The sequence below is a fragment of the Gossypium arboreum genome, chromosome 13 (assembly GCF_025698485.1).
Source record: "Gossypium arboreum isolate Shixiya-1 chromosome 13, ASM2569848v2, whole genome shotgun sequence".
NCBI classification, from domain to species: domain Eukaryota; kingdom Viridiplantae; phylum Streptophyta; class Magnoliopsida; order Malvales; family Malvaceae; genus Gossypium; species Gossypium arboreum.
In genome coordinates, this window is record NC_069082.1 from 13,367,813 (window position 1) to 13,439,901 (window position 72,089).

The window sequence follows — 72,089 nt, forward strand, 5'->3', positions numbered from 1 at the left end:
ACGGGTCTCTTTTTCACCCAAGCCCATTTTTCGGGCCTATATTTTTACTCAAATCCTCCCATTTTTCGGGCGGGCCTTCGAGCCGGGCCGAGCCGCCCAGCCCATGATCACCTCTACCTGTGTGTCCCTTTTCTTCCTCCTCTAGGGTGTATTTATAGGCTTTGGAATGCCTAAGAGCCCTCAAAATTAGCCTTTTCCGAATTGGACAAACTTGGGCTCGGCAAGGACACGCCCATGTGCGATTACTTAAGCCGTGCTTGAGCCTGCCAAATTGACACGGTCGTGTGGTCTGCCCGTGTGAGGAGGTCCAGGCCGTGTTGATTTCGTACTTTGGCCCATTTTCTCTGTTTTTGGCCCGTTTCTCGTTCCTTTTGCTCTCCTATGCTCTCCTAAGTATAAAACATGAAATTAAAGCATTAGGAGCATCAAATTCACCATTTCTAATGGGAAATCATCCATAAAATGTGTTAAACATGGGGTAAAAATATGTATAAATTACGGTTTATCAAATACCCCCACACTTAAGCGTTTGCTTGTCCTTAAGCAAAATTCTCAACTCATAATCAAAATAAATTCTTCTCAACTTATAATTTCTATCGATAATATCTCAAAATAATCCATAGGTAATCATACATTGAGAATTCAACTAAAAGAACATAAAAGTTTCAAACATTCCAAGTTGAGTATTTAATCATGAAAACATAGGTGTCTCCCCTCATCTAAGTAATTACCTTTGATTCAGAATATTACAGAGTTTCACATCGTCACTAAAGATTCACTCAAATCACTCGAGGTGTTTAAGGACAATAAATGAAGCACTCAATAGTCAATAATGAAAAGTCATTACCATAGGCTTACATGAAAATCAAATCTCCACCACTATAATTTAAGATGATACATTAATCAAAAGGTCTTTAGAGGGTTGTAATGAGGCTTGCTTAGGGGGTGTGGTTACAAGCTGAAAGAAAGGGTTAGAATCGAGATTGAGTTGAAAAATTACTTAACTAGAAAAATATTTAGTCATCACTTATGTACAACATAACTCCTTTGATTATGGAATTTAAATACTAAAGCTTACAAATAGAAGATCACTACTAATATGTATACATGTTTTTTTTTAAAGAACAAGTTAAATAACATAAACTAAATATTAAGAACAAGACATAGCTAAGCAATTTATTCAACTCAAATCTCAACAAAAATAGAGATTAATTTAGGGGATTTCAACAATAATGGGTTAAGGGTTAATATTAAGGGTAATACAAGAAAGGGCTTGTTAGGCTTAAGGGGGTTTACTAGGGGTTAATCGTGGAGGTAGGCTTTTCATGGCATAAGTGGGTTAATCCTAAGTGCCTTAATCATTTTGACATATCAAATCAAATGGTGTGGTCTTGACATGCATAATCAAGCAAGTTCTAGAATAACAGTTCAATACTGACGCACTCAAAGTAATAATAAAAGTGAGTATGAAAGAATTAATAGATGCTCAAAAGGCTCAAGAATATCACAAAATTATGGCTTTTTTATGTTTAAAACTTGTGAATTCTAACTCAAAGTAATACCTAAACTTTGGGAAAACAACCTAAAATTTTAAATTCTTAAAAATCAACTTATCATATTTGATTCTCTAATGTCTTGAGGTTTAAACAATTAATGCATAAATGCCTATGTTTTAATTCAAGATATATCAATCAACGTCATAAGTCAATCAAAATTTATCCTAAATACGATATGAAAGCTTTCCAAGAGAACAAGGCAGTCATTCAGGGATTTTTCTGATAATGAAATAAATACCCCCCACACTTAAGATGTACATTGCCCTCAATGTACAAAGATAGATATTAGAATATAAAAATAAGATAGGGAGAGAAGTGAAACTTCCTGTATGATGAATTCCTCGAACTGAAGTTTTGGAGAGTAATCGGTGCGAGAGTGGAGGAGGATACTCCGGCGGTGGTAGAGGTTCATTAGTCCATAAGTCCTGTGCTAAAAGAATATTATATCTAGTGGTAGCTATGGTCGTGGTCGATCAGGACATGGCAGTCGTGGAGAACCTTTCCCGGTGTAGTTTTTAGTTCCTATGCGATGACGAGCTTAAGAGTTCTATATAACTGTGATAAAATCAGGAACTTTTTAGGGGATATTAGGAAGAATAATTACTAATAAAGAAATAACCGAAATTGATAATTAAAAATAAAATTCTAAAATCTAATAAAAATAAAAAGTAGTTTTAATAAAAATTAAAAACATAAAATAATAAATAAATATTTTTAAACATCTTCATCGCTGGATGGTTCGCGAGGTGGGACTGGCGATGAGATGTGGAGGTGCTGACAGATCTGTTGTAGAGTAGCATCAATGTTATCAAATTGTTGAAAACACTACTGCTCGAATCGAGTGAGGCACTCAGAGATGTCAGCATATGAAACCGTCGCATGAACTGGACGAGAGGGTGGTGATGGCTGAGTCGGTGGGTCCTCATGTTGTGGAGGGACATCATTAGGAATGTCCTTGTAGGCCTCCTCCTCGGTAAAATGGGTGAGATGATATTGAGGAGGGTAGGTTTCTCGGCGCTTTTCGATCATCCTCATGCTAAGCATGCTCGAGATGCCTTGTGGAGACATCTGGCCAATGAGGGTTAAGGATGATTCTTGGGTTGCGGTGCTGAGAAGCCCGAAGTGTCGAGCCAATCGAGTAACATAGGGGCTAATAGAGATGACCCCCTTCCTATGCTGCTTCGTTTGGTGCTGAATCGCGAGGGCGATGGAATAGGCAAGATCGATGACGTGCCCGTGTGACATACACCATAAAAAATAGGCGTTATGAGTGTTGACGACACCAGTGCTCTCTCGCTGTCCTGTAATCGTGTGAGCCAAAATGGAGTGTAGGTACCTCAGAGATGGAGGGAGAGCCAATGCCTTGGAGTGACTAGGATTGTAGGTGGCCCCACCTAGTACTAGTGCGTCCAAGCACCGTAAAGGAGAAGGATGGATATGGCGATTGAGAGCATGTAAGTCATTCTTCTCCTTGAATTCCTCCGTTTATAAACCCAGTGCCGTACCGAATTCTGGGACGCTGAGCTAGCGGACTAACCCGCCTAGGCGAAATTGGACCGTGCCGGGATCATCGTAGTTCATCATTATGGTCTGAAGATGGAACATTGAGCATAGTTCCATCATAATCTCGAGGTATGTTGGCTCGATGATCCTAAAGAACAGCTCCCAAGGGTCGGTGGTTAGGGGGGCCCGAATCGTTTCAGCTAACTAAACTTGTTCTACTGCGGCCCAGTCGATGCAGTGGCCCACAATTAAAGGTCAGGCCATGAGTATTTGGAATAGTTCTTCTTGGGGCCCGATGGGGAACCTCAAGGAAGGGTGACAAACTTCCGCAGTAGGACCCGAGGAAGCTGACGCTCCTTTCCTTTTCTTTGAAGTAGGGACAACGGCCTTTTTACCACGTGAAGATGACATTTTGAACCTGCAATCAAAACCATTACTTTGTTTTCATGAGTGGACAAGGAAGAATGTATCTAAATTCAAAAAGTCATAGATTATGACTAATACTTCAGCCACAACTATCATCACTTAACAATTCTAATCAAACTAATCCATTTTATAGCATACTTTTGTGGCATTGCATGATAATAGCATGAATAATAATAAAAGATATATATAAAAAAATTTGGCAAATAACAAAAAGCATTTGAAAAGTATGAGGATTGAGTTAGAATATTTGAAAAAGGCATGAGTATTCCACCTATCCTAACCATGAATATTTTACTTTTAACTAATCAAATGAAGTAAAGAAATCTTGTGATGAAATAAAAAAAACTTGAACATGAAAAAAATGAAAATTATTCTAGATTATGACATTTAAAAGTATGAAAATAACATAAAAACTTGCATATTATTATGATAAAAAAGCCTTAGAAATCATTAAAATAGACAAGAAAGAAGTAAACAAATGTTAGGAATGGGGGATTGGGCGTCAAAAATGGAGTTGGGGGAGGCAAACGGGGGTGGTGGGGAAGCCGTGTGGAATTGCAGCGGCTAAGGTTAGGGTTTTTGAGTGGGGAAGACAATGAATAGTGCAGGGTATTTATACATTTTGGGGCACACGGCCAGGTAACACGCCCGTGTTCCCCAATTTCAGCCCGTGTGTTTGCAAATTTTGAATTTGGGCGTGTCTGACATTTAGTAGACACCCGTGTTCCTTAGGCGTATGGGTGCACACGGCTGTGTCTGGCGTTCTTCGCTTCTCCCATGCCCGTGTTGTTTTGGCAGGCTCGACCATGGACATTCGCACGACCGTGGCATTTTATTGTAGCCCGTGTTTAGGGAAATCTTTTCCCTATTTTTACACGACTCTAAGCACGCCTGTGTGCTTGGCCGTGTCTTTGTGGAAAACCTGTATTCAAGAGCTCCATTAGTAAGTTAGGTGTTGAAGACTAAATTTTAAAGAAGTTAATACAGTTAGTGCTTGGGTTGCCTCCCGAGAAGTGCTTATTTATAGTCTAAGCTTGACTTACCTCTCCTTTGAATGATCATGGTGGTTTGAGGAGTTTATACTCCTCATTCCTGTTATCAATCTCATCAAAATAAGGTTTTAAACGGGTGTTGTTTACCTTAAAAGTGCCGAACTTGGGATGACTCACCTCAACTATACCGAATGGGAAAATGCTAAGTACCGTAAGAGGGAGTTCTTCATTCGGTATGGTAGTAACAATGTGGGGATCTGTGGCATCTAATAAGACTCTATCTCCAACCTTAAGTTGATTTGGAAAGGTATTGAGCTCGTTCTGTCATAGATTCGGTTTGTCGGGTGTTCTTGGTTTATGCGTCCGTCATTCATCTAGGTCCTCGATTTGTAGCCTTCGATCTTCATGAATAGGTCCTCTACTATTGCTTGAGAATGGCTCATGTACTTCCTTTAGACTCATTTCCTGCAAAGAAGGTTACACCATATTGTCAGTTTTAGTAGAATGGTTTAGACGATCAGCTTCAATTTCCAATGTGTTGCTGGAATTACGAGCTTGAAGGGTGATTGTTTTGTCTCCCATACGGAGTGTGAGTTCACCTGTGCCAACATCAATAATTGCTTTAGCAATTGCTAAAAAGGGCTTCCTAGAATTAAAGAAGTATTGCTATCCTCCTCTATGTCTAGAACAATGAAGTCAATGGGGAATATAAATTTATCGATTTTAACTATCACATCTTCAATAATACCCCTAGGGAATCTTATAGTGTTATCTACTAATTGAATGCTCATCCTAGTCTGTTTGGGTTTCTTGAGACCTAGTTGCTTAAACATTTTTAAGGCATGACGTTGATTCTAACCCCTAAATCAGCTAATGCATTATTAACATCTAAACTACCAATTAAGCAAGGAATTGTAAAACTCCCTGGATCTTTTAATTTGCTCGGTAGCTTATTTTGTAGAATAGCTGAGCACACTGCGTCTAGCTCCACATGTGACGCCTCGTCCAACTTCCGCTTATTTGCTAAAAGCTCTTTTAAAAATTTCATTGCGTTTGGCATCTTTTATAGAAATTCAATAAACGCTAAGTTAATTTATAATTTTTTTAATAGTTTAAAGAATTTACCAAATTGTTCATTTGAGATGTCTTTCCTTGTCGTGTTTGGGTATGGCACACGAGGTTTATATTCGACATTCACTAATTTGTTTTTATTATGACCTACCTCACCTTGACCTTTGCTTACCACAGGTTCTTGCCTCGGTTCTAGTTTGAGGCTCAATCACTCCTTTGTCATCTTGAATATTAATTGCGTTGAGCTGTTCCCTTGGGTTGGGTTCAGTATTACTTGGCAAGCTACCTTGTGGTCATTCAGAGATTAGTTTGGAAAGTTGGCCTATCTGAGTTTCGAGCCCTTGGATCGACGCTTGTTGATTTTTAAGTGCTGTCTCGGTGTTCTAAATATGGGTTTCTGACACCGATATAAACTTTGAGAGCATCTCTTCAAGGTTCGGCTTCTTTTCTTGTTGATAGGGTGGTTGTTGAAAACCTGGAGGATGTTGTGGTCTTTGATTTCCTTGACTGCCCCACGAGAAATTGGGGTGGTTCCTCCAACCTGTATTGTAAGTGTTACTTTATGGGTTATTTTGGGATCGAGAGTTATTCTTACCCATATATTGGAATTGTTCCTCCTCGATGCTAGGGTTGAAAGGTTGATACTCTGTGCATGCTCCTCCTCCATTCGTCTCGCACCTCATTACTGGATGTACCTGAGTAGAACCAAGTAAACCATCAATCTTTTTATTTAGAAGTTCTACCTAGTTTGACAGCATAGTAACCGAATCAATGTTATAAACGCCTGCTGTTTTAGTTGGCTTAGTCCTCATGACTTGGCACTGATAGTTATTCAGTGACATCTCCTTTATAAAATCGTAGGCATCTTCAGGTGTTTTATTATTAATGGTTCCGCCAGCAACTGCGTCAACCATTTGTCGAGTCGAAGGATTCAGGCCATTATGGAACGTTTGAACCTGTAGCCAAAATGGTAACCCATGGTGAGGGCACCTTCTCAATAAGTCTTTGTATCTCTCTCATGCATCGTAAAAAGTTTCTAAGTCCATCTGCACACACGAAGAGATATCATTACGTAATTTAGTCGTTTTAGCTGGCGGAAAATATTTTAATTGAAATTTTTCGGTCATTTGTTCCCAAGTAGTGATTGACCTTGTGGTAATGAGTTCAACCACTGTTTAGCTTTGTTTCTCAACGAAAAAGGGAATAATCAAAGACGAATGGCATCATCAGAAACACCATTAATTTTAAATGTATCGCATAGTTCTAAGAAGTTTGCTAAGTGAGCGTTGGGATCCTCACCCTGCAAACCTTCAAACTGAACAAATTGTTGTATCATTTGAATAGTGTTAGGTTTTAGTTCAAAAGTATTTGTAGCTACAGCAGGTCTAACTAGGCTCGATTCAGTTCCTGTTAAAGAAAGTTTAGCATAATCATACATAGTGCGTGGAGTAGGATTTTGATTAATCGCAATTGTAGGAGTAGCTGATTGTCTTGGTTTTCAGCCATCTCTTCGATTGGGGGTTGAGTATCGTCCTCTTGCTCGTTCTCAGTGTATCTTAAGCTTCGCTTTATTTCTCTTTGATGTCTGCGAACTGTGCGATCGATTTCTTCGTCAAAAAGTAGTGGTTCTGACTGGTTTCTTCTAGTCATAAACTATAAAAACCTGCCAAGAGAATGAAAAAAGTAAATTAATAAATAATAATAAAAAATTTAAATTAAATTAAATTGCAAGAAAAATAAATGGCTAAAGTAATAAAAATTGAGCGCTCCTAATATCTTAGTTCCCCGGCAACAGCGCCAAAAACTTGATCGCGTGATTTCGTGATAGGTTTTAAATATTTATAAATAATCATTCTTGAAACTAACTATTATCACGATGTAGGCAAGTGTACCTATCGAACAGTAGTAGAGTTTTAGCAAGACCAGATTGTTGAACCTAAAGGAACTAAAAGTACTAGTAATGACTGTCTTTTTATTATCTAGCCTAAGAATAAGGGGGTTTTGTTTTAACTAACTAATTATCTAAACTAAGAATTCACAGAAAATAGAATTGGAGAATTGCTTTTGGAAAAACGATTGAATTAAGACAATACCTAAGGAACAATCCACCTAGACTTAACTTGTTATTTTGACTCTGAATCGAACGATTTATTCATTTAACTTGTTCCGTAGAGATCCCTAAGTTATGTTATTATCCCTATTCAAGACTAATAACGTCTAATCCCTAGATTGAATAATTGAAACCTTTCTCTAATTAACACCCTAGGGTTGCATTAACTCGATCTATGGATCCCCTTATTAGGTTTCACCCTAATTCGGCAAAATCTTGTCACCCTATGTCTAGACGGACAAACAACTCCGCTTAATTATGACAAATGTACTCTTAGACAGGGTCTATTCCTCCTCTGAATAAGAGCTTATCTTGAATCAAGATCCGGGATATCAAAAAGAATTAAGAACACATAATTAAGAACAAGTTAAATATTTATCATACAATTCAGAAAATAATAACAAGATTCGTCTTAGGTTTCATTCCCCTTAGGTATTTAGGGGTTTTAGTTCATAACTAAGTAAGAAAACATCTCAGACTAATAAAGAATACAAAACATAAGGAAAACCCAAAACTCTTGAAGGGAAAATTGAGGAGAGATCTTCAGTCTTGATGATGAATCCGGCTTCTGAGATGGATCAATCGGCTTCCTCGGAGTAATTTCTTACTCCTTCCCTGTGTGTCCCTTTTCTTCCTCCTCTAGGGTGTCTTTATAGGCTTTGGAATGCCTAAGAGCCTTCAAAATTAGCCTTTTCCAAATTGGACTCAACTTGGGCTCGGCAGGGACATACCCATGTGCGATTACTTTAGGCCGTGCTCGAGCTTGCCAAATTGACACTGCCATGTGATCTACCCGTGTGAGGAGGTCCAGGCCGTGTTGATTTTGTACTTTGGCCCATTTTCTCCGTTTTTGGCCCGTTTCTCATTCCTTTCGCTCTCCTATGCTCTTCTAAGTATAAAACATGAATTTAAAGCATTAGAAGCATCGAATTTACCAATTCTAATGGTAAATCATCCATAAAATGCGTTAAACATGGGGTAAAAATATGTATAAATCACGGTTTATCACCCGTGTGATTCGCGAATTTTGAATTTAGGGGCGTCTGACATTTGGCCCACGCCCGTGTTCCTTCGGCGTGTGGGTACACACAACTGTGTCCCATGGCCGTGTCTATCTTTGTTCGTTTCTCCCACACCCGTGTATGTAGGCCAACGCCCGTGTTGTTTTGGCAGATTCGCCCATGGTCCTAACGCACGGCCGTGGTGACTTATCGCATCTCGTGTTTTGGAAATTTTCGCCCTATTTTTACACCGCCTAAGGCACGCCCATGTTCCCGGCCGTATGTGCTTTAGAAAGCATGTGTTCCATGAGTCGGTTAGTATGTTAGATGTTAAAAATAAAATTTAAAGAAATTAATATTGTTAGTGCTCGGGTTGCCTCCCAAGAAGCGCTTATTTATAGTCTAAGCTCAACTTACCTCTCTGGTGTGTGATCATGGTGGATTAAGGAGTTTACACTCCTCATCCCTGCTATAAATTTTATCAACATAAGGTTTATGACAAGTACTATTTACCTTGAACATGTCGAATTTGGGGTGATTTACCTCAACCGTACTGTATGGAAAAATGCTAGTTACCATAAGAGGGGTTTTTTCATTTGATTCAGAAGTGGCGATTCGAGGATTTGTTGCATCTAGTAGTACATTGTCTCCAACTTGAAGTTGATTTGGTGAGGCATTGAGCTCGTTCTGGCGTAGTTTTGTTTTATCGTGTTTTCTCGGTTTAAATGTTAGCCATTCATCTAACTCCTCGATTCGTAACCTTCGTTCTTCATAGGTAGATTCTTTGTTGTGGATTGAACATGGTTGATGTGTGTCCTTCAAACTTATTTCCTGCAAAATAGGTTGCTCTGTATGATCAGTCTTAGTAGAACAATTTGTACAATCACCTTTAATTTTCGATGTGTTGTTCGGGTTGTGAGCTTGAAGGTTGATTGTTTCGTCTCTTACACGAAGTGTGAGTTCACCTGTGCCAACATCAATAATTGTTCTAGCAGTTGCTAAAAAAGCCTTCCCAAATTTAAAGGAACATTATTGTCCTCTTCTATGTCTAAAACAACAAAATCAACTGGGAATATAAATTTTTCAATTTTAATGAGTACGTCTTTAATGATACCCCTAGGAAATTTGACAATTTTATCTGCTAATTGAATGCTTATCCTAGTTTGTTTCGGTATCCCTAGACCTAGTTGCTTAAACAATTTGTAAGGAATAACATTGATACTAGCCCCTAGATCAGCCAACGCATTATTAACATCTAAAATACCAATTAAACAAGGAATCATAAAACTCCCTGGATCTTTTAGTTTGTTGGGTAGCTTATTTTGAAGAATGGCTGAGCAAACCGCGTTCAGCTCCACATGTGACCTTTCATTCGTTTATTTGTTAGAAGCTCCTTTAAGAATTTGACTGCGTTTGGCATCTAAGAAAGTGCTTCAATAAACGGTAAGTTAATATGTAGTTTCTTTAAAAGTTGAAGGGATTTACCAAATTGTTCATCTGAGCGGTCTTTCCTTGTCGCATTAGGGTATGGCACACGAGGTTTATATTCTGGGCTTACCGATTTTTGTTCGTTTTGGCCTACCTCATTCTTACCTTTGTTTACCACCGATTCTGGCCTTGGTTTTGCCACTAACCCTTCCTCATCTTGAATGAAAATTACGTTGGGTTGCTCCCTTGGGTTAGATTCAGTGTTGCTTGGCAGGCTACCTTGTGGTTGTTCGAAAATCAACTTGGTGAGCTGTCCAATCTGAGTTTCGAGCCCCTGGATTGATGCTTGTTGATTTTTGAGTGTCGTCTCGGTATTCTAAAAATGAGTCTCCAACACTGAGATGAATTTGGTTAGCATCTCCTCAAGGTTCACTTTTTTTTTTCTTTGGTATGGTGGTTCTTTGAAAGCCCGGAGGGTGGCGCTTCTAATTTCCTTGGCCTCCCCATGAAAAATTTTTGTGATTCCTCCAACCTGCATTGTAAGTATTGCTATAAGGATTGTTTTGAGATCAAGGATTATTACCCATGTAATTTAACTGCTCGTTCTCCATTTTGTGGCCATAAGGTGGGTATTCTGAACTGTTCAATCCAAATCCATTTGCTTCGCACTGCATTACTGGGTGAACCGTGAAGAACTAAGAAAACCATCAATTTTCTTATTAAAGAGTTCTACCTGATTAGAGAGCATAGTGACTGAATCGACGTTATAAACGCCGGTTATTTTCGTTGGCTTAGTCCTCATGACTTGCCACTGATGGTTATTCAGTTACATCTCCTCTAAATACTCATAAGCATCTTCAGGTGTTTTATTATTGATGGTTTCGCCAGCAGTTGCATCAACCATTTGTCGAGTCGAAGGATTCAGGCCATTATGAAAAGTTTAAACCTGTAGCCAGAGTGGTAACCCATGGTGAGGGCATCTTTGCAAAAGGTCTTTGTATCTCTCCCATGCATTGTAGAATGTCTCTAAATCCATCTGCACAAAAGAAAAGATATCATTGCGTAATTTAGCCGTTTTAGCTGGCGGAAAAAATTTTAGTAAAAACTTTTCGATCATTTGTTCCCAAGTAGTGATTGACCTCCGTGGTAATGAATTCAACCATTGTTTAGCTTTGTTTCTCAAAGAAAAAGGGAATAACCGAAGGTGAATGGCGTCATCAGAAACACCATTAACTTTAAAAGTATCGCATAGTTCCAAAAAGTTTGCCAAGTGAGAGTTGGGATCTTCGTCCTGCAAACCATCAAACTGAACAAATTGATGTATCATTTGAATTGTGTTAGGTTTCAGTTCAAAAGTATATGCAGCTACAGTAGGTCTCACTATGCTCGATTCAGTTCCTCTTAAAGAAGGTTTAGTATAATCATTAATAGTGCGCAGAGCAGGATTCTGATTTACTGGATTAACAACAATCGCAGGAGGTATCAGGTTTTCCTGATTTTCAGCCATCTCATTGGTTATGGTTTGAATATCGTCCTCTTGCTCGTTCTCTGTGTATCTTAAGCTTCGCCTTATTTCTCTTTGGTTTCTGCGAACTGTGTGATCGATCTCACTGTCAAAAAGTAATGGTCTTGACGGGTTTCTTCTAGTCATAAACTACAAGAACCTGCCAAAAAAAGGGGAAAAGAAGAATTAGTAATAAAAATTAGAATAAAATTTAAATTGTAGTAAAAGTAAATGGCTAAAGTAATAAAAATCGAGTGTTCCTAATATCTTAGTTCCCCGGCAACAGCGCCAAAAACTTGATACGTAATATTCGTGACAGGTTTTAAATATTTATAATGAATCGTTCTTGAAACTAACTATTATCACGATAAAGACAAGTGTACCTACCGAACAGTAGTATAGCTTTAGCAAGACCGGATTATCGAACCCAAAGGAACTAAAAGTACTAGTATCAACTTTCTTTTTATTATCTAGCCTAAAAAATAAAAGGGTTTTTGTTTATCTAACTAATTAACTAAACTAAGAAATCACAGAAAAGAAATTTGGGGAAAATACTTTTTGGAAAACTCGATTGATTAAGACAATTGATAAACCGTAATTTATACATATTTTTACCCCATGCTTAACATATTTTATGGATAATATTTCCTTAGAATTGGTGAATTCGATGCTCCTAATGCCTTAATTTCATGTTTTATACTTAGGTGAGCATAGGAGAGCGAAAGGAACGAGAAACGGGCAAAAAATGGAGAAAATGGGCCAATTTATGAAATCAACACAAATTGGACTTCCTCACACGGGCTGACCACATAGCCTTGTCAATTTAGCAGAATCGAAGCACGACTGACACGGGTAAACACATGCCCGTGCCATTCGAACAGGCTCGAGCACGGCCTGAAGTAATCGCACACGGGTGTGTCACACGAGCGTGTCCCTGCCGAGCCCAAGTTGAGTCCAATTTAAAAAAGGCTAATTTTGAGGGCTTTTAGGCATTCTAAAGCCTATAAATACACCCTACATGAAGAGGAAAAGACACAGGGAGAGAATAAGGTAGGGAACTACTCAAGGGAAGCCGATTGATCCATCTCGGAAGCTGGATTCACCATCAAGACTGAAGATCTCCCCTCAATTTCCCTTCAAGAGTTTTGGGTTTTCTTTATGTTTTGTATTCATAATTCTTCTGAGATGTTTTCCTTTTTGGTTATGAACTAAATCCCCTAAATACCTAAGGGGAATGAAACCTAAGACGAATCTTGTTATTATACGAATCTTATTATTATTTTCTAAATTGTATGATAAATATTTGACTTATTCTTAATTATGTGTTCTTAATTCTTGTTTTGATATCCCAGGATACTGATTTAAGATAAACTCTTATTCAGAGGAGGAATAGACCCTATCTAAGAGTACATTTGTCATAATTAAGCGGAGTTGATTGCGTGCATAGAGATAGGGTGACAAGATTTTGCCGGATTAGGGTGAAACCTAATAAGGGGATCCATAGATTGAGTTAATGCAACCCTAGGGTGTTAATTAGAGAAAAGTGTTAATTATTCAATCTAGGGATTAGACGTTATTAGTCTTGAATAGGGATAATAACATAACTTAGGGATCTCTACGGAACAAGTTAAATGAATAAATCGTTCGATTCAGAGTCAAAATAACAAGTTAAGTCTAGGTGGATTGTTCCTTAGGTATTGTCTTAATTCAATCGTTTTTCCAAAAGCAATTCTCCAATTCTATTTTCTGTGAATTCTTAGTTTAGATAATTAGTTAGTTAAAACAAAACCCCCTTATTCTTAGGCTAGATAATAAAAAGACAGTCATTACTAGTACTTTTAGTTCCTTTAGGTTCAACAATCTGGTCTTGCTAAAACTATACTACTGTTCGATAGGTACACTTGCCTACATCGTGATAATAGTTAGTTTCAAGAATAATTAATTATAAATATATAAAACTTACCTGTCACGAAAATCGCGATCAACAATACCTAAGGAAAAATCCACCTAGACTTCACTTGTTATTTAACTCTGAATCGGACGATTTATTCATTTAACTTGTTCTGTAGAGATCCCTAAGTTATATTATTATCTCTCTCGAGACTAACAACGTCTAACCCTAGATTGAATAATTGCAATCTCCTTCTAATTAACGCCCTAGGGTTGCATTAACTCAATCTATGAATCCCCTTATTAGGTTTCACCCTAATCTGGCAAAATCTTGTCACCCTATCTCTAGGCGCACAATCAACTCTGCTTAATTATGACAAATTTACTCTTAAACAGGGTCTATTCTTCCTCTGAATAAGAGCTTAACTTGAATCAATATCCTGGAATATCAAAACAAGAATTAAGAACACATAATTAAGAACAAGTCAAATATTTATCATACAATTCAAATAATAATAACAAGATCCGTCTTAGGTTTCATTCCCCTTAGGTATTTAGGGGTTTTAGTTCATACTAATGAAAGAGCACATCTCAAAAGAATAAAAATAACAAAACATAAGAAAACCCAAAACTCCTGAGGGAATCTGAAGGGAGATCTTCAGTCTTGATGGTGAATCCAGCTTCTGAGATGGATCGATCGACTTTCCTTAAGCAATTTCTTGCTTCCTCCTGTGCGTCCCCCATCTAAGTGCCTCATCAGGTGTTTAAATAGGCTTTGGAATGCCTAAAAGCCCTCAAAATTAGCCTTTTTCAAATTGAACTAAACTTGGGCTCAGCAGGGACACGCCCGTGTGCGATTGCTTAAGGCCGTGGTTAAGGTTGTTAAATGGACACGGGCGTGTGATCTACCCATGTAAATAGTGCTTTGACCTTGCCAAAGGGACACGGCCGTGTGGTTTGCCCGTGTGAGGAAGTCCAGGCCATGTTGATTTCGTACGTTGGCCCATTTTCTCTGTTTTTGGCCCGTTTCTCGTTCCTTTCACTCTCCTATGCTCACCTAAGTATAAAACATGAAATTAAGGCATTAGGAGCATCGAATTCACCAATTTTAAGGAAAAATCATCCATAAAATGTGCTAAGCATGGGATAGAAATATGTATAAATTATGGTTTATCATACATTCAACCAAATCAGCCACAACCAAGGCATCAATACCCCATTCACATGCTATCATTGATCATACACAAACATCACATATTAATCAACTTAAACCTTGCAAATTTCCACATCCATGAAGACATCATCATATGCATATATACTTAAACCAATATTATCCAATTTCAATGGCCATTTACATAATGAATTATCAACCAATATAGGCCAACATATTAGGGCCAAATCAATTATGACACATAACAAAATAACCAAGTCCCTATACATGCCATAACTCAAAATATTGAAATCATTGGTACCCAAAATAATAAGTTTATAATGTGACTGGATCTCCGATAATCTCCGATCCCTGAGCTGGCTTGGTGACACTATAGGACAAGGGAAAAGAAAAGGAGTAAGCTATATAGCTTAGTAAGTTCCCATGCAAATAATAGGCATTATAATTAAACATTTAACATGCAATTAACATGATGATGATTGACATAAATATTATTAAGATCTCATAATCATAACTTACTCATTCGTAACCTTACCGAGGGTTCATCACATAACAAGCTCATTTCGTATGAGTTTTACGTACATATCTGAGTCATCTCGAAATGGATTTACACATAATTCATCTTTGACATACTTGTTACATTACCCGTTGAACCACTTGGAATAATAAAGGATACTCGGGAGTTTCGTACACACGGTATCATACCAATGCCATATCCTAGATATGGTTTTACATGGGATCTCGGATCGATGCTAATAATCCAGCCATGGTCTTACACGAAGTCTCATTTCGATGCCATATCCCGGATATGGTCTTACACAAAATCTCATACTGATGCCATATTCCAGCTATGGTCTTACACATAAACTTAATAACCCTAATGTCATGACATTTGTATCCTATCTATTCCTAAGGTTCAATAGGAAATTCACGCTTGTCGTAACTTTGTCGATTACGTCCATAAGTCAATCATAATTCATACAATAATCAAGCATTTAAAATATAATTAAAACAATACATTATTTACATAAGAACTTACCTCGGTACAAAAATAGTAGGAAATGGACCTAATCGTCAAATACTTTATTTTTCCCCCGATCTAGGTTCGAACCTCGTTTCTCTTGATCTATAATGGAAATTTAACTCATATATTAATCACATTACTTAATTCAGTCCAAAACTTACATTATGGAAAATTTACATTTTTGCCCCTAAACTTTGACATATTTACATTTTAGTCCCTAGGCTCGTAAAATGAAATCTATTCAATTTCATCAAGACCCAAGCCTAGACAAACCTCTTTCATGCTTATAGAAGCTCACATTTTCCATTTAATCACACTTTTATACATATTTTGAAATCTTTTTACAAATAGATCCTTTTGACATTTTTCATCAAAAATCACCTAGAAAAAGTTGTTTATCTGACATTAAACTTGCATAATCTATCATTAGACATCAAAATACACAAATATCTAACATAGTTCAAACCCTAGACCTCAATCATCTCTCAAATTAATGGTAGAAATAGATAGATTGGGTGATAACGACTTCAAAAATGTAAAGAACATTAAAAACGGGGCAAGAACGGACTTACAATCAAGCTTGAAAAGTGGCAAAACCCTAGCTATCTTCCTTGAAATTTTTGGCCAAGCATGAAGAAGATGGACTAAATTTTGGCTTGATTTTTGGTTTTCAATTCATTTAATTACCAAATGACCAAAATGCCCTTTTCTCAAAACACTAAAATTCTCTTACCTTATGTCTATTTTTGTCCAACTTAAAGTAAAATGGTCTAATTAATATATAAGGACCTTAAATTTAAAATTTCATAGCAATTAGACACCTCTAGCATGTAGAAGTCAACTTTTTCACTTTTTACAATTTAGTCCTTTTTACTAAATGGAGTGCTCAAACGTCAAAATTTTCGAACGAGATTTTCACGAAATCATTCCGTAAAACTGTAGCCCATGAAAATATAATAAAAACAAGTTTTTATACGTCGGATTCATGGTCCTGAAACCACTGTTCCAACTAGGCCCAAAATCGGGCCGTTATAGAAAAATTTACTCTTGACGCTTATCGATACTTCTGGCGCCTAGTGCCTCATCAGACAAATTGAAGTAATCCAATTGCGCTAAGTCTCGTCTACTTAATTGGCACTTAGTGCCTTATCGGGTAAACTGAAACATTACTTGTACATTCACTAAGTAACAAATCTTCCTTAAAAATTTCAATTATATCACAACAACCAAAATTGATAAATTAATTCAACAAGTCATCTCATAAAATAACATTTTTCAATCCAATACAAAGTCAATTCCATACTTGCATCAAATACACTATTTGTATCCTATACAGTTTAGTCCTTCATCGTGAGAATCGACATTTCACGACAACTTGATTTCGTCAATTATTTTCAACTTACTTTTATCTTTGATCATGCTAAGCAATGAAAGTATATAGGAATTTAAATGAATTAACATATAAAGTTACAAATCATAAGTTACAAACCGTAAGCTTCAAACTATGCATATACATTTAACTGTGTAATATCATTATATACATATCAATTTCATAATCAAGTTCAACATCCACTAATTTCCATTCAATTCCATAGTAATTACTTTATACCATTAATCAATTGCTACCTAGTCAAATCTATTTCACATATAGATATTTCATATTTTTGATTGAATCCTTTTGATGTTGAAAACATTATATAATAAAAATTCAATAATAAAAATATGACACAAATATATCATAAATTAGTAAAGTAAGTCTCATATGAACTTACGAAAAACGACAACCACAAAGTGTCGAAACTAATATGCAATTTCTCTTATGTCTCAATTAACTTCCGATTGATTCAATTCTAAATATATAATAATTCATTATAATTCATCAATTATGCATATAACAACTTAATTTAATTTTACACAACTTCCCCAAATTTTTTCATTTTATTCAATTTAATCCCTAAAACTCGAACTATTGTATCTTTCAAAATCAATCTTTGATTTTTAATCCCATTACAATTTCATTATTGTATAGCCCAATAAAAACATAATTTTTATAAATTTCATGACAAATTTTAAATTATTACAATTTGGTCCTTATACACAAAACTAACAAAATTTACTTAACAAATTAGTCCTATTTCATTTCTAAGCTTCAAATTCTACCATAAACATTCAAAAAAATTCAATTAACATCAATGGAAACTTTCGAAATCTTTAAAAAATTTTAAAATAGAGATACAGGTTAGCTAGACCTAGTTGCAATGATATTAAAAACATAAAATTTACGAAAAACGAGTTAAAAATACACTTACATGAAACTACACTAGATCACCGAACTTCCAAGTTCCTTCCATGGAGTTTTTGTTTCTAATTTTCTGTAATAAAGCCAAAGGAAGATGATGGCCCTATTTTTTAACTTATTTTTATCATGTTTTATTATAATAATATAATAAGTTTATTTTTTTCATTTAATTATACATACAAGCGTCCACTATAAGATAAAAAGGGGTCTAATTATCCTTTAAATCCTTAAAAAACGTTAATATTGAATTTTAGCTAATAATAATCAACAGTGATTAACTTTTACGTATTTTACAATTTAGTCCTTTTTCCTTAATTAACTATCCAAACAGTAAAAGTTTTGAACCAAATTTCAATTTACCTATATAACAACTTTGAAAATATTTAATAATACTATTTATGGGCTCGATTTGCAAAAATGAGGTCCCAACACCTCATTTTTCATAACCATTTAACTTTACCTAACTATCCAATTAACAAAACTTACCATTTTAAAATTTAATAAAACACTATACCTATCTCGTAAATATTATTTAATAATATTTATGGATTTGACCATTAGTGAACAAGGTTCCACAACCACCATTTTTGGCACTATTGCAAACCAAGTTAGTGCACCACAACAGTTGTGTGAATTGAAGTATAATATTAGAGAAATTGAGGAATTGGTACGCTTCTTTACCTCTCTGAATTGGTGAATTGAAGAAAGGGAGAAATAATAAATCTTAAAAGTACCTAAATAATTCTAGATTCTAGGATTTAAAAGGACCGAATACCTTTAGTTTAACAAGTAAATAGTTGTCATGTTTAGCTGTCAAGATAAGGGAGGCTCTGGCGTTTGGAAAAGCTAAGCTGCCAAGGATAAAGAGAGCAAGGTGAGTTCATGTACTGTGCCTCCTAGATGATAAATAGTGTTATGTGACCTTGCTTGTACCACGATGATGATGTACTATGGTTTCCTAAGTTATGATGTATGTGTTTGAAGAAAGAGTAGGTTGTGTGTGAGAGCTTTCACCTGTTTCCTGTTGGTTGTTTTATGGTAGATAGTTGATGATAGATAGACTGTTGTAATGTATGTTCAATGATAATTTATATGATATGCTTGAGTACTGTATGCATGTTGCTAAGAGAAATTATTGACGGTCTATATGAAGATAGGATTTGAGAAATGAGAATATTTGTTAGATACCGCTATATGATATTGTTGAGTGCAAATCGTGATATACGAAGTTCTAGGCCTTGCGAAAGGAACATTGTGGTGTTTAAGAATCAAGGTTAGGAATAGTAAAATGAAGGAATGGGTACAGGAATAAGGAAATAGGGATTCCGTTAAGATACCATCATATGGTATTGCTAAGTGCAAACTGTGATGTACGAAGCTTTGGGCCTTGCAGGGGGAACACTTTGGTGTTTGGGAATCAATATAGTTATGAGATGGATTGATATCAACAAATATTAGGTTCCATATAGAAACACCATGATGGTAATCAATAGGCTCTCTAGGGCGTCGCCGTGACGATGGAAGGTCCTACGGAGTGACACCTCAAAGGAGGTTTAACGTGTAAGACCATAGCACGACTATGGCAGCACAGAGAGTCCATTGGGATAGTAAACACGGGGTAGTCCATCGGGATAATAAACACATGGTAGGCTATCAGGGCAATAAACACAGGGTAGTCTATCGAGATAGTAAACATGAGGTAGACTATTGGGACAGTAAACACAGGGTAGTTTATCGTGATAGTATAGATGGTGATGTCTGCCAAGACATTTAACATGGGTTGAAGGATGTAAAACCATAGCTCGGCTATGGCAGCATAAAGTATTTGCCAGTACAAAGAGCCCAAGAATTATAAGGTGTAAAATCATATCTCGACGATGTTAATAAGTAAAGATTGGTAGATGGGATAAATCCATAGGCTGATAGAACTAGGAAAACATTCTTATTAGGATTTACCATGTCAAGTTATGAACACTCGCAAGTATGAGGTTGCAGATTGGTACGTGATATTCGCGACAGGTTTTAAAAATTTATAATTAAGCGTTCTTGAAACTAACTATTATCACGATGAAGGCAAGTGTACTTATTGAACAGTAGTATAGCTTTAGCAAGACCAGATTTGTTTATTACTTTCTTTTTATTATCTAGCCTAAAAATTAAGGGATTTGTTTATCTAAATTAATTAACTAAACTAAGAGTGCACAGAGAGAAATTAGGGAAAAGCTTTTGAGAAAACTTGATTGATTAAGACAATACCCAAGGGAAAATCCACCTAGACTTCACTTGTTATTTGACTCTGAATCAGACGATTTATTCATTTGACTTGATCCGTAGAAATCCCTAAGTTATATTATTATCTCTCTCGATACTAATAACGTCTAACCCTAGGTTGATTAATTGAAATCTCTTTCTAATTAACACCTAATGTTGCATTAACTCGATCTATGGATCCCCTTATTAGGTTTCACCCTAATCCGGCAAAATCTTATCACCCTATCTCTAGGCATGCAATCAACTCTGCTTAATTATGACAAATTTACTCTTAGACAGGGTCTATTCCTCCTCTGAATAAGAGCACTAACTCGAATCAATATCCTGGAATAATAAAACAAGAATTAAGAACACATAATTAAGAACAAGTCAAATATTTATCATACAATTCAGATAATAATAACAAGATCCGTCTTAGGTTTCATTCCCCTTAGGTATTTAGAGGGTTTAGTTCATAATTATAGAAGAAAATATCTCAGAAGAATAATGTATACAAAACATAAAGAAAACCCAAAACTCCTGAGGGAATCTGAAGGGAGATCTTCAGTCTTGATGATGAATTCGGCTTCTGAGATAGACCAATCGGCGTCCTTTGAGTAATTCCTTGCTCCTACTCTGTGTACCCCTTCCTAAGTGCCTCCTCAGGTGTTTAAATAGGCTTTAGAATGCCTAAGAGCCCTCAAAATTGGCCTTTCTCGAATAAAGTTATACTTGGGCTCGGCCAGGACACGCCCGTGTGCAATTACTCCAGCCCGTGGTCAAGGCTGTTAAATAGGCACAAGCGTGTAGTCTACCCGTGTAAGTCGTGCTTTGATCCTGCCAAAGGGACATGGCCATGTGACACACCCGTGTGAGGAAGTCCAGGCCGCGTTGATTTCCCATATGGGTCCATTTTCTCCGTTTTTGGCCCGTTTCTCGCTCTTTTTACTCTTTTATGCTCACTTAAGTATAAAACATGAAATTAAAGAATTAAGAGCATCGAATTCATCTAATTAAGAAGAAACCATCCATAACTGTGCTAAGCATGGGATAAAAACATGTATAAATTACGGTTTATCAAATACCCCCACACTTAAGCGTTTGCTTGTCCTCAAGCAAAATCTTCAATTACAAGCAAAATAAATTCTTCTCAATTTATAATCCCTATCAATAATATCTCAAAATAATCCATAAGTATTCTTACATTGAAAATTCAATTAAAAGTACATCAAAGTTTCAAACATTCCAAGTTGAGTATTTTATCACGAAAACATAGGTGTCTCCCCTTATCTAAATGATTACCTTTGATCAAAATATCACAGAGTTTAACATCCTCACAAAGATTCACTCAAATCACTCAAGGTGTTTAAGAACATCAATTAAAGCACTCATTAGTCAATATGAAAAGCTATTGCCATAGGCTTACTTGAAAATCAAATCTCCACCACTATAAATTGAGCTGATACATCAATCAAAAAGGTCTTTTAGAGGGCTGTAATGAGGCTTTGGTTAGAGGGTGTGATCACAAGCTGAAAGAAAAGGTTAGAATCGATATTGAATTGAAAAATTACCTAGCTAGAAAAATAACCAGTCATTAGTTGAATACAAGTGAGCTTCTTCTCAGAATATGGAATTAACACTCAAGCTCAAAAATGATGAATTACTACTAATATGTGTTGAAGTTTTTTTTTTTAAGAATAAGTCAAATACATAGAAGAGAAAAACATAGCTAAACAATTAGTTCAAATCAAATCTCCACAAAAATAGGAATCAAATTAGGGGTTTTCAACAATAATGGGTTATGGGTTAATATTGAGGTTAAATCAATTAATGCCTTGTTAGGCTCAAAGGGGTTCACTAAGGGTCAATTATGAAGGTAGGCTTTTGTTGAGTGAGTGGGTTAAACCTAAGTGCATTTATCATCTTGACATATCAAATCAAATGGTGTGGTCTTGACATGCATAATCAAGCAAGTTCTAAAATAACAAATCAATTCTAACGCACTCATAATAAAAGTGAGCATGAAAGAAATAAAATATGCTCTAAAGGCTCAAGATCTCACAAAAATTATGGCTTTTTGATGTTTAAACTTGTGAATTTCAACTCACAAAAATACCTAAACTTAGGGAAACAACCTAAAAGTTTATAATTCTTCAAAAATCAACTTGTCATGCTTGATTCCCTAATGTCTTAAAGTTTAAACAATCAATGCATAAATGCCTCTGTTTTAATTCAAGACATATCAATAAAAATCATAAATTAATTAAAATTCATTCTAATAGTGATATGAGTGATTCACGTGAGAATAAGACAATTCAGGGATTTCTAATGATGATATGAAAGGCCACCCACACTTAAGATGTACATTGCCTTCAATGTACAAAGATAGATATATTGAAAAATATAGATAAATAATCATAAGATAGGGAGAGAAGTGAAACTTCCTGAATGATGAATGAACTCCTTGATTTGGAGTTATGGAGAATAATCGGCCAAGGCAATGATAAGAGTGGAGGAGGATACTCCAGTGGTGGTAGAGGTTCATTAGTCCATAAGTCTTGTGCCAAAAGAATATTATATCTAGTAGTAGCTATGGTCGTGGTCCAGCAGGACATGGCAGTGGTGGAGAACCTTTGCCAGTGGAGTTTTTAGTTCCTATGCGATGATGAGCTTTGGAGCTCTTTATAATTGTGATAGAATCAAGAACTTTTTAGGAAATATAAGGAAGAATAATTACTCGTAATGAAATTGCCGAAACTATAAATTATTCAATAAAAAATATAAAAACTAAAATTAAAATAATAATAAAGAAAAATGAAATAAAAAGTTCTTAAATAAGATAAATAAAGATAAAAGTGAAAATAATAATAATAAATAAAAAGTTTTTAAACATCATCATCGCTGGATGGTTCGCGAGGTGGTGGTGGCGATGAGATGTGAAGGTGCTGACAAATCTGATGAAGTGTAACATTAATGTGATCAAAACGCTAAAAACACTGCTGCTCAAATCAAGGCGCTCAGAGATGTCAGAGTATGAAGCTGCCGCATGAACTAAACGATGGATGGGTGGTGGCTGAGATGGTGGGTCCTCATGACGTGAAGGGACATCATCAGTAATGTCCTCTAGGTCCTCCTCCTCGGTGGACTGGACGAGGCGGTACTGAGGAGGGTAGGTGCCACATCGTTCTTGACCATCCTCATGTTTAGCATGCTCGAGATGTCCTATGGGGATATCTGGCCGATGAAAGTGAGGGAGGATGATTGTGCCGCTGTGTTGAGGAGCCCAAAGTGTCGTGCCAATTGAGTCACATAGGGCCCGATAGAGATGACCCCTTTCCTATGTCGCTTCGTCTGATAGAGGATGGCGAGAGCGATGAAGTAGGCAAGGTCGAAGACATGCCCGTTCGTCATGCTCCATAGGAAATAAGCGTCGTGAGTGTTGACGACGCTGGTGCTCTCTCGTCATCCCGTTAGAGTGTGGGCCAAGATGGCGTGTAGGTATCGCAGGGATGGGGCGAAGGCCGATGCCTTAGAACGGCTAGGATCATAGGAGGCCGAGGCAGGGATGAGGTCCGTCCAACACTTTAAGGGAGAGTAGTGGATGTGACGGTGAAGGGTGTCGAGTTTATTTTCATCCATGAACTCCTTCGTGTACTGCCCTTGTACAATCCCAAACTCGGGTACGCTCAATTGGCACACTAGACCACCAAGGCAGAACTGGACCATTCTAGGATCGTCAAAGTTTGTCATGACAACTTGGAGATGGAAGGTCAAGCATAGTTCCATCGTGAGCTCGAGGTATGTCGGCTCGATGATCTTAAAGAAGAGCTCCCACGGTTCAGTTGTCAGGAGGGCTCGGACCACGTCAGCCATCTAAATTTGTTCAAGTGCAGCCCAGTCAATGCAGTGGCCCACACCTAGGGGTTAGGCCCGTAATATCTGAAATAGCTCCTCCTGGGGTCCCATGGGGAACTCGAGGAAAGGGTGCCTAATCTTCGCAGTAGGACCTGAGGATGAGGCTGCTCCTTTCCTTTTCTTCGAGGCGGGGACAACTGTAACACCCCTAACTCGTGACCGACGCCGGTGTCGGACACGAGGGGTTAACGAGACAAATCCTCTTAAAGTACCGACCAATTTGGCATTTCTGGACAGGCTGGAAAACTGCGTCACCGTCGCCTTAAAAATCATATCTCGAGTTCCAAAACTCGGAAACTGGTTTCGTAAATTTTCCCTGAATTTAGACTCATATACCCATCCATGGATTTATTTTTAGAATTTTTGGTCGGGCCAATTGGTACAGTTTATTAGTTAAAGTCACCCATGTTACAGGGATCGACTGCTCTGACCTCCGCGCGTTACAACTTGAATATCTTTCTGTACAGGGATTTAATACTGGTACCGTTTGTTTCTAATGAAACTAGACTCAAAATGGAATCTGTACATATAAGGCATGACTCCTAATTGTTTCTGGATAATTTATGGTAAATTTTCAAAGTCGCGACAGGGGACCCAGAAATCGTTCTGGCCCTGTCTCACAAGAACTTTAATATTTCCCAGTATACTGCTCATATGGTCGTTTCGTTTTGTCCATATAAAAATAGATTCATCAAGGATCAGTTCCACAATTTACTCACTATTTAATTCTACTTCTACTATTTTTAGTGATTTTTCAATCTCATCTCACTGCTGCTGTCCGCAACAGTTACTGCAGTAGACTATGCCAATTTCATGAATTTTTCCTTGGCCTTAATCATCCATCATACATGACACAAATTATGGCCACCTTAACAAAATTTGAGTTTCTAAGACTCGTGGCTATAGGTTCTAGCATCCCACTCGGCGACCACATAGGCCATTTTCACATGGCTTAAAGTTTACAACCCACAATTCGACAAAATATAATAGCCTATACATGCCAAATGTTCTTCAACAACAAAAAACAATACCACAAGATTTCAGCCGGTGTGATGACTTCAACGACGGTTCCGAGCACGCAACAATACGAGTCCAAGAGACCTAAAATGGGTGACAAGAAAACACCGAGTGAGTTTACAACTCAGTAAGTCATAAGCATTCGTCAATCCATCGATAAAGTTACTACTACATGTACAACAAATGAGGCTAGGTACTCGTCCATATCGAATCTATACCATAATACCTCGGACCTTTCGGTCCAATCTCGTACCAATTCATACATCCACATTTCATATTCTACACAACAAGATAATCAAGCATTTTTACACATTAACTCAATTTCCAGCACAACCATACAATTTCAATCATCACATAGATTTAAGGCTTACCAAATTCAACCCCAAGCATGAACGTATTCCCTATTCGTCATGAGCTCGAGGTACTTACCCGATTCGCTGTCCGGGATTAACTCGATAATGTCGCACACTCAGTGCCAATTGTAATACAAGAGCATATAGTGAATCCGCACACTTAGTGCTATATATTTTCAGCTCGCACACTTAGTGCTATAGAATCAAACTCGCACACTTAGTGCTGTACAATTTTAAACCCGCACACTTAGTGCCAATCTTGTCACCGTGTCCATTTATACCCGCACACTTAGTGTCGTGACCAATACCTTATGCATTTTGCTGCCTTCATACATTCAACAATGGCATCATTCCATACACATACATTTTCATTTACACATCAATTCATTAAACACAATTGCATATATATTATGATCATTTAAACCAACACAAAATATATGCTTAATGACTTACCTTGTGTTAGGTAAAATAGTTCCAAGTCGGCTACTCGATGACCTTCGATTTCCCCTTGTTGGACGCCTCTCCTTTAAGATCTTGAGCTAAATCAAACAAATTTACTTCTCAATCAGACACATACACACGGCAACCATATACATTTCAAAGGTCAATTTATTCGTATCATTTGTCCATATATTAGCTTTTAACGATTTGGTCACTAGGCGACCATATTTAACTTTCAAGCATTCATTTCTAATTTTAGTTAAACAATGCCGAATGCCATTAGCTACTAATGACACACACACACACATATAAGCACATTTAGCATTTGATACATTCGCCTTAGCATAATTTCATTAAGAGTCCCCATTAGCCACTTCACTCATCAATTATCTCAACTACTTGATAATCCATACTTATCATGCTAGCCGAATATTTCTTATTCAAGTTCATCATCTTCATATTCGCACTAACATCACAATCTCATATCATGGCCGAATGCTCCTCTTAACCTATTGTTCATCTAGATTTAGCATGAAACAACAATCATCACCCTTGTTAGTTACCCTAGCCAGAAAAACTCACTTATTCAAAAACCAAGATTTCAACATGGGTTACCTAAAGAACTTGATAACTAGTTCAAATTTCATCCATCTAACTTACTAATCAAATGTGTACAACATTTCCACCATCTTCTTTAACATCTACCATGGCGAACGTTCATATCACCATAATTTTTCAAAGATTTGGCATGGTTAAATAAGGGCTTAGAATCTAGCTTAAAACCATGCTAAGATTTAAAGAGCTAACTTGAATTCTTACCTTAATTTCCAGCTCAAGGTGGCTGAATTTCTTCCTCTTTTCCTCTTCTACACGGCTAAGAAGAACCAAAGTATGAAGCCTTTTCCTTCTCCCCCTTTTTTTTTTTTCGGTCATGCATGAGAATGATGGACACATTTTTTTTTTCTTTGTTTTCTTCCTTTAATTTTTCATTAGTTTATTTCCCATGCTTCTTTTTTTATTCCTCCTTACATAATCCATTAGCTAGACATGTTTGAAACATGTTTCCCCTTGCCCATAACTTGTCATGGCCGGCCACTTATCCAAAATAAATGGAGTATTTGACATGCAACTCCATTTATTTTACTTCATTCTTTTATTAACCTCTTAAAATAGCCACATATATTTAAATCCCTTCACATGAGTCCTTTTTCTTTCAATTCACAATCAAATTAACTAAATCAAAGAATTCAAAATTCACACATGTATTTTCACATATTCTAGACAATAAATATTACGTTTGAACATGTCGGTGACTCGGTTTAGCGGTCCCGAAACCACTTCCCGACTAGGGTTAAATTAGGGATGTCACAACTCTCCCCCACTTAAGAAATTTTCGTCCCCGAAAATCTTACCGGTAAATAGGCTCGGGTATCGCTCTTTCATAGAGTCCTCAAGTTCCCAAGTGGCTTCTTCCATCCCGTGTTTATGCCACCACACCTTCACTAATGGAATTTTCTTGTTTCAGTAGCTCTTTTACTTCACGCATCGAATGCGAACCGGCTCTTCTTCATAGCTCAAATTAGGTGAACCTCGACCTCAAATGGAGTAATTACGTGTGTCGGTCGACCTATATCGTCAAGCATCGAAACATGGAAAACGTTAGAATCTTTTCGAGCTCGGGGTAATATTAATCGATACGCCATCGCCCAACTCGTTCAGATACTTCAGATGGACCGATGAACCTCGGACTCAATTTGCCCTTACGGCCAAATCTAAGCACCTTCTTCCGTGGTGAAACTTTGAGAAAGACCTTGTCTCCAACCCGATATTCAACATCTTTTCTTTTCAAACCGCATACGACTTTTGGCGATCCGGCGACTTTCAAACTTTCACGAATTACTCGAACTTTTGCTCGGCATCCTTAACCAAATCAACCTCAAGAATTTACCTTCACTAAGTTCACCGAATAATGGGGTACGGCATTTACGATCGTATAAAGCCTCGTAAGGCGCCATCTTAATACTTGATTGAAAGCTATTGTTGTAGGCGAATTCAATCAAAGGTAAATACCGTTCCCATGAACCACTAAACTCAAGGATGCAACATCTCAACATATCCTCGAGTATTTGAATTATCCGTTCGGATTGACCATCGATTTGGGGATGAAAAGCGGTGCTAAATGCACTTGGTACCCAAAGCATCTTGCAATTTCTTCCAAAATCGCGATGTAAATCTTGGGTCTCTATCCGACACGATAGAAATAGGCACCTCGTGTAATCTCACAACTGAGAAACGTACAATTCCGCTTAATTTGTCCATTGAAAAATCCGTGCGACGACGGGGATAAAGTGAGCCGACTTAGTTAGTCTATCGACAACGACCCAAATCGCATCCTTCTTACTCACCGACAATGGCGGTCCGGATACAAAGTCCATTGTGACTCGATCCCATTTCCATTCGGGTATCATGATCGGTCAAGTAATCCCGATGGCACTTGATGTTCCGCTTTCACTTGTTGACATATCGGACACCTTGAAACAAATTGAAATGTCTCGTTTCATACCGGGCCACCAAAATTGGCGTTTCAGGTCATTGTACATTTTAGTACTACCCGGGTGGATTGACATTCGACTACAATGGGCTTCATTTAGAATTATCGAAATAAGTTCCGAATTCTTTGGAACACACAGACGACTTCTGAACCTCAAACAATCGTCATCATCAATTTGAAACTCTGATTCCTTGTTCAGAACACACTCAGCCCGTTTTGCAAGCAACTCCTCATCAACTTTCTGAGCTTCCCGAATTTGATGAGCCAACAATGGTTTGGCCTTTAATTCGGCTACTAACACATTGTCGGGTAGAATAGACAAGTGTACATTCATCGCTCGTAAAGCAAACAGTGATTTCCGACTTAAGGCATCCGCAACCACATTGGCCTTTCCCGGGTGATAATCAATAACGAGTTCATAATCTTTTAACAACTCGAGCCATCGTCTTTGTCGCAGATTTAAGTCTCTTTGAGTCATCAAATATTTGAGACTTTTGTGATCCGAATACACTTGGCACTTCTCACCAAATAAGTAATGTCGCCATATCTTTAAGGCGAATACGATGGCAGCCAATTCGAGGTCATGGGTTGGATAATTTTTCTCATGTGGCTTTAATTGTCTCGACGATAGGCCACAACTCGACCTTCTTGCATCAATACGCAACCTAACCCAAGTAGGGAGGCATCACTATAGATGACAAACTCTTTGCCGATTCGGTCAGTACTAGAACCGGAGCTTTTCGTCAAATGGGTTTTCAATTGGTCGAAACTTTTCCGACACTTTTCCGTCCATTCAAATTTGACATCTTTCAAGCGGTTTTGTCATGGTGTGGCTATCATCGAGAATCCTTTCACAAACCGTCGGTAGTAACCGCAAGCCCCAAAAGCTCCTAACTTCGGTAACATTCCTTGGAGGTTTCCAATTAACTATGGTCGAAATTTTGTTCAGTCCACCGACACCGTCGCGGACACCACGTGCCCCAAAAAGCTAACCTCTTTCAACCAAAATTCACATTTCTTGAACTTTATGTATAATCGCTTATCTCGTAAGATTTGCAACACTAGCCTCGGTGTTCAAGATGTTCGGTTTCATCTTCGAATAGACCAAAATGTCATCGATAAATACAACTACGAACCGATCCAAGTATGGCTGAAAATTCTATTCATTAAATCCATAAACACCGTAGGGCATTAGTGAGCCCAAACGGCATCACCAAGAATTCAGAGTGACCGTACCTCATTCTAAAAGCGGTTTTGGGTATGTCCGATTCTCGGACCCTCAACCGATAGTACCCGACCTCAAATCTATCTTTGAAAACACCGAGGCTCCCTTTAATTGATCAAACAAATCGTCAATTCGTGGCAATGGATATTTATTCTTTATCGTCACTTTATTGAGTTGACGATAGTCGATGCACAACCTCATGGTTCCGTCCTTCTTCTTCACAAACAATACAAAAGCGCCCATGGAGAAAAACTCGGTCGAGCGAAACCTCTATCCGTCAATTCTTGCAATTGAACCTTCAATTCCTTTAATTCCGTTAATGCCATGCGATACGGGGCTATTGAAATCGGCGTAGTACCGGTACAACCGATGCGAATTCCACTTCTCGAACCGGTGGCAATCCGGTAACTCCTCGGAAAAACATCCGAATACTCACAAACCATCGTACCGATTCGAGTTTCCTTTCGTCTCTTTACTTCCAAACACATACGCAAGGTATGTTTCACACCCTTTTCACATATCTTCGAGCGGTCATAGAAGATATTATTCTTGCACTCCTTTTAAATCAAGAGACTCGACTCGGACTACCTCATTATTTGCACTCCTCAAATCAATGGTTTTCCTTTTGCGATCCACCCTTTGCATCATGCACGTCACCAATCCATACCAAGAATAACATCGAATTCATGAAATGGTAGAAGCATCGATCGGTAGGAAAAGCAGATTCTCGAATTATTAGGGGCATCTCTTGCACACTTTATCAACAAGCACGTATTGACCCAAAGGGTTTGACACTCGATTACGAACTCAAGAGACTCAACGGTAGAGTCTTCTTTGGATGCTAAGGTTTCACATACATATGAGTGAGTAGAGCCGGGTCAATCAATGCAATCACAATAGTATCAAAGAGAGTAAAAGTACCAAGTGATAACGTCGGGGAGGATGCCTCCTCTCGTGCGCGGATGGCATATGCTCTAGCAGAGTACGGGTCTCGGATCGGACAGCCAGATTAGAGGCTCCTCTCGATTACCACCCCTACCTCCAGAGATTCTCGGGGCCTACCTCCACCGTCGTTCCACTAGGTCTTGCACCTTGCGTCTTATTCCTCTCATCTAGCTCGTGCAATCTCTAATGAAGTGGTCCTTGAACCGCATCCATAACAGCCCTATTAATGACTTACCCCAACATTCACCTAGGTGTCGTCTTCCACATTGGGGGCATTCAGGTCTCTCTTGACGATTATTGCCCACACTAGCTATCAAGTAGCTCGAGTCCGTCAATGGTCGGGCTCTAATGGAAATTCCCGATCGTCCTCGACTTACTAGTGTCCTCCCCGAACCTCTTTACAGCCGAGAACGGAGCTTTACTCGTCGATCTTTTACGGTAATCTCTTGCTTCAAATTCAGCCTTCTTCTTCTCCTTCCCAAGTTCTTCCGCCTTGCGTGCTCGTTCGACTAGTGTCACGAACTCCTTTATCTCCAAAATTCCCACTAGTAACTTTAACTCTTCATTCAATCCTTCTTCAAATCTTTTGCACATCGCAACCTCATCAGCCACACACTCCCGAGCATACCGACTAAGTCTTACGAACTCATGTTCAGATTCAGATCTGATCATCCGGCCTTGCTTGAGTTCCAAGAATTCCTTACGCTTCGATCGATGAACCGTTGACTAATGTATTTCTTTCAAATTGGATTGGAAGAAATCCCAAGTAACTCGTTCATTTGGGACTATGGAAATTAAAGTCCTCCACCAATAGTAAGTGAGTCTCGCAACAAGGATATAGCACACTTAAGACATTCGTCGGTGTGCATGATTCATCTAACACTCTAATGGTGTTATCGAGCGAACTCGGCCTTTTCTAAGATCATCAAGAACTATGGCCTTGAACTCCTCGCCCCACGCTTCCTAATCAAGTCCACGGTGGTTTACTCAGCCTCACGGGATCGAATCGGAGGCATTGCGGGCTCTTGGGGTGGAGTATTTAAATTCGGGAATGGTTGGACAGCGGGTTGGTTCGGGCATATTGCGCGACCCACTCATTCATCATAGTGAAGAAGGCTTGTTTCGCCCCTTCATTTTGATTATTCGCGGACGATCGAGGCTCAACAGCGGTGTCCCTTGCGCAGAGCAGCCGCTACACTTTCAACGTCATCCGCCAAGGGTCTCTCTACCGGGTTCCATCGCTAATCAAAACAAAAAATTTCAACCGTCAAGTCATCACATTATTAAGCACTATCAATTTGGCATGTATAGCTAGACTCACACGCGCTATGGTAGTCCTAGAACCGACTAAACCATAGCCCTGATACCAATAAAATTGTAACACCCTAACTCGTGACCGACGCCGTGTCGGACACGAGGGGTTAACGAGACAAATCCTCTTAAAGTACCGACCAATTTGGCATTTCTGGACAGGCTGGAAAACTGCGTCACCGTCGCCTTAAAATCATATCTCGAGTTCCAAAACTCGGAAACTGGTTTCGTAAATTTTCCTGAATTTAGACTCATATACCCATCCATGGATTTATTTTTAGAATTTTGGTTGGGCCAATTGGTACAGTTTATTAGTTAAAGTCACCCATGTTACAGGGATCGACTGCTCTGACCTCCGCGCGTTACAACTTGAATATCTTTCTGTACAGGGCTTTAATACTGGTGCCGTTTGTTTCTAATGAAACTAGACTCAAAATGGAATCTGTACATATAAGGCATGACTCCTAATTCTTTCTGGATAATTTATGGTAAATTTTCAAAGTCGCGACAGGGGACCCAGAAATCGTTCTGGCCCTGTCTCACGAGAACTTTAATATTTCCCAGTATACTGCTCATATGGTCGTTTCGTTTCGTCCATATAAAATAGATTCATCAAGGATCAGTTCCATAATTTACTCACTATTTAATTCTACTTCTACTATTTTTAGTGATTTTTCAATCTCATCTCACTGCTGCTGTCCGCAACAGTTACTGCAGTAGACTATGCCAATTTCATGAATTTTTCCTTGGCCTTAATCATCCATCATACATGACACAAATTATGGCCACCTTAACAAAATTTGAGTTTCTAAGACTCGTGGCTATAGGTTCTAGCATCCCACTCGACGACCACATAGGCCATTTTCACATGGCTTAAAGTTTACAACCCACAATTCGACAAAATATAATAGCCTATACATGCCAAATGTTCTTCAACAACAAAAAACAATACCACAAGATTTCAGCGGTGTGATGACTTCAACGACGGTTCCGAGCACGCATAACAATACGAGTCCAAGAGACCTAAAATGGGTGACAAGAAAACACCGAGTGAGTTTACAACTCAGTAAGTCATAAGCATTCGTCAATCCATCGATAAAGTTACTACTACATGTACAACAAATGAGGCTAGGTACTCGTCCATATCGAATCTATACCATAATACCTCGGACCTTTCGGTCCAATCTCGCACTAATTCATACATCCACATTTCATATTCTACACAACAAGATAATCAAGCATTTTTACACATTAACTCAATTTCCAGCACAACCATACAATTTCAATCATCACATAGATTTAAGGCTTACCAAATTCAACCCCAAGCATGAACGTATTCTCTATTCGTCATGAGCTCGAGGTACTTACCCGATTCGCTGTCCGGATTAACTCGATAATGTCGCACACTCAGTGCCAATTGTAATACAAGAGCATATAGTGAATCCGCACACTTAGTGCTATATATTTTCAGCTCGCACACTTAGTGCTATAGAATCAAACTCGCACACTTAGTGCTGTACAATTTTAAACCCGCACACTTAGTGCCAATCTTGTCACCGTGTCCATTTATACCCGCACACTTAGTGCCGTGACCAATACCTTATGCATTTTGCTGCCTTCATACATTCAACAATGGCATCATTCCATACACATACATTTTCATTTACACATCAATTCATTAAACACAATTGCATATATATTATGATCATTTAAACCAACACAAAATATATGCTTAATGACTTACCTTGTGTTAGGTAAAATAGTTCCAAGTCGGCTACTCGATGACCTTCGATTTCCCCTTGTTGGACGCCTCTCCTTTAAGATCTTGAGCTAAATCAAACAAATTTACTTCTCAATCAGACACATACACATGGCAACCATATACATTTCAAAGGTCAATTTATTCGTACCATTTGTCCATATATTAGCTTTTAACGCATTTGGTCACTAGGGCGACCATATTTAACTTTCAAGCATTCATTTCTAATTTTAGTTAAACAATGCCGAATGCCATTAGCTACTAATGACACACACACACACATATAAGCACATTTAGCATTTGATACATTCGGCCTTAGCATAATTTCATTAAGAGTCCCCATTAGCCACTTCACTCATCAATTATCTCAACTACTTGATAATCCATACTTATCATGCTAGCCGAATATTTCTTATTCAAGTTCATCATCTTCATATTCGCACTAACATCACAATCTCATATCATGGCGAATGCTCCTCTTAACCTATTGTTCATCTAGGTTTAGCATGAAACAACAATCATCACCCTTGTTAGTTACCCTAGCGAAAAACTCACTTATTCAAAAACCAAGATTTCAACATGGGTTACCTAAAGAACTTGATAACTAGTTCAAATTTCATCCATCTAACTTACTAATCAAATGTGTACAACATTTCCACCATCTTCTTTAACATCTACCATGGCCGAACGTTCATATCACCATAATTTTTCAAAGATTTGGCATGGTTAAATAAGGGCTTAGAATCTAGCTTAAAACCATGCTAAGATTTAAAGAGCTAACTTGAATTCTTACCTTAATTTCCAGCTCAAGGTGGCTGAATTTCTTCCTCTTTTCCTCTTCTACACGGCTAAGAAGAACCAAAGTATGAAGCCTTTTCCTTCTCCCCTTTTTTTTTTTCGGTCATGCATGAGAATGATGGACACATTTTTTTCTTTGTTTTCTTCCTTTAATTTTTCATTAGTTTATTTCCCATGCTTCTTTTTTTATTCCTCCTTACATAATCCATTAGCTAGACATGTTTGAAACATGTTTCCCTTGCCCATAACTTGTCATGGGCCACTTATCCAAAATAAATGGAGTATTTGACATGCAACTCCATTTATTTTACTTCATTCTTTATTAACCTCTTAAAATAGCCACATATATTTAAATCCCTTCACATGAGTCCTTTTCTTTCAATTCACAATCAAATTAACTAAATCAAAGAATTCAAAATTCACACATGTATTTTCACATATTCTAGACAATAAATATTACGTTTGAACATGTCGGTGACTCGGTTTAGCGGTCCCGAAACCACTTCCCGACTAGGGTTAAATTAGGGATGTCACAACAACGATTTCCTTACCACGTGAGGATGACATTGTATACCTGCATTGAAAAGTCAAAGTTCAACCAATATGCCCTAAAAATAGCATGGAAACACAAAACTAAATGGGAATATTTCATGAGACTCGCATATTAGATGAAGAGAACAAAACTAAAACAACTAAAGCAAATATGTCAAGTTATTAAAATAGGACTATGAGAATAATACGACGGGAATATCTAATATATAAATGCATGTAGGTAAACATAAAATCCATGGAAACGAGAAAAATGGATGAATGTAGTATGAAAAATGGCAATATTCTTTAATGACAAGCATGAGTATTATTATTCTACTATGAATATTCACTTAAGATAGTCAAATGGATTAGAGAAATCATGAAATAGGAAAAACATTTAAAGAAAATAGAGAGAAAAGAGTAAACAAATGCAAAAGAGAGAAGCTTGGGTCGTCGGAAACAATGTTGTAGGCGGAGCACGGGCGTGGCAGGTAGGGCATGTGGAGTTGCAGCGGCTAAGGTTAGGGATTTTTGGGGAGGGAGATGATGAATAGTGAGGAGTTTATATAGATTTTGTGGCACACGGCCGTGGGGCACGCACGTGTACCCTAATTTTTGCCCGTGTATTTCGTGACTTTTAAATTTAGGCGCGTCTGACATTCGCCCCACGCCCCTGTTCCTTGGGCATGTGGGTGCATACGGCCATGTCGCACGGTTGTGTCTTGCTTCGTTCGATTCTCTCACACTAGTGTATGATAGCCCACGCCCATATTAGTTTGACAGTGTCGACCACGGGTGAATGTCATGTGCGTGTCACACGCCTATGTTAAATTCTCAATTTCAACCACGGTTTCAAGGTACAAGCGTGTCTCACGCTCGTGTTATTTTGGCAGTTTTGCCCACGGCCTTGTCTCACGGTCATGGCAACTTATCGCATCCCGTGTTGGGGAAATTTTTTTTCCCTTTTCTCACATGGCCGTATCACACGGCCGTGGCTCCTCTTGTGGTGTGAGCAAGGCCTAAGGCACGCCCGTGTGCCTGGCCGTGTGGACGGGAAAACCCTGTGTTTCAAGACTCAGTTAGTAGGTTAGATGTGAAAAACTAGAATTTAAATAAATCATTACTGTTAGTGTTTGGGTTGCCTCCCAAGAAGCGCTTATTTATAGTATAAGCTTGACTTACCTCTCTGGTCTGTGATCATGGTGGCTCCAGGATTTTACACTCCTCATCTCTGCTACCAACTTTATCAATATAAGGTTTAAGACGAGTATTGTTTACCCTAAAAGTTCTGAATTTGGGGTGAATTACCTCGACTGTACCATATGGAAAAATACTGAGTACCGTGAGAGGAATTTCTTCATTAGGTTCAGAAGTGGTAATGCAAGGATCTGCTGCATCTAGTAGTACTTTGTCTCCAACCTTAAGTTGATTTGGTGATGTATTGAGCTCATCCTGGCTCGGTTTCAATTTATCGGGTGTTTTCGATTTCTGTGTCTGCCATTCATCTAGTTTTTTTATTTGTAGCCTTCGTTCTTCACAGATAGGTCCTTTGTTGTTGCTTGAACATGGCTCGTGTAGGTTCTTCAAACTTATTAGTAGGTTGCACCACATGGTCAGTTTTAGTAGAATGATTTATACAACCACCTTCAATTTTCAATGTGTTACTCGAATTACGAGCTTGAAGGGTGATTGTTTCGTCTCCCACACGAAGTGTGAGTTCACCTGTGCCAACATCAATTATTGTTCTAGCGGTTGCTAAAAAAGGCCTTCCTAAAATTAAAGGAACGTTACTATCCTCTTCTATGCCTAGAACAATGAAATCAACTGGGAATATAAATTTGTCAATTTTAACGAGTACATTTTCAATAATACCTTTAGGAAATCTGATTGTTTTATCGGCTAATTGAATACTCATCTTAGTTTGTTTGGGTTTCCCAAGACCTAGTTGTTTAAACATTTTGTAAAGCATGACATTGATACTAGCTTTAAATCAACCAAAGCATTATTAACATCTAGACTACCAATTAAATAGGGAATCATAAAACTCCCTGAATCTTTTAATTTGTTGGCCAACTTATTCTATAGTATGGTTGAGCAAACCGCATTCAGATCCACATGTGATGCCTCATCCAACTTCTGCTTATTTGTTAAAAGCTCCTTTAGGAATTTGACTGCGTTTGGCATCTACGAAAGAGCTTCAATAAACGATAAGTTAATATGTAACTTCTTTAATAATTTAAGGAATTTACCGAATTTTTCTTCTGTGCAGTCTTTCCTTGTCGCATTTGGGTATGGCACATGAGATTTGTACTCTTTACTTACTGATTTCTGGTCATTGTGGTCCACCTCGCCCTTACCTTTACTTACCACAGTTTCTTGCCTCTGTTCTAGTTCAGGTGCAACTAACCCTTCCTCATCTTGAATGGTAATTGCATTAATTTGCTCCCTTGGGTTAGATTCAGTGTTACTCGATAGGCTACGTTGTGGTCGTTCAGATATCAATTTAGCGAGCTGACCTATCTGAGTTTCGAGCCCTTGGATAGACGCTTGTTGATTTTTAAGTGCTGTCTCGGTATTCTAAAAATGAGTTTCTGACACTGAGATGAATTTTGTTAGCATCTCCTCAAGGTTCGACTTTTTCTCTTGTTGGTAGGGTGGTTGTTGGAAGCATAGAGGTGGTGGTGGTCACTGATTCCCCTGGCCTCCGTATGAAAAATTTGGGTGATTCCTCCATCCTGAATTGTAAGTATTGCTATACGGATTATTTTGAGATCGAGGATTATTACCCATGTAATTTAACTGCTCGTTCTCCATATTATGGCCATAGGGTGGGTATTCAGGATTGTTCGATCCACCTCCACTTGCTTCGCACTGCATTACTGGGTGAACCTGTGAAGAACTAAGAAAACCATCAATTTTCTTATACAAGAGTTCTACCTGATTAGAGAGTATGGTGACCGAGTCGACGTTATAAACGCCGGCTACTTTTGTTGGCTTTGACCTCATGACTTGCCACTTATAATTATTCAGTGACATCTCTTCTATAAATTCATAAGCATATTCAAGTGTTTTATTATTGACAGTTCCACCAACGGCTGCGTCAACCATTTGTCGAGTCGAAGGATTCAGGCCATTATGAAACGTTTGAACTTGTACCCAGAGTGGTAACCCATGGTGAGGGCATCTTCTCAAGAGGTCCTTGTATCTCTCCCATGCATCGTAGAGTATTTCTAAATCTATTTGCACAAAAGAAGAGATATCATTACGTAATTTAGCTGTTTTAGCCAGCGAAAAATATTTTCATAAAAACTTTTCGGTCATTTGTTCCTAAGTAGTGATTGACCCTCGTGGTAATGAATTCAACCACTGTTTAGCTTTGTTTCTCAATGAAAAAGGGAATAACTGAAGGCGAATGGCGTCATCAAAAACGCCATTAAATTTAAATGTATCACATAGTTCCAAAAAGTTTGCCAAGTGAGCATTGGGATCTTCGTCCTGCAAACCATCAAACTGAACAAATTACTGTATCATTTGAATTGTGTTAGGTTTCAGTTCAAAATTATTTTCAGCTACAGCAGGTCTTACTATGCTCCATTCAGTTCTTATTAAAAAAGGTTTAGCATAATCATACATAGTGCGCGGAGCAGGATTCTGATTAACAGTAATCGCAGGAGGTAGCAGATTTTTTTGGTTTTCAGCCATCTCCTCGGCTGTGGTTGAAGTATCGTCCTCTTGCTCTTCCTCTATGTATCGTAAGCTTCGCCTTATTTCTCTTCGATTTCTACAAATTGTGCGATCAATCTCACTATCAAACAATAATGGTCTCGACGGGTTTCTTCTAGTCATACACTATAAAAACCTGCCAGGAACGAATAAAAGAAAAATTAGAAAAGAAAATAAAAATTTAAATTGCAAATAAAGTAGAATGGCTAAAGTAATAAAAATCGAGTGTTCCTAATATCCTAGTTCCCCAGCAACGGTGCCAAAAACTTGGTACGTGATATTCGCGACAGGTTTAAAAATTTATAATTAAGTGTTCTTAAAACTAACTATTATCACGATGAAGGCAAGTGTACCTATCGAACAGTAGTATAGTTTTAGCAAGACCGAATTGTCGAACCCAAAGGAACCAAGAGTACTAGTAATGACTGTCTTTTTATTATCTAGCCTAAGAATAAAGAGGTTTTGTTTTAATTAACTAAACTAAGAGTGCACAGAGAGAAATTAGGGAAAAACTTTTGGGAAAAATCGATTGATTAAGACAATACCCAAAGAAAAATCCACCTAGACTTCACTTGTTATTTGAGTATGAATCAAACGATTTATTCATTTGACTTGATCCGTAGAAATCCCTAAGTTATATTATTATCTCTCTCGAGACTAATAACGTCTAACCCTAGGTTGATTAATTGAAATCTCTTTCTAATTAACACTTAGTGTTGCATTAACTCGATCTATGGATCCCTTTATTAGGTTTCACCCTAATCTGACAAAATCTTATCACCCTATCTTTATGCTTGTTTCTCACTCTTTTTACTCTCCTATGCTCACCTAAGTATAAAACATGAAATTAAAGAATTAGGAGCATCGAATTCACCAAATCTAATGGGAAACCATCCATAAATGTGCTAAGCATGGGATAAAAACATGTATAAATTACGGTTTACCACAGATCATGGACAATAACCCTGTAATAGTTGTTATATTAGATGATTTATCGGAATCTAAGGGTCCACGGATATGGGACATCTAGAGGTGGTTTAGTCTATAGAGGCCCACACAGAGACTAAGTCATTCGGGCTAACAGAAGAGGGAGTTTGCTAGGGATTAACTTGGGATGGGTAGACCGTCAGGAACAATGGATGATAAAAATTTAAAACCTAAGGAAGTTAATGTAAGATAACTAATGGTAAACCCTGGGCTTCATATCCAAGGCTATGAGAGAAAGGAAAGTTATTTGAGGCGTAATTAGATCTATAACCCTAGAGGAACCTTACCCTAAAGGAACATGTGTATACTTTAGACAAAGAATAAACCAGTCAGTGGTGACCTATGGGAAAAAAGGGGGAGACAGATATATCATTGGTGAAATATGCTAATAGCCAAGGATGACTAGGGAGTTGAAACTTCTTTTTGAAACTTTGTTCTTTAAAGTTCTAAGTTTTGTTATATGGCTGTTATGTAGAATCTCACTAAGTTCTATTGAACTTACAAATGGTTTGCTTAATTGTAGGATAAAGTTTTCACCCAAGAATCAAGTGGAGGGCTGAGCTAGACTTTGCCAATTTGTGGAAAAAGGGAGCGATAGTTGTAACATGAATATAAAGGGCGACTCCTAGAGGCTACGCCTCAGGGATTTAGTTGGAATCATGAAATTTTAAGGGTTTAAATTCATATTTTTAAATAAGTTGTAAGATAGTGACATTTGGAATATGTGTATGATAAATAGTTTAAAGTGTAATCTAAACGCTTGAAAATGTAAAAAAAAATTGATTTAGGAATATAATTAAGTTGATCAGTTCTTTAAATGATCTGGTACTCGAATCTGGTGATCGGGTCGGGTATAGCATGTTCCAGTGAAGGCTTTGCACCTTCTTGCTCTTGTTATTCAAAAACCTAAGTTGAAAATTGATAAAGAGTGGGAATTTCAGCATCAATAGGTGCACAATTTTATTTGGAAATTGAAGATAATGTCTATAAGCACATTGATCAAGAGACATGTGGGCACATTATGGAATAAGATTGAAAACTTGTACGCTTCAGAGTCCAACAATAATAAGTTGCTCATGCTTAAGAGAATGATGATGTTGATTTACAAGAAAGGGAATTCTATAGTCAACCACTTGAATGAGTTTCAAGGTTTTTTACTCAACTACTTGGTATGGGAATTAAATTTGATAATGAGATTATGAGGCTTTGGTTGCTTTCTACTCTATCAGACTATTGGGAAATGTTTTGAGTATCAGTTATTAATGTTACTTCAAAAGGTACTATGACCTTGGAAATTGCTAATAATGGTGCGTTGAATGAAGAACTGAGAAGAAGGTCTCAAGGTTATTCACCATAATTCTAGGTTCTGGTTGCCAAAAATAAGGGACGAAGCAAATATAAAGGTTAAAAAGGAAGAGATAAAAGTCGAAGAAAATCGAGATTAAGATACAAGAATCTTGAGTGTCATTATTGCGATAATAAAGGCCATATCAAAAAGTATTGCTACAAGAGGAAAAGAGAGAATAAAGGCAATGGTGATAAACAACAGAGAAGAAATAATGAGAAACCTGAATGTGTTGCTGTCGCTACTATTAATGATCTGTTAGTCCTTTGTGATGAGAATTTGATCAACCTAGCATACGATGAGACTAGTTGGGTGATATATATTGGTGCTTCGTTTTATGTTACGTCATGGAAGGAGTTCTTCACATCTTATATTCTTGAGCTTTTAACCAAATACTTTACATTTGATCCAGCCCAATATTTGCTTTTCTATTTCCTAAAAATAAACTTCAATATATTTTCAATTAAATAATTTTCTCAAATCGATTATAATTTCGTTAAATCATGATGATTTTATCGTAAAAGAATCTATTATAAAATATATTTAATATTTCCACATTCAATAGTTCACTATGACCAAATGGTTAATTTCCATTTTTGGACTTCATTTAATTTGAAAAACATAAATTTATTTTTCAGGTCATTTTCATTTTGGAGAAAACCATATTCATTTCCAAGTGATTTCATTTATCCATTTTCTTTTTTATTTTGGAGAAAACCTTAACCATTTCCAAATGTTTTTTTTATTTCTCCATTTCTATTTATTTTCTGCTCATTTGATTCAATATGCAATTTATTTTTGGTTTCAACGAGCTAGCAGAGGGACCTATTGGACATATGCAATTAAAGTTAAAATGATTTATAATTAAGTTCTAGCTTTTCGCCTATTAATTCTAAACTCATTTAGTCACGAAGTCATTCCACTATAGTATCGTGACTGAGCTCTACCCAACAACATACCATTATGAAAGTAACCTAATCAGTGTTCATCGTATGACCTTGTCATAAGTGTGTTACCCTTATAGGATATCCTTAATCTTTTTGGGATAATATTCATTCTCCCAATATCGTCCTATTTTATCTCATAATAACCATTACATCTTCCTTCATGAAAAGTCAATCACTATCAAATAGTGATCAAGGCATCCATCACAAAGATGATAACCAAATTTATTTTTCATGAACCAGTAATATCATTGAAAGGATATCATTAACCATGTCTCAGGCTATGAATTCCATTGTTGTGAATGACACTACATACTACAGAAGTTGTACACCGAACGAACCGGCTTTTGGTTCCTTATTTATTTGAACTAAGGCTTCTACTTGCATCAAAGTGTACAAGTCAAACATACATAGTCCATTATCAACTCAGGATTTAGGTATGATACACTATGAATGTCACAAGTGAATAAATCCATAAACAAATTCAAGATTTATTCCTTTTTTGGTCCAATTCAATGTACTGTTAGTCCAATCAATCACATCTATGCCTCTATCTTCTGGGTGTCCTCCGCTCTGATGCCTAAGACAAAAAAACTCACTAATTGGACTTGATATACAACATATTACTTTTTCAATTAGTTTTTTCATTTTTGATTAGGCTAAGGACATGTTTAGGTCATCTAATAATATAAGTTGTCTTTCTGTATTACGATCTGACCATGCAATATTGCTTATTATTAGTTTAACCATTAGGCTACCAATAAGCAACATTTCTTCTATTTTGTTTTACATGCGAAAACCATATGAGGACAATTATACGAAGTATATTAATATAATCATTGAATTTTTTTATTAACCAATTTGTTCAAAAAATTTACATGTTTACAAACGAATATACTACCCTCATGGCACCAGATCCAACATCTTTGTGAGGGGCAATAGAAATTGACTAGAAGCTCCTTGCTTGCGGTTAAGGGAAGAAAAGTTTGAAATTTTATTTGATGTAGGCTTTAAGTTCTTGAGGCATGCTAAATGCAATAGAAGATGATGGCTCAACATAGTCACATGAGTGAGAAGGGGTTCAATATCAACTTCCGAGTTTGAAGAATGTTAAACTAAAGAATTGTGTTAATTGCATAGCTGGAAAGTATAGAAGAATTTTGTTTAAGCGTCATCCTCCTTTGAGAAAGTCAGATTTGCTAGAGTTGGTTCATTTTGATGTTTGTGGTGTGTTGAAGGTTGGATCACATAGTGGTGCATTTTACTTTGTGACTTTCATTAATGATTGTTTAAGGAAGCTTTAGGTTTATGCTTTGGAAAGAAAGGACCATGTAGTTGATGTGTTTAAGCAATTTCAAGTTATAATTGAGAGAGAGCTTAGGAAGAAGTTAAAGTGCATTCGTACTAATAAAGGTGGTGAGTTCAAAAGACCATTTGATGTTTACTATCGGTTTCAAGGAATCAGACATCAAAAGACACCACCAAAGACTTTATGATTGAATGGGTTGGCTAAGAGAATGAATTGAACATTGATTGAAAGAGTCAAATGTTTTCTTTCAGATGCAAAGTCGCCTCGATCTTTTTGGGCCCATGCTTTCTATACAGTTATGTTGAATCTAATGCCCTAAATGTAGTATTTTTATCTATGTACACTTGTAATTTTTTTGAATTGATTGGTTAAAAAAATTATTCACAAATTAACTTAATATATTTTGTATATTGTTCTAAATGGTTTTTTCATACAAAACAAAATAGAAACAAATATTAGCTCACTGGTTGTTTATTTTTTAACTAATACTAAGTGTTATTACATGTTTGGATTGTAATATGGAAAGATAAGTTATATTAGTAGATGAACCTAAACATGTCTTTAGTCTAATCAGAAATAAGCACATCAATTGGAAGACAAATATTCCATCTATGAAGTCCAATTGGAGATAAGCTTTGTCTTGGGCATTGAAGGAGATGTGACTAACTAGACTAACAATACATCAGATAGGACCCAAGTAGAATAGATCCTAAATCTGTTTATGGATTTATTCACTTGTGATGAATCTTGAATGAATGATGGATTATGTATACGTGACTTATATACTTTGATGTAAGTAAATGTAACACCCCAAACTCATTCTACATTAACCACCAAAGTAACTCCTGTTAACTCCCAACCTAACCTCCAACACACCACAAATTCACTACATGAAAGTTTTTCTAAGTTTTCTCATTGCAGCGAAATGTCATAACAATATGCATAGAATATCAAATATGCAAACACATAACACCAACGTGAAAAGGGGAAGGGTTCACATACAATTAAATAACAAAACTTCAAGGTTTGTAATAAAGATAAGTAAATAAGTATAAGTAATTTAGAATCATACAACAACATTGGTTTGCATACAATAATACAGGTTTGCATACTAACACTCTTTATAGGTTCGCTAAATGTCAATAGTTCGTATGGTACCTAAGTTCACAACATGCATTATGGTTTCGTAGACTTCGCAAGAAATGATTCATCCATGCATGGGCTTTCATACTTTAATTGGGTGTGAATAATACATAGGGTTGCACATTTTAACTGGGTTCGCTAAGACTGTCGCTAATAGGGGTACGCAGATAATTTTTGGGGTTGCAAACATAAAAGGGTCGCATGCATGGACACTTCACATTAAAATTGGTTTGCATCAAAGTGTAAGAAATTTTTGACAAAATTAAAAATAATATCATGGCATGCATGAAAGGTAGGTTACTGAAACATAAACTTTATTCATGTTATATGAGATAGGCAAATATTATAGTGCTTAGTTGCAAAAACAAAAAGAAATTGAAAGTAGAACAAAAAGAAATTAGGTCTAATAATTGTGGCAATATTCAAACAAGTCTAATCCAAACAAAAAGCACATCACTTCTTTCCAAGGTTCATTGTTATCAATTTTGGGTTTAACCTTGCTTAAACCATTCACGTGGCATATGCCATTCGCGACCTACTTATTTGCGAAGTTAGAGAGGAATGACTAAGTTCATTGAAAACTCAGTGAATACACCGAGTGCATTAGTGTATACTTAAAAACACCATGTTTAAAATAGAAAGAAGGCTTAGTTTGAAGAATCATGTCGTATGCTGGGTTCGCGGTAAAGGTTGCAAGAACATAAATTTGAAAATAGTTTCACATGTAATTACTTAAAATCATACTGAAGAACTTATCTTGTTCTTGTTTGAAAATAGAGCCTATATATAGCATGAAACATGCTCACATACTTGTCTTATCAAAATGGATGAGAAACATAAAACATGATCCCGCATTTGTCTTAACACACTTATCTTATCTTTGTTCGATATGCGGACCTCTTTATAGTGCCTTAGAATGACTCAAAGAGTCCTTAACATGTCCCATAAGTGTAGCGTGAATCTATACACTGTCTTGTACACCAACATTTCCCCTTGAATGGAGCATAAGTTGACATTCCCTTATCTCTCCACGTGTTTCAAGGCCTCAACACCCAAAATCATAGAAAACTTATAGGTGAGTACTTAAAATCCTTTGGTATACCAATCCATCCAACATATAAGCTCGTAGAGGAGCTTACATATAATACTTATCACGTAGGCTCACAGAGGAGCTCGTACAAAATACTTATTAAAGAGCTCACAAAACATGACTTGTAATGTAACACCCCTAACCCGTATCCGATGTCGGAATAGGGTTACAGAGCATTACCAAACTTATAACTTATACAATCAACATTTCATAATTAACTATCAATCAAATAAAAAACCATTCACAATTATTGATAAACCTCAATAATAACATATTTTAATCCCGTGCTTGGCATATTTTTGGATGAATTATCATAAGATTTAGTGAATTTGATGCTCCTAATCCTTTAATTTCATGTTTTATATCCATATGAGGGTAGGAAAGCGAAAAGTGTAAGAAAAAGGCCAAAAAGGGACAAAATAAGTTTATTTCAGTGCTACACACAGCCCAAACACTTCAACACGGGTAATCCACAAGCCCGTGTTAGACACACGGGTAGACCACACGCCAATATGTCATGGCCGTGTCGACTTAAAACCATATCAGAATTGCACACGGCATGAGCACCATCACACGGGCGTGGAATATGACTGTGTCCCTGTCAAGCCCAAGTCTAATTCTATTCGAAAAAGGCTAATTTTGTGCTATTTTGGGCATTCCAAAGTCTATATAAACACCCTAGAAGAGGATCAAGGGAGAGGGGGTGGACAAGAAGTAGAAGGCAGAAAATACTCGAAGACAGCCATTGGAATCAGCTCGGAAGTAGGATTGACTTCAAGACTGAAGATCTCCATTCAATTTCTACTGAAGTTTTTGGGTTTCTTTATGTTTTGTTGTTTTCCCAATTTTGAGATTTTTTCCTCTATCATTATGAACTAAATTCCCTAAATACCTAGGGAAGATGAAACCTAAGACGAATCTTATTATCTTTTGAATTATATGATAAATACTTGTTCTTATTCTTAACTATGAGTTTTAATCCTTGCTTTAATATTTCAGGATATTAATTCAGGTTTTGATATGCTTATTCAGTGGAGCAAAAGTCCCTGTTTAAGAGTAGATCTTTCATAATTAAGCAGAGTTGATTGCAATCCTAGAGGTAGGACGACATAAATCTGCCGAATTAGAGTCAAATCTAATAAGGGAATCCATAGATCGAGTTAATGCGACAATAGGGATTTTAATTAGACAGATATTTCAATTAATCAACCTAGAGTTAGTTGTTTTTAATATCGAGAGAGATATTAACATAAACTAGGGATTTCTACTGAGTAAGTCAAGTGAATAAATCGCCTAGTTCAGAAGTAGTAGATGAAGTCTAGGTGGATTCTTCCTTGGGTATTGTCTTCTCCATCAGTTTTCCAAAAGTATTTTCCAACTTTTATTTCTGTCGTGTTCTTACTTAATTAAATAGTTAATTTTAGTTTAAAAACATCCCTTTAATTCTTAGGCTAGATAATAAAAAGATAGTAATTACTAGTACTTTTAGTCCTTGTAGATACGATATTTCTCTTCTCACCATAACTATACTACTGTTCGATAGGTGCGCTTGCCTTAGTCAAATTTTTAGTCAGTTTAACGACCATCAAGTTTTTGGTGCCGTTGCCGGGGACTAAGATATTAGGAACGCTTAATTTTTATTACTTTATCCATTTTTATTGTTATTGTAATTTAATTTTGTTTTTATTTTAATTACTAATTTTTCTTTTATTTGCTTCTGGCAGGTTTTTATAGTTTATGACTAGAAGAAACCCGTCAGGACCTCTACTTTTTGACAGCAAAATTGAGAACACAGCTCGTAGAAATCGTAGAGAAATAAGATGAAGTCTACAGTATATAGAGGAAGAGCATGAGTTCGACACCAATAATACCGAGGAGATGGCTGAAAATCAAAATAATTCGCTGCCTCTTTTGGTTGCCGCAAATCCTGTGAATCAGAATCCTGCTCCTCGTACGATGTACAACTATGCTAAGCCTAATTTAGCGGGGGTTAAATCGAGTATTGTTAGACCTGCAATTGCTACAAATAATTTTGAACTAAAACCTAACACTATACAAATAATTCAACAGTTTGTTCAGTTTGATGGTTTGCAGGATGAAGACCTAAATACTCATTTGGCCAACTTCTTAGAGGTCTGTGATACTTTCAAAATAAATGGCATTTAAGATGATGTCATTCATCTTTGGTTATTTCCCTTTTCATTAAGGAACAAAGCTAAACAATGGTTGAACTCATTACCGCGAGGTTCCATCAGTACTTAGGAATAAATGACAGAAAAGTTTTTACTAAAGTATTTTCCGCCAACTAAAACGGAAAAGTTGAGGAATGATATCTCTTCTTTTGTGCAGATGGATTTAGAAACTCTTTACGATACATGGGAGAGGTATAAGGACTTATTGAGAAGGTGCCCTCACCATGGGTTACCTTTATGGCTACAGGTTCAAACTTTTTACAACGGTTTGAACCCCTCAACTAGCTAGTTAATTGATGTAGCTGTCGATGGAACCATAAATGAAGAAACACCTGAAGAGGCTTATGAATTTATAGAGGAGATGTCACTGAATAACTATCAGTGGCAAGTCATGAGAACAAAGCCAACGAAATCAGTCGGTGTTTTCAACCTAGATGTAGTCACCATGCTATCAAACCAGGTAGAACTCTTGAATAAAAAGATTGACGGTCTATGTGGTTCTACGCAAGTATATCTAGTGATGCAGTGCGACACGAGTGGAGGTGGAATGGGCAATTCAGAATATTTACCCTTCAGCCCCAACATAGAGAACAAACAAATAAATTATATGGGTAATAATCCTCGACCTCAAAATAATCCTTACAGTAACACTTACAACGCAGGTTGGAGGAACCACCCAAACTTTTCATGGGGAGGCCAAGGAAATCAGGGACCACACCCCCTCCATGCTTCCAACAACAACCTTATCAGCAAGATAAAAAGCTAAACCTTGAAGAGATGATGACAAAGTTTATTTCAGTGGCGGAAACCCGTTTTCAAAACACTGAAACTGCACTTAAAAATCAACAAGCATCAATTTAAGAGCTCGAGAATCAAATAGGACAGCTGGCAAAGATTATTTCAGAGAGACCACAAGGGAGCCTGCCTAGTAACACCGAACCTAGCCCAAAAGAGCACGTGAAAGTAGTTACCCTAAGGAGTGGGAAAGTGTTAATTGAATCTGAAAAGAAGCTGCCACAAGAAGCTGATAGGAAAGAGGATAAGGAGGTTAAACCCAAAATCAGTGAAAAACTAGTACTGAAGGAATATAAACCACCAATCCCATATCCAACAAAGTTGAAGAAAGACCGCATGAATGCACAATTCAGAAAATTTCTTGAACTTTTTAAACAGTTGCATACTAACTTACCTTTTGTTGAAGCTATCTCCCAGATGCCTACATATGCAAATTTTTTTAAAGAGCTTCTAACAAATAAAAAAAAGTTTGAAGAGTTGTCTATAATAGAATTCAACGAAGAGTGCTCAGCCATACTCTAAAATAAACTGCCAACCAAACTGAAAGATCCAGGAAGTTGTACTATTCCCTGCTTAATTGGTAGTTGATAAACTGTAATTTATACATATTTTTATCCCATTCTTAGCACATTTATGGATGATTTCTCCTTAGATTTGGTGAATTCGATGCTCCTAATTCTTTAATTTCGTGTTTTATACTTAGGTGAGCATAGGAGAGTAAAAAAAGTGAGAAACAGGCTAAAAACGAAAAAAATAGACCCACGTGGGAAATCAACACAACCTGGACTTCCTCACATGGACGTGTCACACAGCCGTGTCTATTTGGCAGGATCGAAGCATGACTTACACGGGTAAACTACATGCCCGTGCCTATTCAACAGCCTTGACCATGGGCTGGAGTAATCGCACACGGGCGTGTCATAGTAGCGTGTCCCTGCCAAGCCCAAGTATAGTCCTATTCGTAAAAGGCCACTTTTGAGGGCTCTTAGGCATTCTGAAGCCTATTTAAATACTTGAGGAGGCACTTAGAAGAGACACATGGAGTAGGAGGCAAGGAATTACTCAAGGGAAGCCGATTGAATCATCTCAAAAGCTGGATTCATCGTCAAGACTGAAGATCTCCCTTCAATTTCCACTCAGGGGTTTTGGGTTTTCTTTATGTTTTGTTATCTTTATTCTTTCAAGCTGTTTTCTTTCATAAGTTTGAACTAAACCCCCTAAATACCTAAAGGGAATAAAACCTAATACAGATCTTATTATTATTATCTGAATTGTATGATAAATATTTGACTTGTTTTTAATTATGTGTTCTTAATTCTTGTTTTAATATTCCAGGATATTGATTCAAGTTATTGTTGTTATTCAGAGGAGGAAAAAACCCTGACTAAGAGTAAATTTGTCATAATTAAGTGGAGTTGATTGTATGCCTAGAGATAGGGTGACAAGATTTTGCCGGATTAGGATGAAACCTAATAAGGGAGTCCATAGGTCGAGTTAATGTAACACTAGGTGTTAATTAGAAAGAGATTTCAATTAATCAACCTAGGGTTAGACGTTATTAGTCCCGAGAGAGAGATAATAATATAACTTAGAGATTTCTATAGATCAAGTCAAATGAATAAATCGTCTGATTCAGAGTCAAATAACAAGTGAAGTCTAGGTGGATTTTTCCTTGGGTATTGTCTTAATCAATCGAGTTTTCCCAAAAGCTTTTCCCAATTTTCCCTCTGTGCACCCTTAGTTTAGTTAAGTAGTTTAGATAAACAAATCCCTTAATTTTTAGGCTAGATAATAAAAAGAAAGTAATTACTAGTACTCTTGGTCCCTTTGGGTTTGACAATCCGGTCTTGCTAAAGCTATACTACTGTTCGATAGGTACAGTTGCCTTCATCGTGATAATAGTTAGTTTCAAGAACGATTAATTATAAATCTTTAAAACCTATCACGAATATCACGTATCAAGTTTTTGGCACCGTTGCCGGAGAACTAAGATATTAGGAACACTCGATTTTTATTACTTTAGCCATTTTACTTTATTTGCAATTTAAATATTTATTTTTTTCTTTTCTAATTTTTTCTTTTATTCGTTCCTGGCAGGTTTTTATAGTGTATGACTAGAAGAAACTCATCGGAACCATTATTGTTTGACAGTGAGAACGATCGTACAGTTCACAGAAATCGAAGAGAAATAAGGCGAAACTTACGATACACAGGGGAAGAGTAAGAGGACGATACTTCAACCACAACCGAAGAGATGGCTGAAATCCAAGAAAATCCGCTACCTCCTGCGATTGCCGCTGATCTAATAAATCAGAATCCTGCTCCGCGTACTATGTATGATTATGTTAAACCTTCTTTAACAGGAACTGAATCGAGCATAGTTAGGCCTGCTGTTGCCGCGAATAATTTTGAACTGAAACCTAACATTATTCAAATGATCCAACAGTTTGTTTAGTTTGATGGTTAGCAGGACGAGGGCCCAAACGCTCATTTTGGTGAATTTCTTAGAATTTTGCGACACTTTTAATATCAATGGTGTTTCTGATGATGCTATTTGCCTTCGGTTATTCCCTTTTTCATTGAGGAACAAAGCTAAACAGTGGTTGAACTCGTTACCACGAGGGTCAATCACTACTTGGGAACAAATTACTGAAAAGTTTTTATTAAAATATTTTTTGCCGGCTAAAACGGCTAAATTACGTAATGATTTCTCTTCTTTAGTACAGATGGATTTAGAACACTCCACGATGCATGGGAGAGATACAAGGACCTTTTGCAAAGATGCCCTCACCATGGGTTACCACTCTGGCTACAGGTTCAAACATTTTACAATGGCCTGAATCCTTTGACTAGACAGATGATTGACGCAGCTGCTGGTGAAACTATCAATAATAAGACACCTGAGGATGCTTATGAATTTATAGACGAAATGTCACTGAATAATTATCAATGCCAAGTCATGAGGAAAAAGCCAACGAAAACAGCCGACATTTTTAACGTCGATTCGGTCACTATGCTCTCTAATCAGGTAGAACTTTTGAATAGAAAAATTGATGATTTTCTTGGTTCTTCACAGGTTCACCCAGTAATTAGTGTGAAGCAAGTGGAAGTGGATCAAGCAATTCAAAATACCCACCCTATTGCCACAACATGGAGAATGAGCAGTTAAATTACATGGTAATAATCCTCGATCTCAAAATAATCCTTATAGTAATACTTACAATACAGGACGGAGGAACCACCCAAATTTCTCATGAGGAGGCTAAGGGAATCAGAGACCACCAACACTTTCAGGCTTCCAACAACAACCTTACCAGCAAGACAAAAAGCTGAACCTTGAGGAAATGCTAACAAAATTCATCTCGGTGTCATAAACTCGTTTCCAAAATAGCAAGACAGCACTTAAAAATCAACAAGCGTCGATCCAAGGGCTCAAAACTCAGATAGGTCAGCTCGCTAAATTGATATATGAACGACCACAAGGTAGCTTGCCGAGTAACACTGAATCTAACCCAAAGGAGCAACTTAATGTAATTACCATTCAAGATGAGGAAGGGTTAGTTGCACCTGAACTAGAATCGAGGCAAGAAATTGTGGTAAGTAAAGGTAAAGGTGAGGTGGACCACAATGACCAGAAATCGGTAAGTAAAGAGTACAAACCTCGTGTGCCATACCTCAACGTGACAAGGAAAGACTGCACATATGAACAATTTGGTAAATTCCTTAAATTATTAAAGAAGTTACATATTAACTTACCGTTTATTGAAGCTCTTTCGCAGATGCCAAACGTAGTCAAATTCCTAAAGGAGCTTTTAACAAATAAGCGAAAGTTAGATGAGGCGTCGCATGTGATGCTAAATGCAGTTTGCTCAGCCATACTAAAGAATAAGCTGGCCAACAAATTAAAAGATCCAGGGAGTTTTATGATTCCCTGTTTAATTGGTAGCCTAGATGTTAATAATGCTTTGGCTGATTTACGGGCTAGTATCAATGTTATGCCTTACAAAATGTTTAAGCAACTAGGTCTTGGAAAACCTAAACAAACTAGGATGAGTATTCAATTAGCCGATAAAACAATCAGATTTCCTAGAGGAATTATTGAAGATGTACTCGTTAAAATTGACAAATTTATATTCCCAGTTGATTTGGTTGTTCTAGACATAGAGGAAGATAGTAACGTTCCTTTAATTTTAGGGAGGCCCTTTTTTACAACCACTAAAACAATAATTGATGTTGGCACAGGTGAACTCACTCTTTGTGTGGGAGACAAAATAATCACCCTTCAAGCTCGTAATACGAGTAACACATCAAAAATTGAATATGGTTGTATAAATCATTCTACTAAAACTGACCAGGTGGTGCAACCTACTTTACAGGAAATGAGTTCGAAGAACCTACATGAGCCATGTTCAAGCAATAACAAAGGACCTATCTATGAAGAACGAAGGCTACAAATCGAGGAATTAGATGAATGACAGACACATAAACTGAGGATACACGATAAACCAAAACCACGCCATGACGAGCTCAATGTCGCACCAAATCAACTTAAGGTTGGAGACAAAGTACTACTAGATGCAATAGACCCTCGTATTGCCACTTCTAAACCTAACGGAGCAATCCCTCTTACGGTACTCAATATTTTCTCGTATGGTATAGTCGAGGTAATTTATCCCAAATTCGACACCTTTAAGGTAAACAGTACTCGTCTTAAACCTTATATTGATAAAATTGATAGTAGGGATGATGAGTGTAAACTCCTCGCACCACCATGACCATGCACCAGAAAGGTAAGTCGAGCTTAGACTATAAATAAGTGCTTCTCGAGAGGCAACCCGAGCACTAAAGATGTTAACCTCTTTAAAATTTTAGTTTTTAACATCTAATTACTAATTGAGTCCACTGAACACAAGATTTCCAGAACCACACAGCCTGGCACACGGGCGTTCTATAGGCCGTACACATACCACGGGAGGTAACACGGCCGTGCGATATGGTCGTGTGAAAACAGAGCAAAAATGTTTCCCCAACATGGGATCTAATAAGTTGCCACAGGCTTATGACATGGCCGTGGGAAATCCTGCCAAATTAATACGGATGTGCGACACGACTGTGCCCACCGATCATGGTCGAGAATGTCAAAATAACAAGGGCGTGTGCCTGCATACACGGGCGTAGGAGAAGCGAACGAAGAATGACACAGTCGTGCAACATGGCCATGTGCACCAAGGCGCCCAATTTCGAAAACCACGAAACGCACGGGCTGAAATGAGGGCACATGGGCATACCCCACGGCCGTGTGCCCCAATTTCTTTATAAATACCTATTATTTATTTTATCTTTCTCTTTATATTTTGAAATTACTTTTTATTTCCTTTTAATACTATTTTATCTTGAGATTTTATAATTTTTATTCGGTTATTTCTTGACGAGTAATTATGCTTCTTTATATTTCCTAAAAAGTTCCTTATTCTATCATAATTATAAGGAGCTCCAAAGCTCACTATTACTTAGGAACTTGCAACTCCATTGGAAAAGGTTCTCCATGACTGTCAAATCCTACCCGACCACCACGATAACGTCTTTGCTGGACAGTATGGTTGTGAAACCCAACCTCTATCACCACCGTAGTATCCTCCTCCACTCTCATCATTGCCTTGGCCGATTATTCTCCATAACTCCAGTTCAAGGAGTTCATTCATCATTCAGGATGTTTCACTTCTTTCCCTATCTTATGATGATATATCTATATTTTTCAATATATCTATCTTTGTACATTGAGAGCAATGTACATCTTAAGTGTAGGGGGTCTTCTATATCATTATTAGAAATCCCTAAATTTTGTCTTATTCTCATGTGAATCACTCATATCACTATTAGAATGAATTTTAATTAATTTATAATTTTTATTGATATGTCTTGAATCAAAACATAGGCATTTATGCATTGATTATTTAAACTTTAAGACATTAGGGAATCAAGCATGATAAGTTGATTTTTGAAGAATTAAAAACTTTTAGGTTATTTTCCTAAGTTTAGGTATTACCTTGAGTTGAAATTCACAAGTTTAAACATCAAATAGCCATAATTTTTGTGAGATCTTGAGCCTTTTAGACGATATTTTATTTCTTTCATGCTCACTTTTATTATGAGTGCGTCAGTTTGATTTGTTATTCTAGAACTTGCTTGATTATGCATATCAAGACCACACCATTTGAATTGATATGTCAAGATGATAAAGGCACTTAGGTTTAACTCACTCACTCCATAAAAGCCCACCTTCATTATTAACCCTTAGTAAACCCCTTTGAACCTAACAAGCCATTAATTGATTTACCCTCAATGTTAACCCATAACCCATTATTGTTGAAATCCCCTAATTTGATCCCTATTTTTTTCGAGATTTGATTTGAATTTATTGCTTAGTTATGTCTTATTCTTTGTTTCAATAAATAAGTTCTATGTTATTTTACTTGTTCTTAAAAAAATAAAAAATAATAATTATATACATATTTAGTAATAGTAATTCGTCGTTTTTGAGCTTAAAGTATTAATTCCATATTCTGAGAAGAAGCTCACTTGTATTCAACTGATGACTAGTTATTTTTCTAGCTAGGTAATTTTTCAATTCAATCTTGATTCTAACCTTTTCTTTCAGCTTGTGACCACATCCCTTAACCAAAGCCACATTACAACCCTCTAAAGACCTTTTTGATTGATGTATCATTTCAATATGGTGGTGGAGATTTGATTTTCAAGCAATCCTATGGTAATAACTTTTCATATTGACTAATGAGTACTTTATTTGATGTCCTTAAACACCTTGAGTGATTTGAGCGAATCTTTAGTGAGGATGTTAAACTCTATGATATTTTGATCAAAGGTAATCACTTAGATGAGGGGAGACACCTATGTTTTCGTGATAAAATGCTCAACTTGGAATGTTTGAAACTTTGATGTACTTTTAGTTGAATTTTCAATGTATAAATACTTATGGATTTTTTTGAGATATTATTGATAGGGATTATAAATTGAGAAGAATTTATTTTGATTATAAGTTAAGGATTTTGCTTGAGGACAAGCAAAGGCTTAAGTGTGGGGGTATTTGATAAACCGTAATTTATACATATTTTTATCCCATGCTTATCACATTTCTGGATGATTTCTCCTTAGATTTGGTGAATCCGATGCTCCTAATTCTTTAATTTCATGTTTTATACTTAAGTGAGTATATGAGAGTAAAAAAAGTGAGAAACGGGCCGAAAACGGAGAAAATGGACCCACGTGGGAAATCAACACGGCCTGGACTTCCTCACGCAGGCTATCACATGACTATGTACATTTGGCAGGATCGAAGCACGACTTACACGAGTAGACTAAACGCCCGTGCCTATTCAACAACCTTGACCACAGGCTGGAGTAATCGCACACGGGCGTGTCACTCCCAAGTATAGTCATATTCGAAAAAGGCCACTTTTGAGGGCTCTTAGGCATTCTGAAGCCTATTTAAATACCTGAGGAGGCACTTAGAAGAAACACATGGAGCAGGAGGCAAGGAACTACTCAAGGGAAGCCGATTGATCCATCTCAAAAGCCGAATTCATCGTCAAGACTGAAGATCTCCCTTCAATTTTCATTCAGGGGTTTTGGGTTTTTTTTATATTTTGTTATCTTTATTCTTTCGAGATGTTTTCTTTCATAAGTATGAACTAAACCCCCCAAATACCTAAGGAGAATGAAACCTAAGACGGATCTTGTTATTATTATCTGAATTGTATGATAAATATTTGACTTGTTCTTAATTATTGTTTTAATATTTCAAGATATTGATTCAAGTTATTGCTCTTATTCAGAGGAGGAAAAGACCCTGTCTAAGAGTAAATTTATCGTAATTAAGCGGAGTTGATTTCACGCCTAGAGATAGGGTGACAAGATTTTGCTGGATTAGGGTGAAACCTAATAAGAGAGTCCATAGATCGAGTTAATGCAACACTAGGTGTTAATTAGAAAGATATTTCAATTAATCAACCTAGGGTTAGACATTATTAGTCTCGAGAGAGTGATAATAATATAACTTAGGGATTTCTACTGATCAAGTCAAATGAATAAATCGTCTGATTCATAGTCAAATAACAAGTGAAGTCTAGGTGGATTTTTCCTTGGGTATTGTCTTAATCAATCGAGTTTTCCCAAAAGCTTTTCCCAATTTTCCCTCTGTGCACCCTTAGTTTAGTTAAGTAGTTTAGATAAACAAATCCCTTAATTTTTAGGCTAGAAATAAAAAGAAAGTAATTACTAGTACTCTTGGTTCATTTGGGTTTGACAATCCGGTCTTGCTAAAGCTATACTACTATTCGATAGGTACACTTGCCATCATCGTGATAATAGTTAGTTTCAAGAATGATTAATTATAAATCTTTATAACCTATCACGAATATCACGTATCATTAGTTTAAATGTCGAAAAGGCATTAGCTGATTTAGGTGCAAGTATTTATTTGATGCCTTATAAAATGTTCAAGCAACTTGGTCTTGGGAACCGAAACCCACTAAGATGAGTATCCAATTAGCTGATAGATCTGTTAAATATCCTAGGGGTATTATTGAGGATGTGCTTGTAAAATTTGATAAGTTTATATTCCCTGTTGATTTTGTTGTGCTTGACATGGATGAGGACGTTGAGGTACCTTTAATCTTAGGGTGTCCCTTTTTAGCCACTGCTAAAGCTGTTATTGATGTGGGTGATGGTAAACTTGTGCTCAGGATTGGTGATGAAGAGATTACCTTTAAAATCTATGATGCCATGCGATTCTCTAGAGAGTAAGATGATTCCTGTTATTTTATTGATTCTATTGATCATTCTGTTCAAGATTCTTTTTAGGAAATTGCTCCTAAGGATACGTTGGAGCTGTGTCTCTTTCAAGAAAAGGGGGAAGATGACACTACCACTGAGTTAGGGAAGATACAAACTAATGAACCTTCTCCAAGACAAGCAAAATATGAGGGTATTAAGGTTAACGATGAACTTAAGCAAAACCCTCTATCGAAGAACCTCTCAAATTGGAACTAAAGCAATTGCCAAATCACCTGGAATACGCATTCCTTAGAGATAATTCTATATGACCAGTGATTATTGCTTCTAACTTGTAACCCAAGGAGAAGAAGAGTTACTCCAAGTATTAAGAGAACTTAAAAGGGCCATAGCTTGGAAAATTTCTGACATTAAAGGGATCAGCGCTTCCTTTTGCACCCACAAAATTTTAATGAAGGATGAATATAAACCGTGTGTGCAAGCCTCAAAGACGACTGAACCCCAACATGAAAGAAGTTGTTAAAGCTGAGGTAATTAAACTTCTAGATGCTGGAGTCATTTATCCTATTTTTGACAGTTCTTGGGTAAGCCCGGTGCAGGTTGTTTCTAAGAAGGGAGGCATGACTGTTGTAGCCAACGAGAAGAATGAATTAATCCCAACAAGAACAGTAACAGGTTGGAGAGTTTGCATTGACTATAGGAAGTTGAACGATGCCACGAGAAAAGGTCACTTTCCGTTACCATTCATTAATCAGATGTTGGAAAAATTATCTGCGCATATGTATTATTGCTTCCGAAATGGACTCTCTGGTTACTTCCAAATCCCAATAGCTCCTGAAGACCAAGAGAAAATGACATTTACATGTCCATACGGTACGTTTGCTTATAGATGAATGCCTTTTGGATTATGTAATGCTCCAGCTACTTTTTAGCAATGCATGTTGGCCATTTTTGATGAACTCGTAGAAGACATTATGGAGGTATTTATGGATGAATTCTCGGTATTCGGTAACTCTTTTCATCTTTGCCTTAAAAATTTAAAACGAGTTCTAATGAGATGTGAGGAAACGAACCTTGTACTGAATTGGGAAAAATGTCACTTCATGGTTCGTGAAGGGATTGTGTTAGGCCACAAAATTTCTAGTAAAGGAGTCGAGGTTGACAAAGCGAAAATTGAAACCATTGAGTAACTACCTCCCCCTAGTTCAGTTAAGGCTATTCGAAGCTTTTTAGGACATGCTGGATTTTATAGAAGATTTACTAAGGATTTTTCTAAAATAGATAAGCCTTTAACAAATTTACTAGAAAAAGATGTGTCTTTCGATTTCAATCAGCAATGTTTAGAAGCATTTAATACTCTTAAGGATAAATTAATTAATGCTCCAATTGTAGTTGCACCTGATTGGAATTTACCTTTTGAACTAATGTGTGATGCGAGTGATTTTGCAGTAGGTGCAGTTCTTATATAGCAAAAAGATAAGCATTTTCAACTGATCTATTATGCTAATAAGACATTGACAGCCGCACAAGAAAATTATACGACGACTGAGAAAGAATTGTTGGCTATGGTTTTACATTTGATAAATTTAGACCATATTTAATATTATCTAAAGTTTTCATTTACACTGACCATTCAACTCTTCAATACCTCCTTACTAAAACAGATCCAAAACCCCGACTAATAAGATGAATTTTATTGTTGCAAGAATTCGATTTAGAAATTCAAGATAAGAAGGGAGCAGAAAATCTTGCAGCAGATCATCTGTCCAGATTAGAAAATCCACATCTTAAGGAGCTTGATGAACATAAGATAAATGACTCATTCCTTGAAGAACAACTCTTTGCTTTATTTAGCTACTAACGTTACACCAAAAGGGTTGACACATCAGCAAAAGAAACGATTCTTTACTAATGTGAAAACTACTTTTGGGAAGATCCTTTTCTTTTCCGTATATGTGCAGATCAAGTCATTAGAAGATGTGTTACGAAGTCAGAAGCAATTAAAATCTTGGAACATTGCCACTCAGGACCGACTGGAGGACATTACAGTGGGACTAGGACTGTACATAAAATGCTCGAATCAGGTTTTTATTGGCTCACACTATTCAAAGATGCCAGCAGGTATGTTACTTCTTGTGATAAATGCCAACGAACAGGTAATATCTCCAAACATGACGAAATGCCTCAAACGTACATGCTTTCATGTGAAATATTTGATGTATGGGGTATTGATTTTATGGGTCCATTCCCTAGCTCATTTGGGAATAAATACATCTTAGTAATCATTGATTATATGTCCAAATGGGTGGAAGCCCAAGCTTTACCTACTAATGATGCTAGAGTGGTGGTGAGGTTCCTTAAGAAACTTTTCTCTCGATTTGGAACACCTAGAGCAATTATCAGTGATAGGGGTACCCATTTTTGTAATGCTTAATTTGATAAAACCCATAAGAAATATGGATTTTACCACAGAACAGCTACTCCTTACCATCCTCAAACTAGTGGACAAGTCGAAGTAGCAAACCGAGAGCTTAAATGTATCCTAGAAAAGACTGTAGAGTCAAATAAGAAGGATTGGGCAATGAAAGTAGATGATGCTTTATGGGCCTATAGAACTGCTTTTAAGACCCCCATAAGAGCATCTCTTTACAAACTTGTTTATGGGAAAAGTTTTCATCTACCATTCGAATTAAAGCATAAAGCATTTTGGGCTATAAAATTCCTAAACTTTGATCCCAAACTCGCAGGTGAGAAGAGATTGATGCAGCTGAACTAGTTAGATGAATGACGAGCTAATGCATATAAGAACTCATGATTATACAAGGAAGTAACGAAGCGCCGCCATGATGCTCATTTAAAGCGAGACAAGCAATTTGAAGCTAAAGATCTTATACTACTATACAACTCAAGGCTCAAATTGTTTTCTGGGAAGCTAAAATCATGATGGTCAGGTCCTTTCGCTGTCCAAATCGTTTTTCCATATGGCACAGTAGAGATAAGTCATCCAACCCAAGGCACTTTCAAGGTAAACGGACATCATCTTAAACTTTATAACGGTGAGGATTTTAAAGATGATAGAGAGGAGCTACGGCTCCGCGAACTTGCCTAAATATGCCTACAAGGTAAAGTCGAGCTTAAACTTTAAATAAGCACTCCTCGGGAGGCAACCCGAGTACTAACCCCACTAAATAAGTTTATTTTTCTTTCATTTTTCATAGTTTAACTACAGGTATTTTTGACACACCCGGCCTGACACACGGGTGTGTCCTAGGTCGTGTGCTCACCACGGGTTGGAGACATGGGCATGCCTTGAGTCATGAAAAACTTTTAAAACCTTAGTGTTGACATTCGACAGTGGCTAACATGGCCTGGACACACGGGCGTGTCCATGGCCATGTTAAAATAGGAAAAACATTTTCCTAAGTCAAAGTGACACACAGGCTACAATTACTAGCCACAGCCGTGCGAACCACACGGCTGAGGGACACGAGTGTGTCGCAGACCCTGTTGAAACTACACTCCAATTTCCTAAAAATTGGTAGAGGCACGAAATGCGTTAAATCACTAAGACCATGTCCAAAAGCCTTGGGCAATGCTGACTACAGAACACGGGCATAGAGAGTTTGACATGAGCGTGGGCATAGCAAACCAGCCAGCACATGGCCGTGCGATGCGGCCATGTGGCACACTGGCATGTCCACAAACTGTGGGTGACACTGACTTAAATCATCAGACCACAAGCACAAATTAAGACCCGGATGTGTTGGAACTTACACAGGCGTGGGAGAAGCGAACGAAAGAGTACATGGTCGTGCGATGCGATCGTGTGGGCCATACGGCCTAGATACACAAGCGTGTCTAAAAGGCTACGTGTGATACTGACTCAAATTTCACTAAAAACACAGCCTAAGAGTGAGGCGCACAGGCGTGGGCCACGGCTGTATGGCCCAAAATGGGGCCTGCACGACCATGGCCCCTTTTTTAATTGAAAACCCTAACCCTAAAATTTCCCCATCCCTATTTAAGCCTACAATTCATACCCCCTTACCCCGGCCACCACTCCCCGACGAGCCACCAGCAATCTATTCCCCCTCCCCTTCCTTCACACAAGTTTCCACTCACACCTAACTCAACTCCGGCCACCAACCCCAACTACTCAGCCACCATTACATGCCCACGACGAGTTCACCACCATCGTTCGTCGCCGTTAACAGCACTACCATCGTCCCTCCTACACCAAACATCACCGGTTCCCTCATTTTCTTCCCTTTATTATTTTTAATAACTCTCTAATTCATTCTTTGTTTTCTATTTTATTTTTTATCACTGATTTTCCTTTACTTATTTTCACGACTTGATTTCAAGATGAGTACTGATTCATGAACATTGTGATTCACATAGCTTGTTACTATGTTTCTAAACGTCATGATTCCAGGTTAACTGTTGATGTTATTAGTTTATTTGGGTGTTTAGGTGTTTAGTTTATTTAACTGTTGAGTTTTTTTCACTATGTCATGATTTATCCATATTATTTCAATATTTTTGTCACTATTGTTACTACAGGTATTCAGCATACTTGAGTGTGCATACATTCTTTTTGTCATTTGATTCTATCATCTTATGACTTAGTGCATCTTCAGTGATGTTTCCTTGCTTTCTTTCAGGAACACATGGCAAATAATCATGGTAAAAAGTCTGCAGTCCCAACTTCTAAAAAGAGAAAGGGGTCAGATGCAACCTCCTTGAGTGCGACCACTGAGGTGCGCTATCCTTTTCTCCAATTCCCACCAAGACCTCAGGAGGAGTTGTTTTAGATTCTACGTGCCGGCCCCTTGGTGTGGGCCAGTGCATCGATTAGGCCGCATTAGAGTAGGTCCACCTAGCTAACTTAGTTTGAGCCATTCACACTACCCCTCCATGGGACCATTTCTTCGACATCGTAGAGTCGAATTATATAGAGCTAACTTTGGAACTGTGCTCAACATTCCACCTCCAGATAGTCATGGCAGAGTTCGATGACCCAGGCACCATTTAGTTCTGACTTGGCAGTCTAGTGCGTCAACTAAGTGTCCTAGAGTTCCGCGTGGCCTTGGAACTTTATACCGACGAATTTATGGAGGCTAACGATTTTCCCCAAGCTCACCGTCAGATTCATTATTCACCCTCATCCTGTTGGGAAGATCTCTCACCTACAGTAGGAGCCTATGGTCCCAGTCGTTCGAAGGCATTAGCTCTCTCCCCAGCCCTACGATACATTCACGTACTACTTACCCACACTTTAACAGGGCGATGAGAGAGCACTGGAGCCGTTAATACTCACGACGCATACTTCTTATGGAGCATGAGGAAATGGCATGTCTTAGATCTCGCATACTTTATCGCCCTCACTTTTCTCCATCAGACCGAGCAACACAGAAAGGGAGTCATCTGCATCGACCCTTATGTGACTATCTAGCTCGATGTCCTCATCACTCACACTCATCAGTTAGATGTCCCCACAAGGCATCTCAAGTATGCTCCATATGAGGATGATAGAGCATCATCGTGGGTTCGATCCTCCTCAATACCGATTAGCATGAGCTACCGATCAGGATGGCCCCAAGGATATTACTGACGATATCCCTTCCTTTCATGAGAACCCACCTTCTCAGCCACCGCCAAGTCATAGACCAGTTCATGCGGCTGCTTCATTGATAGAAGTTTCTAACCACCTAACTCGATTCGAGCAATATTGCACCTAGCAGTTCAACAGTTCCGCTCAGCGATTCGACAGTATAGAGGCGACTCTACAACAAATTTGCCAGCATTTCCACATTTCGCCTCCAGCACCACCACCTAAAGATCCAGCTGCCGATGAAGACTTTTGAGTCCATTTATTTTCACTTTGTTTTACTTTTCCTTTTATTTTTATTTTTATTTTTATTTTTCAAGTTTTAAAAGACTTTTATTAGTATATTTTGAACCCCTTAATTATATGGCTGTTCCTTTATGAGTAACCATAACAATCCCATCGTTATTACCCCCTAAAACATTACTGGTGATATCGCAGTTTCAAAAGGTTCAGTCGATTGGTGCTACTCAGGAATATACAAACAATCATATGGGGAAAGATAATCCACGACTGCCATGTCCTGCTCGACCACGACCATAGCCACCATGACACCGACCACCACGATAACCTCTTCCCTTAGTGCTGTGATTGTGGAACCCAACCTTTACCACCACCTTCACCTCTGCCTAGTTACACATGCACTCCATTTCCAATGTTTATGAATCCGCTTTCGCTATTCCAAGGACTACATCCAAATTCAGGACAGTTTCACTTCTCCCCCTCTTATATGATATTATGCTTATATTGTTATTATCTATCTTTGAACATTGAGGACAATGTACATATTAAGTGTGGGGAGGTTATTTATATGGTTATCAGAAAATCCCTGAATTTTTATCTCGTTCTCAAATAATTTTCTCATATTATTATTAGAATGAATTCTGATTGATTTATAATTTTTATGTGTTGAATTAAATCATAGGTAATTGTGCATTGATTGTTTAAACTTTAAGACAGTAGCGAATCAAGCATGATAAGTTGACTTTTGAGAATTAAATTTGCTAGGTTGTTTCCCCGAATTGAGGTATTATCTTAAAGTTTTGAATTTACAGGATTGACATCAAATACCCATAATTTTCGTGAGATTTTGAGCCTTTTAGAGCATATACCTTTCTTGCTCACTTATTTTATTGGTTATGAATGTGTCAACATTGATTTGTTATTCTAGAACTTACTTCGATTATGCATGTCAATACCACACCTTTGATTTGATATACTGAGATGATAAAGACACTTAGGTTTTAACCCATTTACCCCATAAAAAGCCTACCCACATAATTGACCCTTAATGAACCCCTTTGAGCCTTAACCATTGTTTCTTGATTTTTCCCTTAATGTTAACCCACAACTTAACCCTTTTTGATTCGTTAAGAATTTCTCCCTTTTTATTGACTCCCTTTTTATCGAGATTTGATTTGATTAGTTACCTAACTATGTTCGTTCATTTCAGTTGCTGAAGTAATTTTTAATATGTATTTCCCATTATTGTACTTGTTCTTATTTTTTTTTTAAAAATCGTATATTTATATTCATGTAATTACATATTGTTATAAAGAGCTTGGATAAGTTAAAGTTATTATATTGAGAAAAAGCTCACTTCATTAGTTTTGGATAGTTTTAATTCTGGCACTTGTTTGTAATTCAGTAATTAGCTTTATTTTTCTAAGTTTGGTAATTTATTAAATTAATCTCTATTCTAACCCTCTTTTTCAGCCTTTATCCACAGCTTTAACCCAAGCCCCATTACAACCCTGTTAAAGACCTTTTGATTTGTGTATCATCTCAGATATAGTGGTGGAGATTTGATTTTCATGCAAGCCTATGGTAATAACTTTTCATGTTTGACTATTGAGTGATTAATTATTGAACCTTAAACACTTTGAGTGATTTGAGTGAATCTTTAGTGAGGATGTCAACCCTTGTCGATATGGAATTAAAGGTAATTACTTAGAAAAAGGGGAATACCTATGATTTTATGATTAAAATGCTCAATTTGGATTGTTTGAAACTTTAATGTTCTTTTAGTTGAAATACTCAATGTATGATTATTTGTGAATTATTTCGAAACACTATTGATAAGAATTATAAGTTGAGAAGAGTACATTTTAATTGTGAGTTGAGGATTTTGCTTGAGGACTAGCAAATGCTTTAGTGTGGGGACATTTGATAAACCTCAATAGTAACATATTTTAATCCCGTGCTTGGCATATTTTTGGATGAATTATCATGAGATTTAGTGAATTTGATGCTCCTAATCCTTTAATTTCGTGTTTTATATCTAGATGAGCATAGGAAAGTGAAAAGTGTAAGAAAAAGGCCAAAAACAGACAAAATAGGTTTATTTCAATGCTAAACACGGCCTAAACACTTCCACACAGGTAATCCACACGCCCGTGTTAGACACACGGGCAGACCACACACCCGTGTGTCATGGCCATGTCAACTTAAAACCATATCAGAATTGTACACGGCCTGAGCACCATTACACGGGCGTGGCACACCGCAGTGTCCCTATCGAGCCCAAGTCTAATTCTATTTGGAAATGCTAATTTTGGGCTACTTTGGGCATTCCAAAGTCTATATAAACACCCTAGAAGAGGATCAAGGGAGAGAGGGTGGACATGAAGTAGAAGGCAGAAAATACTCGAAGACAGCCATTGGAATCAGTTCGGAAGCAGGATTGACTTCAAGACTGAAGATCTCCATTCAATTTTTACCGAAGTTTTTGGGTTTCTTTATGTTTTGTTGTTTTCCCAATTTTGAGATGTTTTCCTCCATCATTATAAACTAAATTCCCTAAATACCTAGGAAAGATGAAACCTAACACGAATCTTATTATCTTTTGAATTATATGATAAATAGTTATTCTTATTCTTAATTATGAGTTTTAACCCTTGCTTTAATATTCCAGGATATTAATTCAAGTTTTGATGTGCTTATTTAGTGGAGCAAAAGTCCTTGTATAAGAGTAGATCTTCCATAATTAAGCAGAGTTGATAACAATCCTAGAGATAAGACGACATAAATCTGTTGGATTAAAGTCAAATCTAATAAGGGAATCCATAGATCGAGTTAATGCGACAATAGGGATTGTAATTAGAAAGAGATTTCAATTAATCAACCTAGAGTCATTTGTTTTTAATCTCGAGAGAGATATTAACATAAATTAGGGATTTTTACAGATTAAGTCAAGTGAATAAACCGTCTAGTTCAGAAGTAGTAAGTGAAGTCTAGGTGGATTATTCCTTAGATATTGTCTTCTCCATCGATTTTCCAAAAGTATTTTCCAACTTTTATTTCTGTCGTGTTCGTAGTTAATTAAATAGTTAATTTTAGTTTAAAAACATCCCTTTAATTCTTAGGCTAGATAATAAAAAGATAGTAATTACTAGTACTTTTAGTCCTTGTGGATACGAAATTTCCGGTTTCACCATAACTATACTACTATTCGATAGGTGCGCTTGCCTTACTCGAATTTTTAGTCAGTTTAGTGACCATCAATTATTCATATGGTCTCGAATAAGAGCCCTCGAGGCCCAAAATAGACATTAAAAGTGGTCCGGGACTAAATCGAGTACTTAAGGAATTTTTAAGAAAACATGGAAAATTTTCAAAGTGTCGGGGCACGCGCCTGTATGGCCAGGCTGTGTGTCTCACACAACCAAGGGATACGCCCGGGTCTCAGGTCGTGTGGGCATTCGAAATGGGATCACATGATCATGTCCCAACCCGTGTAACTCACTGACTTGGATCACATAGCCAGGCCACACGCCCATGTGCCAGGCTATGTGTTAGGCCATGTGAAAACTGGAGGGTATACAGACTTGTGCCATAAGCCAAGCCACACGCCTGTGTGTTAGGCCGTGTAAAGCTACTGACTTGGTTTCTAATGAAGTACTAGGGGACACACGACCGTGTCACCTGGTCGTGTGTCGCACACGACTGAAACACATGCCTGTGTCTCTACTCGTATGGACAAAAATAGGTTATTTTCCAAGCCATTTTTCTCACCCAGAGTGGTACTAACCTACGCACATCAATATGCATACAACCAAGGTATAATAGGCATACAAAACCAACCAATGTTAAATTTATAACATGTAATGTCAACACGTACAAGTATGGTACTAATAGGCATCTCAATTAGTCATTTAAAACTCATGCCAAATATGTCATCCAAATTTACCTAAATGGTCAAACACATATATGAAATCTTTATGCCTAAAACTTAACATATATATCATTTATGAATCACAACCATACATCATATACCATAAGGCCATTTACATATTTACATATCAAAATGTACAAAATTTAAGCCAAATCAATTGGCTAAATACATAACAAAACACATAGGCTATCATTAGCCAAAATGACCTATACATGCCATTTAACCCAAAACATAAAGTCATAAGTACCAAAAGACTTTGACAGTGCGACAAATTCCCCGACACTCCCAAATCGAGCGAGCTTCCGAAATACTATAAAACACAAAAAAATAACTAGAGTAAGCAATTAAGCTTAGTTAGTTCGTATGATACGTAATAGACTTACCAATTGACTACAATTTACGTAAGAAACTCGAAACAAGGCACAGTTCAATTTGGCATAAGCCTAACATACAATCCATAATCCTATTAGCCATATATTCACATAAAACCAAGAATCATATATGAATTCATCATTTAATTAAATTCCATGTACATATAACATCTATGACATGTAAACATATATATCAAATATTAACCATTTCCATATAAATACCTCTACTTGTTCATATCGAACTTGTATCATCTCATAATAAAACTATGCCAGTTGAACCACTTAGAAAAATCATTAGATACGCGGGTAGTACACCCAAGGTGTATTGAACTATAAATCTGTCAATTTTTGTACATGTATGTTCTTACCAGCCATAATCGATAAGCTCATACGAGCTGAAATACGGTAAGCTCATACGAGCTAATAATTGGTAAGCTCATACGAGCTGTGGTGAGTCCGCAACATATGCAGGACCCCAACCAAAATAGTAACCCTAATGACATATCATTTGTATCCTACAAATTTCTAAGGTTCAAACAGGACTCGGTATTCTTCGTACTTCATCGGATATGTTTTTGATAATCATACATTGTAACTACTCAATTCACATACATATGTTTCAAATAAAGTATATAGATACACAATGTAAATTACACGAACTTACCTCAAATTAGCACAGAGTAAGTCAACCAATCAATCCACTACTTTTTCTTTCCCTCAATTTAATTCTGCACATGGCTCTTCTTGATCTATATAATCAAATTTTAACTAATTTAATAATTACTCTATTCAATCCAATCCAATTTCATGTTATGGCAAAATTACCATTTTGTCCCTAAACATTTGACCTCTTTACAATTTAGTCCCTAGGCTCGAAAAAATAAAATTCATACAATTTCATCCCTAACCAAGTCTAGCCGAATTTACTATATGCTCATAACAGCCCATACAATTCACAATTTCACATATTTAACACACAATTTTCACATTTCTCAATTTAGCCCCTATTTGACAATTTCATTAAAAATCCTTTAACAAAAGTTGTTTATTTAACAACCAAGATTCATTTTCTTCCATTAAACTTCACCAAAAACAAAGATGCTCCAATGGAAAAACCCTAGACTTTCAATCATATTGCAAATTAGCCCTCTAATCAGCTAGCTTAAGCTACAACGGTCCCAAAAACATAAAAATCAACAAAAACGGGACAAGAAATCACTTACATGCAAAGGAAAAGCTTGAAAAAAATATTTTCTTCTCTATAATGGTGAGTTTCAGCTAAACAAGCCATGGGGAGGAAGATGACATTCATTCTTTTATTAATTTAGTCTTTAATTACCTAATTACTATTTTACCCTTACCTAACTTCAAAATTTTCATAATTACCATGCCATGCACATCCAATATCTAATTTGATGGTCTAATTAACATATAAGGACCTCCACTTTAATATTCTATAGCTATTTAACACTTTTATCTAATAGAACCAACTTTTGCACTTTATGCGATTTAGTCCTTTTTCATAAATTATGCATATAAATGATAAAATTTCTTAACGAATTTTTTATACCACAATTCTAACATGCCGTAAACCAAAAAATAATATTAAAATATAATTTCCAACATCGAATTTATGGTCCCAAAACCATTGTTCCAATTTCACTGAAAACGACCGTTTCATGTAAAATCACAGTTTGCAAAAAAAAATTGTACTTTAAAAACATATCTTAAAACATAGACTCGCACAGGAGCACACATAAAACATAGCTTGAAAAACATAACTTAAAAATAGAGTCTTAGAACTTGAAAACAGAGTTTTATGGGAAAGCATACTCTTGGAACTTAGATTAAAATTCTTGAAAAACATGACAGTTCGTACGTAAGTAACGAACCCTGAATACTAACTTTGGAAAACATGATAATTGGTACACATAAGATGCTTCTCGCATATGATCTGACTAAAAAACAAAACAAGTTTTGATTTTCCCTTGTCCTTGCTGGTAGATTGTCCAGCTGGTTCACAATATTCATAAACATAAATTACTAAGCAGATATAATTATACAAAAATACATGAGCAAACCTAATTTCGTGGAAAATCAAGCCCAATAGGGCAGAGACTTACCTTGGTTACGAAGAACTTGATTCTTAATAGAGACTTGGAAATAGTATAATCGATGAGAGAATTTTCTTAGAATAAGAGTTGTATTTATAAGCACTAAGTGACTTACTGATCCTAAGATAACTTACTTGACTTAGGAACCCTATTCGCTTTAAAAGAAGCTTACTTGCATGAAAAGTATTCCTAGATACACCATATCTTTATTTACTAATTTTAGTCTGACTCGACTTTGACTGGCGAACTCCCAGTTCGTAACTCAACTAGCAAACCCCCAATTCGCCAAATAGACTGGCAAAAACCAGCTCGCCAAACCAACTAGTGAGCACAACTTTCAGTGAATATGGCAAACCCCCTTACTACATTTTTTTTATGTATATTACTTCACCGAATTTTGGGAAAACTCCTTACTAAAACTCTTTTGGCAAACTCTTTGCTGAATTCATTTAGCGAACCCCTAGTTCATCGAAACATTGGCGAACCCTTACTTGCAAGGCAAAAACTTCTAGGCCTGATTTCGGGATGTTACAACTCTTCCCCGCTTAAGGAATTTTGTCCTCGAAACGTTCTTCATTAAATAGTTAAGGATACTACTATTTCATTACTTCTTCTATTTCCTAAGTAGCTTTGTTGCTCTTATAGTTTTGGCACAACACTTTGACCAAAGGAATCTTCCTGTTTCTCAAGGCTTTCACTTCGTAAGCCAAAATCCTAACTAGTTCTTCTTCATATGAAAAATCAGGTTGTACTTCAATTTCATTTGTTAACACTACATGGATGGGTCTGCACAATATTTTCTTAGCATGGATACATGAAACATATCATGAATTCAATCAAGTTCACGGTGTAACTTGAGTCGATATGTAATAGGACCGATTCTCTCTACCACTTCATAAGGGCTAATGAATCTCAAACTTAGCTTCCATTTACACCCAAAGCTTTGGACTTTCTTCCATGGAAATACTTTAAGAAATACATGCTTTCCTACTTGATACTCAACATCTGGCCATTTTAGATCTGTGTAGGACTTTTGTCTGTTTAAAGTAATTTTCAACCTTTCGCATATCATATTCACTTTATCTTGAATCTCATGAACTAACTCATGTCTAACGATACTCTTCTCATCCAACTTAGTCCAACATAGAGGTGTTCGACACCTCCTTCCATACAATGCTTCGAAGGGAGCCATTTGAATGCTTGCTTGATAACTATTATTATAAATGAACTCAGCCAAAGGCAAGTAACATTCCCAGCTTCCTGCAAACTCCAATAAACAGCTTTGAAGCATGTCTTCCAACAGTTGTATCTTCACTCTTTCAAATTGTCCATCTATTTTAAGGTGATAAACAGTATTGAATTGAAGCTTCGAACCCAAAGCTTTTTGCAAACTATTTCAAAATCTCAAAGTGAATTGAGGATCTTGGTCTAAAGTATTGGAGACTAACACACCATGCAATCCAACTATCTCAGTGACATAGATCTCTGCAAGCCTTTGCAAAGTATAGCTTATGCGAACAACTAGAAAATGTGCACTCTTTGTGAGGCAATCTAGAATTACCTAAATAGAATCTTCCTTGGTCGTAGTCAGTGGCAAATCTTACACAAAATCCATGGTGATCCTTTCTCATTTCCATTATGAAATTTTGAGTGGTTGAAGTAGTCTTGAAGAATACTAGTGTTCTTCTTTCACCTTCTAACAAGTTAAGCACTTCACCACAAACTATGTAATAGATCGATTCACCTTGTTTATTAATACAATGCATAGCCATTATTATTTCAATTTGTTTTTTTGTGTATATAAATAAACTATTTTATACTAATGTTATTAAAATAATATGATTATTCTTAAAAGGTCTTTATTCAAGTATTATTGTAGGCTTTGTTACACCCAAAAATAAGGCCTCGGAGTTTTAGGGGTATTTTAAGAATTTTAGTCGTGGAGTGCTTGAAATTTCATAGCATGGTAAATCGAGATTGCATTCGACTATGACATCTTAACTGTTACATACAATTTTTGCAAAAGTGTTCTAAAAACCCTTACTTTTGGAAAAGGGTTGATTTGTAACAAAGTCAAAACAGTGGGTATTTATGTGGCAATTCTACCAGTTTTTAAAACTTGACCTAAAAATCACCCTTACATATAGTTTTCACGATATCTTCTTCCTCTCTTCTCTTTTGTGCCAACCCTTTCCATTTCTTTGATCTTTAAATTGATTTTTGAGTTCCAAACCACAATACCTTGATTTTCTATCATTCCCAAGTCATTTACCATAATAGATATTCAAGAAAACACCAAAAACTTTATAGATTTCATCATCTTCTCCAAAGGGGGATTTTTGGATTTATGCCAAAACTCATTCATTCTCATAAAAAAGGTAACCATTCATGTCACCATTGGTTCTTAATGTT

At 37.0% G+C, this 72,089-nt stretch overlaps 5 non-coding genes across 5 annotated transcripts; 3 read left to right on the forward strand and 2 right to left on the reverse strand.

Annotated features, from left to right (window-relative positions):
* The first annotated feature begins 6,520 nt into the window (after positions 1–6,520).
* Positions 6,521–6,627, forward strand: LOC128287137 (small nucleolar RNA R71). The gene has a single exon (XR_008277834.1). It is a non-coding gene; the product is annotated as a small nucleolar RNA R71 (small nucleolar RNA).
* A 4,422-nt stretch (positions 6,628–11,049) lies between these two features.
* On the forward strand, positions 11,050–11,156 carry LOC128287183 (small nucleolar RNA R71). The gene has a single exon (XR_008277879.1). It is a non-coding gene; the product is annotated as a small nucleolar RNA R71 (small nucleolar RNA).
* A 27,081-nt stretch (positions 11,157–38,237) lies between these two features.
* LOC128287476 (small nucleolar RNA R71) lies at positions 38,238–38,344 on the forward strand. The gene has a single exon (XR_008278176.1). It is a non-coding gene; the product is annotated as a small nucleolar RNA R71 (small nucleolar RNA).
* Positions 38,345–47,928: 9,584 nt separating this feature from the next.
* On the reverse strand, positions 47,929–48,035 carry LOC128287336 (small nucleolar RNA R71). The gene has a single exon (XR_008278036.1). It is a non-coding gene; the product is annotated as a small nucleolar RNA R71 (small nucleolar RNA).
* A 3,257-nt stretch (positions 48,036–51,292) lies between these two features.
* On the reverse strand, positions 51,293–51,398 carry LOC128287758 (small nucleolar RNA R71). The gene has a single exon (XR_008278460.1). It is a non-coding gene; the product is annotated as a small nucleolar RNA R71 (small nucleolar RNA).
* Between the last annotated feature and the right edge of the window lie 20,691 nt (positions 51,399–72,089).